The following is a 72,089-nucleotide window of genomic DNA, read 5'->3' as shown; positions in this document are numbered from 1 at the left end:
GAATGATGGCGGCATTCAAGAGAATCCGGAAAGTCTAAACCTTGTCTGTGGTATTCCGAGTAGGATTCAATGATTGAATGACTGTGACGAGCTTCAAACTCGCGATTGTTGGGCGTTAGTGACAGACGCAAAAGGAGGGTGAATCCTATTCCAGCATGATCGAGAACCGACAGATGAATAGCCGTGCCGTGACAGGGTGCGTGAGCATATTATTCACTGAGAGGAGGGGATGTAGCCACTGACAACGGTGATGCCCTTGCATAAAGCCAGCCATGGAAAGGAGTAAGACTAATTGGATGAAGATAGCAGGAAAGCAGAGGTTCAGAGGAACGAAAAGCATCTCCATTCGCTTATCTGAAATTCCTACCAATGAATTACATAAGTATCTCTATCCCTATTTTATTAATTAATATTTGAAAACCACATAACTATTTTATATTCGCCTGACTGAGATTTACAAGGTGACCATAGCTTGCTTCATACCAACAATCTCCGTGGGATTCGACCCTTACTCACGTAAGGTATTACTTGGACGACCCAGTGCACTTGCTGGTTAGTTGTATCGAAGTTGTGACAGACTGTAAAACTAGATCAGAGTATCTGGCCTAAGAAACCATTACCAGAGATCACAATTTCGTGCACCAAGTTTTTGGCGCCATTTCCGGGGATTGTTTGAGTTTTCGGCAAGCTTTTGGTCCGGTAACATCAGTGCCAGATTCCCTTTTGATCCGGCAACAGCACCAAGTTTTTGGCGCCGTTGCCGGGGAATTGTTCGTGTTTAGACAACTGACGGTTCATCTTGTTGCTCAGATTAGGTAATTTTCTTTTCTTTTTCAAAAATAATTTCAAAAATCTCTCATCTGTTTTCGAAAAAAAATAAAAATGTTTTCAAAAATAAATTATTCTATGGCTTCAGAATTTTTAAGAATGAATTCTAGTGTTTCATGAAGCATGTTGAAGCCTGGCTGGCTGTAAAGCCATGTCTATTCCTTTGGGAATGAGTATGTCAGGCATGTCATATCTAAATTACATGCTAAAGCTTGGCTGGCCATTGGCCATGTCTAGTGTTTTGGACCGGAGCTTTTATTGAAAGCTTGGCTGGCTAGTGAGCCATGTCTAATTCCTGGACTGAAGCTTTAGACTAAGAATGCAAGATTCCTGGAATTCATATTAAAAATTTTGGAATCCTTATTTTTTCTTTTTCAATTAATTTTCGAAAAATTCAAAAAAAAAAAAAAATCCAAAAAAATTAGAAAATCATAAAAATCAAAAATATTTTTCTGTTTCTTGTTTGAGTCTTGAGTCATATTATAAGTTTGGTGTCAATTGCATATGCATCTTGCATTTTTTCGAAAATATCATGCATTCATAGTGTTCTTCATGATCTTCAAGTTGTTCTTGGTAAGTCTTCTTGTTTGATCTTGATGATTTTTTGTTTTGTGTCTTTTCATGTTTATCATATGCATTCTTGAATTCTTAGTGTCTAAGCATTAAAGAATTCTAAGTTTGGTGTCTTGCATGTTTTCTTTGCATTAAAAATTTTTCAAAATTGTGTCTATGATGTTCATCTTGACATTCAAAGTGTTCTTGGTGTTCATCTTGACATTCATAGCATTATTGCATGCATTCATTGTTTTGATCTAAAAATTTCATGCATTGCATAATTTTCATGTTTTTCATAAAAATTTTAAAAATAAAAAAAATATCTTTCCCTTTTTCTCTCATCAAATTCGAAAATTGAGTTGACTTTTTCAAAAAATTTTTAAAACCAAATTGTTTCTCATGAGTCAAATCAAATTTTCAATTTGAAAATCTTATCTTTTTCAAAATCTTTTTCAAAAATCAAATCTTTTTCAAAATTCTTGGTTATTTTCGAAAATTCCAAAAATAATTTTCAAAAATCTTTTTCTCATTTTTATCTCAAATTTTCGAAAATAACATAATCAATTAATGTTTTGATTCAAAAATTTGAAGTTTGTTACTTGCTTGTTAAGAAAGATTCAAACTTTAAGTTCTAGAATCATATCTTGTGATTTCTTATGAATCAAGTCATTAATTGAGATTTTAAAAATCAAATCTTTTTCAAAAAAAAAAAAACTAATTTCTATCATATCTTTCCAAAATATCTTCTTATCTTATCTTTGTCAAAAATTTGATTTCAAAATATCTTTTCTAACTTCCTAACTTCTTATCTTTTCAAAATTTGTTTCAACTAACTAACTAACTTTTTGTTTCTTAAACTTTTTCAAAACTACCTAACTAACTCTCTCTTTCTCTCTAATTTTCGAAAATATCTTCCCTCTTTTTCAAAAATTTCTTTTTAATTAACTAACTATTTTTATTTTTTATTTTTGATTTCAAAAATTTTCGAAAATTACTAACATTTTTCAAAAACCAATTTCGAAAATCACTAACTCTTTTTCAAAATAATTTTCGAAAATTATCCCTCCCCCATCTCATTCTATTTATTCATTCATATCCTAACATCTCATCTCACCTCTCTTCCATCCTTACAGTTGTGTTTCTTCCATTATATTACATTCTTTGTCTCCCCCTCTTTTCTTCCACTCACAAAGGGATCCCTATACTGTGGTATAAAGGATCTTTATTATTATTATTATTTTTCTGTGCCTTCTTCTTTGTCATATGAGCAGGAGCAAGGATAAGAACATTCTTGTGGAAGCAGATCCAGAACCTGAAAGGACTCTGAAGAGAAAATTAAGAGAAGCTAAAATACAACAATCCAGAGATAACCTTTCAGAAATTTTCGAACAGGCAGAGGAGATGGCAGCCGAAAATAATAATAATGTAAGGAAGATGCTTGGTGACTTTACTGCACCAAATTCCAATTTACATGGAAGGAGCATCTCCATTCCTGCCATTGGAGCAAACAACTTTGAGCTGAAACCTCAATTAGTTTCTCTGATGCAGCAGAACTGCAAGTTTCATGGACTTCCATCTGAAGATCCTTTTCAGTTCTTAACTGAATTCTTGCAGATATGTGATACTGTTAAGACTAATGGAGTAGATCCTGAAGTCTACAGGCTCATGCTTTTCCCTTTTGCTGTAAGAGACAGAGCTAGATTATGGTTGGATTCTCAAGCCAAAGACAGCCTGAACTCTTGGGATAAGCTGGTCACGGCTTTCTTAGCCAAGTACTTTCCTCCTCAAAAGCTGAGCAAGCTTAGAGCTGATGTTCAAACCTTCAGACAGAAAGAAGGTGAATCCCTCTATGAAGCTTGGGAAAGATACAAACAGTTGACCAAAAAGTGTCCTTCTGACATGCTTTCAGAATGGACCATCCTGGATATATTCTATGATGGTTTATCTGAGCTATCAAAGATGTCACTGGACACTTCTGCAGGTGGATCCATTCACCTAAAGAAAACGCCTGCAGAAGCTCAAGAACTCATTGACATGGTTGCTAATAACCAGTTCATGTACACTTCTGAAAGGAATCCTGTGAGTAATGGGACGCCTATGAAGAAGGGAGTTCTTGAAGTTGATACTCTGAATGCCATATTGGCACAGAATAAAATATTGACTCAGCAAGTCAATATGATCTCTCAGAGTCTGAATGGAATGCAAGCTGCATCCAACAGTACTCAAGAGGCATCTTCTGAAGAAGAAGCCTATGATCCTGAGAACCCTGCAATAGCAGAGGTAAATTACTTAGGTGAACCTCATGGAAACACCTATAACTCAACATGGAGAAATCATCCAAATTTCTCATGGAAGGATCAAAAGCCCCAACAAGGCTTTAATAATGGTGGGAGAAACAGGTTTAGCAATAGCAAACCTTTTCCATCATCAACTCAACAACAGACAGAGAACTCTGAACAAAATGCTTCTAATTTAGCAAATCTAGTCTCTGATCTATCTAAGGCCACTGTAAGTTTCATGAATGAAACAAGGTCTTCCATTAGAAATCTGGAAGCACAAGTGGGCCAGCTGAGTAAAAGAATCACTGAAATCCCTCCTAGTACTCTCCCAAGCAATACAGAAGAGAACCCAAAAGGAGAGTGCAAGGCCATTGACATAAGCGCCATGGCCGAACCTGTGAGGAGAGGAGAGGACGTGAATCCCAAGGAGGAAGACCTCCTGGGACGTCCAGTGGTCAATAAGGAGCTTCCCTCTGGGAAACCAAAGGACTCTGAGGCTCATCTAGAGACCATAGAGATTCCATTGAACCTCCTTATGCCCTTCATGAGCTCTGATGAGTATTCCTCTTCTGAAGAGAATGAGGATGTCACTGAAGAGCAAACTGCCAAGTTTCTTGGTGCAATCATGAAGCTGAATGCCAAATTGTTTCGCATTGATGCTTGGGAAGTTGAACCTCCCTTGTTCATCAATGAACTAAGTGATCTGGATCAACTGACATTGCCTCAGAAGAGACAGGATCCTGGAAAGTTCATAATACCCTGTACCATAGGCACCATGATCTTTAAGGCTTTGTGTGACCTTGGTTCAGGAATAAACCTCATGCCCCTCTCTGTAATAGAGAAACTGGGAATCTATGGGGTGCAAGCTGCTAAAATCTCATTAGAGATGGCAGACAGCTCAAGAAGACAGGCTTATGGACAAGTAGAGGACGTGTTAGTAAAGGTTGAGGGCCTTTACATCCCTACTGATTTCATAGTCCTGGATACTGGAAAGGAAGAGGATGAATCCATCATCCTAGGAAGACCTTTCCTGGCCACAGCAAGAGCTGTGATTAATGTTGACAGAGGTGAAATAGTCCTTCAATGGAATGAGAACTCCCTTGTATTCAAAACTCAAGGATCTCCCTCTGCAACCATGGAGAGGAAGCTTGAAAAGCTTCTCTCAAAGCAGAGTCAACCAGAGCCCCCACAGTCAAACCCTAAGTTTGATGTTGGGAGGCCACAACCAAACTCTAAGTTTGGTGTTGAACTCCCATATCCAAACTCTAAGTTTGGTGTTGGAGAGTCTCAACAAAGCTCTGCACATCTGTGAGGCTCCATGAGAGCCCACTGTCAAGCTATTGACATTAAAGAAGCGCTTGTTGGGAGGCAACCCAATGTTTATCTAACTTTTATTTTCATTGTTTTTCATGTTTTCTTAGGTTCATGATCATGTGGATTCACAAAATAAATAGAAAAATTGAAAACGGAATCAAAAACAGCAGAAGAAAAATCACACCCTGGAGGAGCATCTGCCTGGCGTTCAAACGCCAGAACATAGCATGGTTCTGGCGCTGAACGCCCAAAATGGCAACATCCTGGCGCTGAACGCCCAGAACAAGCATGGTTCTGGCGTTCAACGCCAGAAATGGCAGCAAAGGGGCGTTGAACGCCCAAAATGGGCACCAACCTGGCGCTGAACGCCCAGAGTTGTGTGCAAGGGCATTTTGCATGCCTAAATTGGTGCAGGGATGTAAATGCCTTGACACCTCAGGATCTGTGGACCCCACAGTATCCCCACCTACCTCATCATCTCTCTTCCCATTCATGATCATCCCTTCTACTTTCCATTTACCATTCACATCCATACACCCACTACCTTCAATATTCAACATCTCTCTCCCACCCAATCCCACCCATATGGCCGAATACACACTCCCATCCATCTCCTCCATATCTTCTTCTTATTCTTCTATTCTTTCTTCTTTTGCTCGAGGGTGAGCAACATTCTAAGTTTGGTGTGGTAAAAGCATAGCTTTTTTGTTTTTTTCCATAACCATTGATGGCACCTAAGGCCAGAGAAACCTCTAGAAAGAGGAAAGGGAAGACAAAAGCTTCCATCAAGGGTCTATAGCTCAGTGGTAGAACATTTGACTGCAAATCAAGAGATCCCTGAGATACCTCAGGGGATACATTTTCTTCCACACAATTATTAGAAGCAACTAAGGGTGGAACATCAAGAGCACTCCATCATCCTTCATGAAATCAGAGAAGATCTAAGAGCACTGAAGGAGGAGCAACAAAGACAAGGAAGAGACATAGAAGAGCTCAAGGACATCATTGGTTCCTCAAGAAGGAAACGCCACCATCACTAAGGTGGATTCATTCCTTGTTCTTACTTTCTCTGTTTTTCGTTTTCTATGTTATGTGCTTATCTATGTTTGTGTCTTCATTACATGATCATTAGTAGTTAGTAACTTTGTCTTAAAGTTATGAATGTCCTATGAATCCATCACCTCTCTTAAATGAAAAATGTTTTAATTCAAAAGAACAAGAAGTACATGAGTTTTGAATTTATCCTTGAACTTAGTTTAATTATATTGATGTGGTGATAATGCTTCTTGTTTTCTGAATGTATGCTTGAACAGTGCATATGTCTTTTGAAGTTGTTGTTTAAGAATGTTAAAAATGTTGGCTCTTGAAAGAATGATGACTAGGAGACATGTTATTTGAAAATCTGAAAAATCATAAAAATGATTCTTGAAGCAAGAAAAAGCAGCAAAGAACAAAGCTTGCAGAAAAAAAAAAAATAGGCGAAAAAAATAGAAAAAAAAGAGAAAAAGAAAAAGCAAGCAGAAAAAGCCAATAACCCTTAAAACCAAAAGGCAAGGGCAAATAAAAAGGATCCCAAGGCTTTGAGCATCAGTGGATAGGAGGGCCTAAAGGAATAAAATCCTGGTCTAATCGGCTAAACCAAGCTGTCCCTAACCATGTGCTTGTGGCGTGTAGGTGTCAAGTGAAAACTTGAGACTGAGCGGTTAAAGTCAAGGTCCAAAGCAAAAACAAAGAGTGTGCTTAAGAACCCTGGACACCTCTAATTGGGGACTGTAGCAAAGCTGAGTCACAATCTGAAAAGGTTCACCCAATTATGTGTCTGTGGCATTTATGTATCCGGTGGTAATACTGGAAAACAAAGTGCTTAGGGCCACGACCAAGACTCATAAAGAAGCTGTGTTCAAGAATCATCATACTGAACTAGGAGAGTCAATAACACTATTCGAAATCTGAAGTTCCTATAGATACCAATCATTCTAAACTTCAATGGATAAAGTGAGATGCCAAAACTATTCAAGAGGCAAAAAGCTATAAGTCCCGCTCATATGATTGAAGCTATGTTTCATTGATAGTTTGGAATTTATAGTATATTCTCTTCTTTTTATCCTATTTGATTTTCAGTTGCTTGGGGACAAGCAACAATTTAAGTTTGGTGTTGTGATGAGCGGATAATTTATACGATTTTTGACATTGTTTTTAGTATGTTTTTAGTAGGATCTAGTTACTTTTAGGGATGTTTTCCTTAGTTTTTATGTTAAATTCACATTTCTGGACTTTACTATGAGTTTGTGTGTTTTTCTGTGATTTCAGGTATTTTCTGGCTGAAATTGAGGGACTTGAGCAAAAATCAGATTCAGAGGTTGAAGAAGGACTGCTGATGCTGTTGGATTCTGACCTCCCTGCACTCAAAGTGGATTTTATGGAGCTACAGAACTCGAAATGGCGCGCTTCCAATTGCGTTGGAAAGTAGACATTCAGGGCTTTCCAGCAATATATAATAGTCCATAGTTTGGCCAAGAATTGATGACGTAAACTGGCGTTCAACGCCAGCTTTCTACCCAAATCTGGCGTCCAGCGCCAGAAAAGGATCCAAAACCAGAGTTGAACGCCCAAACTGGCACAAAAACTGGCGTTCAACTCCACAAATGGCCTCTGCACGTGCAACACTTAAGCTCAGCCTAAACACACACCAAGTGGGCCCCGGAAGTGGATTTATACATCAAATACTTACTCATGTAAACCCTAGTAGCTAGTTTATTATAAATAGGACCTCTTACTATTGTATTAGGCATCCTGGATTGTATTTTGATCCTGTGATCACGTTTTGCGGGCTGGCCATCTCGGCCATGCCTGGACCTTCACTTATGTATTTTCATACGGTAGAGTTTCTACACTCCATAGATTAAGGTGTGGAGCTCTGCTGTTCCTCAAAGATTAATGCAAAGTACTACTGTTTTCTATTCAATTCTTCTTATTTCGCTTCTAAGATATCCATTCGCACCCAAGAACGTGATGAAGGTGATGATTATGTGTGACGCTCATCATCCTTCCCCCTTATGAACGCGTGCCTGACAAACACTTCTGTTCTACATGAATTAAGCTAGAATGAGTATCTCTTAGATCTCCTAACCAGAATCTTCGTGGCGTAAGCTAGAATGATGGCGGCATTCAAGAGAATCCGGAAAGTCTAAACCTTGTCTGTGGTATTCCGAGTAGGATTCAATGATTGAATGACTGTGACGAGCTTCAAACTCGCGATTGTTGGGCGTTAGTGACAGACGCAAAAGGAGGGTGAATCCTATTCCAGCATGATCGAGAACCAACAGATGAATAGCCGTGCCGTGACAGGGTGCGTGAGCATATTATTCACTGAGAGGAGGGGATGTAGCCACTGACAACGGTGATGCCCTTGCATAAAGCTAGCCATGGAAAGGAGTAAGACTAATTGGATGAAGATAGCAGGAAAGCAGAGGTTCAGAGGAACGAAAAGCATCTCCATTCGCTTATCTGAAATTCCTACCAATGAATTACATAAGTATCTCTATCCCTATTTTATTAATTAATATTCGAAAACCACATAACTGTTTTATATTCGCCTGACTGAGATTTACAAGGTGACCATAGCTTGCTTCATACCAACAATCTCCGTGGGATTCGACCCTTACTCACGTAAGGTATTACTTGGACGACCCAGTCCACTTGCTGGTTAGTTGTATCGAAGTTGTGACAGACTGTAAAACTAGATCAGAGTATCTGGCCTAAGAAGCCATTACCAGAGATCACAATTTTGTGCACCATTCTACATGATGTTGCATTGAGTCTTTTGGGAGTGAGTTTGCATGTTCCTTTGTCACCCTTAGTAGCCTCTGTGGGTATGGAGCTTTGGGCTTATATACTCTTATAACCTCCTCCTTCTTAATAGAAATCTCACTTGGTATGGGTGCTTCCTTTTCTTGTTCTTCTGATTCCTCCATTGTTCTTGATCTTTGAATGAACTCCTCTATTTTTGGAGAGAGTGAAGTGGTCTCTCTTTGTGATCTCAGCTCTTCAATGAATTTTTTTTCAGAATAGAGTTGTGCATTCTGTCTCAATTTTTCTTCATGGTCTCTTTTTGCTATTTTCTCCTCTTCGTTTGTCTTTGTCATTTCTTCAAGGAGGAGTTCTATCCTAGCGAGTCTCTCTTCTTCTCTACCTTTTTTGAGTTCTTCAATGATGAGTTCCATCCTAGCAAGTCTATCTAAAGGAGGTTGGGTAGGTTGTAATGGTTGGTTGGGGTTGGCTTGTGAATGGAATTGGTTGTTTTGTGGTTGTGTGTTCTGAAAGTGGTATGACTCTTGTGGGTAGTGGATTGAGTTTTTTGGATGGTGAAATGAATTGTATGGATTTGGGACAGAATTTTGTGCTGAGGTATACTCAAGTGATGAAGAATTTAGGCATGTAAAACTTGGAGGTGAGGTTGGATAATTGAGAGGTGATGGCTCTTGATGAATGGGGTATGAATGAGTGAAATATATTTGATTTTGATCTTCCCAGCCACAATTTGAGTAGTGATCAATTTTACCAAAATATGGACCATTTTGTGGCTCTGGAAAGTACCCCATTTCATGTTCTTGATACTCCCACCCACCATGAGCATAGTAAAGTGAATCATTCTGTGGTGGTGGAGAGTTTCCCATGAAATTTGATTGACTAAAATATGATGGATGCTCCTTTATTTCCTGCAAAAAGCTCTGTCTCAAACAATAATCACCAAAAGAAATTGGAATCTCCATTGTAATAAATGAGGGATTCTTAGTGAGGCAATATCACAAACAGTTAGTTAGCAAAAGAAAATAAGAAGCAAAAGAAAATAAAGACAAAAGAAAAGTGTCTAATCTAGTAAATCAATCAACCGGTAGTTTGTTAATCACGATTAATCCCCGGCAACGGCGCCATAAACTTGATGTACAGAAACTTGTATCTCAATAGATTTCTCTCGGCAAGTATACCGAATTGTCGTCAAGTAATAACTCACAAAAGAGTGAGGTCGAATCCCACAAAGATTAACGAATTAAGCAATCGATAGATGATTAATTATCCTAGTTAGACAAATCATATTGGAGTGATAAGTAATCAAGGAAATGTAATTGGCATAAAAGTAAAGAAAGCAATAAAGTGCATAAAAGTAAAATGGCAAGAAAAGTAAATGTAAGAACTAAAAATAAAATGAACATTGGGATCAAGAGATATTGCAATCCTCCGGATCAAGTTCATTCTCATCTCTTCCTCAATCAATGCATTCATTGATCTCCTTGGCAATCTTAAGTGATTGGATCCCAATTCCTTGGTAATCCAATCTCTCTAAGCTTGAACAATTTCCCAATTCCTTGATTTAATTGCTCATGGAAAGAGATGAAGTTTGGTCACTGATTATACCACACACATTCATAGATCAAAGTATTGGTAGGATTAAATGTCACAATATCCATCCAACCCCCAACCTAATCCAATGTGAGAGAGTATTTCTAGCATGATTTCCTCATTCCTCTTCCAAGGTTCAGAGGAAATCCAAGTATGAGCAATTTCTCTTCCGAGACAATTACCCAATTGGATGAAGATCGAAAGCTCTCTAGTAAAATCAAGAGAAAATAAAGAAGAAGAAGAATAAGAACTACAATTGATCCATTGAATCACAATAAAGCTCTCTAACCCAATGAAAAGAGTTAGTTGATCATTGCTCTACCAAAAATAGAAAAGAAAGAAAGTGCAGAAAAGTAAAAATGAAGATTAAAACTAAAATTGAAACTTCAAAATTCATAAATGAAAAGTACAAAGAAAAGAAAGAGAAGGAAAAGTGTGTGAGGGGAGGGAGTCCGAAGACCCCTTTTCAATCCCCCATTCTAGAATGAATTTAATGTAGAAAGTAAGGCCTTTTTATAGACTCTCCTAAATTACAAAATGAAATTAAAATCAAATTACAATGAAATGAAAATTAACTATTCTCGATGTTTCTTGTGGCTGGTGCACGAAATTGTGATCCCTGGTAATGGCTCCAAAGACTTGGTGCTCTAATCTTAATTCATAATTTGTCACAACTTCGATACAACTAACCAGCAAGTGCACTGGGTCGTCCAAGTAATAAAACCTTACGTGAGTAAAGGTTGATCCCACGGAGATTGTTGGTATGAAGCAATCTATGGTCATCTTGTAAATCTCAGTCAGGCGGATATCAAATGGTTATGGATTTTTTGAATAATAATTATAAATAAACAGAAAATAAAGATAGGAATACTTATGTAAATCATTGGTGAGAAATTCAGATAAGCGTATAGAGATACTTTCGTTCCTCTGAACCTCTGCTTTCCTGCTGTCTTCATCCAATCATTCCTACTCCTTTCCATGGCAAGCTTTATATAGAGCATCACCATTGTCAATGGCTACATCCCATCCTCTCTGTGAAAAAGGTCCAAATGCTCTGTCATGGCACGGCTAATCATCTGGAGGTTCTCGATCATACTGGAATAGGGTTCACCCTCCTTTTGCGTCTGTCACTACGCCCAGCACCCGCGAGTTTGAAGTTCGTCACAGCCATCCCTTTCCAAATCCTACTCGGAATACCACAGACAAGGTTTAGACTTTCCGGATTTTAGGAATGGCCATCCATAGGTTCTAACTTATACCACGAAGATTCTAATATCTCGGACTCGGTCCCCTGTATTAGATATCTAAGAGATATTCATTCTAGCTTGTTTGCATGTAGAACAGAAGTGTTTGTCAGGCACGCGTTCATAAGTGAGAATAATGATGAGCGTCACATAATCATCACATTCATCATGTTCATGGGTGCGAATGGATATCTTAGAAGCGGAATAAGTTGAATTGAATAGAAAAACAGTAGTACTTTGCATTAAATCATGAGGAACAGCAGAGCTCCACACCTTAATCTATGGAGTGCAGAAACTCTACCGTTGAAAAATACATAAGTGAAAGTTTCAGGCATGGCCGAATGGCCAATCCCCATGATCTAAGAACTAGACATCCTAAGATGTCTAATACAATAGTAAAAAGTCCTATTTATACTAAACTAGTTACTAGGGTTTACAGAAGTAAGTAATTGATGCATAATTCTACTTCCGGGGCCCACTTGGTGTGTGCTTGGGCTGAGCTTGAATTTTACTCGTGGAGAGGTCATTCTTGGAGTTGAACGCCAGTTTATAACATGTTTCTGGCGTTCAACTCTGGTTCGTGACGTGTTTCTGGCGTTTAACTCCAGACTGCAGCGTAGAACTGGGGTTCAACGCCCTTTTGCGTCATCTAAACTCGGCCAAAGTATGGACTATTATATATTTCTGGAAAGCCCTGAATGTCTACTTTCCAACGCAATTGAAAGCGCGCCATTTTGAGTTCTGTAGCTTCAGAAAATCCACTTTGAGTGCAGGAAGGTCAGAATCCAACAGCATCAGCAGTCCTTCTTCAACCTCTGAATATGATTTTTGCTCAAATCCCTCAATTTCAGCCAGAAAATACCTGAAATCACAGAAAAACACACAAACTCATAGTAAAGTCCAGAAATGTGAATTTAACATAAAAACTAATAAAAACATCCCTAAAAGTAACTAGATCCTACTAAAAACATACTAAAAACAATGCCAAAAAGCGTATAAATTATCCGCTCATCACAACACCAAACTTAAATTGTTGGTTGTCCCCAAGCAACTGAAAATCAAATAAGATAAAAAGAAAAGAGTATACTATAAATTCCAAACTATCAATGAAACATAGCTCCAATCAGATGAGCGGGACTTGTAGCTTTTTGCCTCTTGAATAGTTTTGGCATCTCGCTTTATCCATTGAAGTTCAGAATGATTGGCATCTATAGGAACTCAGAGTTCAGATAGTGTTATTAATTCTCCTAGTTCAGTATGTTGATTCTTGAACACAGCTACTTTATGAGTCTTGGCCGTGGCCCTAAGCACTTTGTTTTCCAGTATTACCACCAGATATATAAATGCCACAGACACATAACTGGGTGAACCTTTTCAGATTGTGACTCAGCTTTGCTAAAGTCCCCAATTAGAGGTGTCCAGGGTTCTTAAGCACACTCTTCTTTTGCTTTGAACCTTGACTTTAACCGCTCAGTCTCAAGTTTTCACTTGACACCTTCACGCCACAAGCACATGGTTAGGGACAACTTGGTTTAGCCACTTAGGCCAGGATTTTATTCCTTTAGGCCCTCCTATCCACTGATGCTCAAAGCCTTAGGATCCTTTTTATTACCCTTGCCTTTTGGTTTTAAGGGCTATTGGCTTTTTGCTCTTTCCTTTTGGTTTTAAGAGATTTTGGCTTTTTCTGCTTGCTTTTTCTTTTTCTATTTTTTTTCGCCATTTTTTTCTGCAAGCTTTGTATTCACTGCTTTTTCTTGCTTCAAGAATCATTTTTATGATTTTTCAGATTATCAAATAACATGTCTCCTGTTCATCATTTTTTCAAGAGCCAACATATTTAACATTCTAAAACACCAACTTCAAAAGACATATGCACTGTTCAAGCATTCATTCAGAAAACAAAAAGTATTGTCTCCACATCAATATAATTAAACTAAGTTCAAGGATGAATTCGAAACCATATACTTCTTGTTCTTTTGTTTTTAATACATTTTTCATTTAAGAGAGGTGATGGATTCATATTCACTACTTTATGGCATAGACACTTAGACACTAATGATCATGTAATAAAGACACAAACATAGATAAACATTTAACATAAGAAAACGAAAAACAGAAAATTTAAGAACAAGGAATGAGTCCACCTTAGTGATGGTGGCATTTCCTTCTTGAGTAACCAATGATGTCCTTGAGCTCTTCTATGTCTCTACCTTGTCTTTGTTGCTCCTCCCTCATAGCTCTTTGATCTTCTCTAATTTCATGAAGGATGATGGAGTGCTCTTGATGTTCCACCCTTAGTTGTCCCATGTTAGAACTTAGTTCTCCTAGGGAGGTGTTGATTTGATCCCAATAGTTCTGTGGAGGAAAGTGCATCCCTTGAGGTATCTTAGGGATCTCTTGATTTGCAGTCAAATGTTCTACCACTGAGCTATAGACCCTTGAGATGAATCTCTCCATCTCCTATGACTTGGAGGTGGAAGCTTTTGTCTTCTCTTTTCTCTTTCTAGAGGTTTCTCTGGCCTTAGGTGCCATCAATGGTTATGGAAAAACAAAAAAGCTATGCTTTTACCATACCAAACTTAGAATATTGCTCGCCCTCGAGCAAAAGAAGAAAGAATAGTAGAAGAAGAAGAATATATGGAGGTGAGTTGATGGTTTGAATTTGAGTGGGTGGGTGTAGGTGGATTTTATGATGGTTTTAGGGGAGTAATGGATGTGAGTGGTGAAGGGTTCTTGGGAAAGGGTGTTATAGGATTATGAGGAGGTAAGGTGAGTGGAGGTATGTGGGGATCCTGTGGGGTCCACAGATCCTGAGGTGTCAAGGATTTGCATCCCTGCACCAATTAGGCATGTAAAACACCTTTGCATGCAATTCTGGCGTTTAAACGCCGAACTGATGCTTGTTCTGGGCGTTCAGCGCCCAGATGCAGCATGTTTCTAGCGTTGAACGCCAGTTCTATGCTTGTTTTTGGCGTTCAGCGCCAGCTTTTCTCAGTGTGCATTCCTGGCGTCTGAACGCCAGGATGCTGCTTGTTTTGGGCGTTCAACGCAAGATCCATGCTCTGTTCTGGCGTTGAACGCCAGCCAGATGCTCCTTACTGGCGTTTAAACGCCAGTAAGTCCTTCCTCCAGGATGTGATTTTTCTTCTGCTATTTTTTATTCTGTTTTTGATTTTTCTATTTATTTTGTGACTCCACATGATCATGAACCTAATAAAACATGAAAGAACAACAAAAATAAAAATAAAATTAGATAAATAAAAATTGGGTTGCCTCCCAACAAACGCTTCTTTAATGTCAATAGCTTGACAGTGGGCTCTCATGGAGCCTCACAGATGTTCAGAGTGTTGTTGAGACTCCCCAACACCAAACTTAGAGTTTGGATATGGGAGTTCAACACCAAACTTAGAGTTTGGTTGTGGCCTCCCAACACCAAACTTAGAGTTTGACTGTGGGGGCTCTGGTTGACTCTGTTTTGAGAGAAGCTTACTGTGCCTCTTTTCCATGTTTATAGAAGGATGTCCTTAAGTTTTAAACTCAAGGGAGTCCTCATTCAATTGAAGGACTAGTTCACCTCTGTTAACATCAATCACAGCTCTTGCTGTGGCTAGGAAGGGTCTTCCAAGGATGATGGATTCATCCTCATCCTTCCCAGTATCTAGGATTATGAAATCAGCAGGGATGTAAAGGCCTTCAACCTTTACTAATATGTCCTCTACTTGTCCATAAGCCTATTTTCTGGAATTGTCTGCCATCTCTAATGAGATTTTAGCAGCTTGTACCTCAAAGATTCCCAGTTTCTCCATTACAGAGAGTGGCATGAGGTTTATTCCTGACCCAAGGTCACATAGAGCCTTTTCAAAGGTCATGGTGCCTATGGTACAAGGTATTAGGAACTTTTCAGGATCCTGTTTCTTCTGAGGCAATCTCAGTTGATCCAATGCATTTAGTTCATTGGTGAACAGGGGAGGTTCATCTCCCAAGTCTCATTACCAAATAAATTGGCATTCAGCTTCATGATTGCACCAAGGAACTTGGCAACTTGCTCTTTAGTAACATCCTCATTCTCTTCTGAAGAGGAATACTCATTAGAGCTCATGAAGGGTGTAAGGAGGTTCAATGGAATCTCTATGGTCTCTAGATGAGCCTCAGAGTCCTTTGGTTCCTCAAAGGGAAACTCCTTGTTGATCACTGGACATCCCAGGAGGTCTTCCTCCTTAGGATTCACGTCCTCCCCTTCCTCTCTAGGTTCGGCCATGTTGACTATGTCAATGGCCTTGCACTCTCCTTTTGGATTTTCTTCTGTATTGCTTGGGAGAGCACTAGGAGGGGTTTCAGTGATCTTCTTACTCAGCTGGCCCACTTGTGCCTCCAAATTTCTAATGGAGGACCTTGTTTCATTCCTAAAACTCAGAGTAGCCTTAGATAGATCAGAGACTAAGTTTGCTAAATTAGAGGTACTTTGTTCAGAGTTCTCTGTCTGTTGCTGAGTGGATGATGGAAAAGGCTTGCTATTGCTAAACATGTATCTTCCACTATTATTAAAGCCTTGTTGAGGCTTTTGTTGATCCTTCCATGAGAGATTTGGATGATTTCTCCATGAGGGGTTATAGGTGTTTCCATATGGTTCACCCATGTAGTTCACCTCTGCAATTGCAGGATTCTCAGGATCATAAGCTTCTTCTTCAGAAGATGCCTCTTGAGTACTGTTGGATGCAGCTTGCATTCCATTCAGACTCTGAGAAATCATATTGACTTGCTGAGTTAATATTTTATTCTGAGCCAATATGGCATTCAGAGTATCAATTTCAAGAACTCCCTTCTTCTGAGGCGTCCCATTACTTACATGATTCCTCTCAGAAGTGTACATAAACTGGTTGTTAGCAACCATGTCAATAAGTTCTTGAGCTTCTGCATGCATTTTCTTTAGGTGAATGGATCCACCTGCAGAAGTATCCAATGACATCTTAGCTAATTCAGACAGACCATCATAGAATATATCCAGGATGGTCCATTCTGAAAGCATGTCAGAAGGACACTTTTTGGTCAGTTCCTTGTATCTCTCCCAAGCTTCATAGAGGGATTCACCTTCTTTCTGTCTGAAGGTTTGAACATCCACTCTAAGCTTACTCAGCTTTTGAGGAGGAAAGAACTTGGCTAAGAAAGCCTTGACCACCTTATCCCAAGAGTTCAGGCTATCCTTAGGTTGAGAGTCCAACCATATTCTAGCTCTGTCTCTCACAGCAAAAGGGAAAAATATGAGCCTGTAGACTTCAGGATCTACTCCATTAGTCTTAACAGTATCACATATCTGCAAGAATTCAGTTAAGAACTGAAAGGGATCTTCAGATGGAAGTCCATGAAACTTGCAGTTTTGTTGCATCAGAGAAACTAGTTGAGGCTTAAGCTTAAAATTGTTTGCTCCAATGGCAGGGATGGAGATGCTTCTTCCATGTAATTTGGAATTAGGTGCAGTAAAGTCACCAAGCATCCTCCTTGCATTATTATTTTCGGCTGCCATCTCCTCTTCTTGTTCGAAAATTCCTGTAAAGTTATCTCTGGATTGTTGTATTTTAACTTCTCTTAGTTTCCTTTTCAGAGTCCTTTTAGGTTCAGGATCTGCTTCAACAAGAATGTTCTTGTCCTTGCTCCTGCTCATATGACAAAGAAGGGAATAACAAAGAAAATATGGAATTCTCTATGTTACAGTATAGAGATTCCTTTGTGTGAGTAGAAGAAGAAAAGAATGTAATGTAAGGAAAGAGAAGAGAGGAGAATCCAAACACAAGGGTGAGGAGAGCAGAGATATGAGATGAAGAGAAGTGTTAATAAATGAATAAATAAATAGAAGGATATGGGAGAGAGAATTTCGAAAAATAAATTTTGAAAAAGAGTTAATGATTTTCGAAAATTAAGATAAAATTAAAATTAAAATTAAAAAATTGAAACAATTAATTAATTAAAAAAAATTTTTTTGAAAAAGAGGGAGGTATTTTCGAAAATTAGAGAGAGAAGAGTAGTTAGGTGATTTTGAAAAAGATAAGAAACAAACAAAAAGTCAATTAGTTAGTTGAAAAAGATTTGAAAATCAATTTTGAAAAGATAAGAAGATAAGAAGTTAGAAAAGATATTTTAAAATCAAATTTTTTTGAAAAAGATATGTTTTAAAAAGATATGATAGAAAGATATGATTAAAATTAGTTTTAAAAAAGATTTGAATTTTAAAATCAAAATTAATGACTTGACTCACAAGTAATCACAAGATATGATTCTAGAACTTAAAGTTTGAATCTTTCTTAACAGGCAAGTAACAAACTTGAAATTTTTGAATCAAAACATTAGTTGTTGATAATATTTTCGAAAATTATGAGATAAAATTAAGAAAAAGATTTTTAAAATTTTTGAAAATAAAAAAAATGAAAAGGATTTGATTTTTGAAAAAGATTTTGAAAAAGATAGGATTTTTAAATTGAAAATTTGATTTGACTCATAAGAAACAACTAAATTTTAAAAAGTTTTGAAAAATTCAACTCAAATTTTTGAATTTTATGAGTGAAAAAGGGAAAGATATTTTTTTTATTTTTGAATTTTTTTAATGATGAAAGAGAAAAACATCAAAAAGACTCAATGCATGAAAATTTTGGATCAAAACATGTGATGCATGCAAGAACACTATGAATGTCAAGATGAACACCAAGAACACTTTGAATGTCAAGATGAACACCAAGAACTTATTTTTGAAAATTTTTAATGCAAAGAAAACATGCAAGATACCAAACTTAGAAATCTTTAATGCTTAGACACTATGAATGCAAAGATGCACATGAAAAACAACAAAAGACACAAAATAAGAAAACACCAAGATCAAACAAGAAGACTTACCAAGAACAACTTGAAGATCATGAAGAACACTATGAATGCATGAATTTTCAAAAAATGCATAAATTTTTAGAAAAAATGCAATTGACACCAAACTTAAAATTGACTCAAGACTCAAACAAGAAACAAAAAATATTTTTGATTTTATGATTTTATTAATTTTTTTTTGTATTTTGTATATTTTTTTCGAAAAACATATAGGAAAAAGAAAATAAGAAATTCAAAATTTTTTAATAAGAATTCCAGGAATCTTTCAATGTTAGCCTAAAGCTCCAATCCAAGGGTTAGACATGGCTTAATAGCCAGCCAGCTTTAGGATATAAATCAGGCATGCAACAGCTGATACTTCATCCAACTCCATATACATGCCTTTTATGTTGACAAGTGGAAGCCTCAATCCAAAAGAATTTGGATATGGCTTTACAGCCAGCCAGGCTTCAACATGTTACCATGAAACTCTAGAATTCATTCTTAAAAATTTTGAATAATTTACGAAAACAAAAGGAAAAATTTTTTTTGAAAGATTTTTGCAAATTTTTTTTTTGAAAATAAAATGAAAAAGAAAATTACCTAATCTGAGCAACAAGATGAACCGTCAGTTGTCCAAACTCAAACAATCCCCGGCAACGGCGCCAAAAACTTGGTGCACGAAATTGTGATCCCTGGTAATGGCTCCAAAGACTTGGTGCTCTAATCTTAATTCATAATTTGTCACAACTTCGATACAACTAACCAGCAAGTGCACTGGGTCGTCCAAGTAATAAAACCTTACGTGAGTAAGGGTCGATCCCACGGAGATTGTTGGTATGAAGCAAGCTATGGTCATCTTGTAAATCAGGCGGATATCAAATGGTTATGGAGTTTTCGAATAATAATAATAAATAAACAGAAAATAAAGATAGGAATACTTATATAAATCATTGGTGAGAAATTCAGATAAGCGTATAGAGATACTTTCGTTCCTCTGAACCTCTGCTTTCCTGCTGTCTTCATCCAATCATTCCTACTCCTTTCCATGGCAAGCTTTATATAGGGCATCACCATTGTCAATGGCTACATCCCATCCTCTCTGTGAAAAAGGTCCAAATGCTCTGTCACGGCACGACTAATCATCTAGAGGTTCTCGTTCATACTGGAATAGGGTTCACCCTCCTTTTGCGTCTGTCACTACGCCCAGCACTCGCGAGTTTGAAGTTCGTCACAGCCATCCCTTTCCAGATCCTACTCGGAATACCATAGATAAGGTTTAGACTTTTTGGATCTCAGGAATGGCCATCTATGGGTTTTAACTTATACCACGAAGATTCTAATATCTTGGACTCGGTCCCCTGTATTAGATATCTAAGAGATATTCATTCTAGCTTGTTTGCATGTAGAACGGAAGTGTTTGTCAGGCACGCGTTCATAAGTGAGAATGATGATGAGCGTCACATAATCATCACATTCATCATGTTCTTGGGTGCGAATGGATATCTTAGAAGTGGAATAAGTTGAATTGAATAGAAAAACAGTAGTACTTTGCATTAAATCATGAGGAACAGCAGAGCTCCACACCTTAATCTATGGAGTGCAGAAACTCTACCGTTGAAAAAATACATAAGTGAAAGGTTCAGGCATGGCCGAATGGCCAGCCCCCATGATCTAAGAACTAGACGTCCCAAGATGTCTAATACAATAGTAAAAAGTCCTATTTATACTAAACTAGTTACTAGGGTTTATAGAAGTAAGTAATTGATGCATAATTCCACTTCCGGGGACCACTTGGTGTGTGCTTGGGCTGAGCTTGAAGTTTACACTTGGAGAGGTCATTCTTGGAGTTGAAAGCCAGTTTGTAACGTGTTTCTGGCGTTCAACTCTGGTTCGTGACGTATTTCTGGCGTTTAACTCCAGACTGCAGCGTAGAATTGGCGTTCAACACCCTTTTTCGTCATCTAAACTCAGTCAGAGTATAAACTATTATATATTTCTGGAAAGCCCTAGATGTCTACTTTCCAACGCAATTGGAAGTGCGCCAGTTTGAGTTCTGTAGCTCCAGAAAATCCACTTTGAGTGCAGGGAGGTCAGAATCCAACAGCATCAGCAGTCCTTCTTCAACCTCTGAATCTGATTTTTGCTCAAGTCCCTCAATTTCAGCCAGAAAATACCTGAAATCATAGAAAAACACACAAACTTATAGTAAAGTCCAGAAATATGAATTTAACATAAAAACTAATAAAAACATCCCTAAAAGTAACTAGATCCTACTAAAAACATACTAAAATCAATGCCAAAAAGCGTATAAATTATCCGCTCATCAGTGGCTATGATTGATTGATACTTGTGGGCTTGCTTCTTTCAGGTTGGGTGGTCCTTGTAAGTGAATCAAGTTGAGGTCCAGGTGCTAATGTCAGTGCTAACGTTAGCCACACTAATGCTACAAGTGTGGCGTTAGTGCTGAAGTTAGTGTGGCTAACGTCACACTTGCTACCCAGTTGGTATTTTTGGGGCTTAAAAGATGCCTCTAGTTTGTGCTCCAATTTCATGCCCACTATAGAGTATTATATATCGTTGCATCTTTCTAACGCAACTAGAATTACCTCAATTGGACCTCTGTAACTCAAGTTATACTCCTTTGAAAGGGACATGGTTGCTGGCATAGTGGCTGGAGTTATTGGCAAAAGTGAGTGCCAATAACGTCCGCATCCAGGGGGTTAATATTTCCAGGTTCTGGAGCTCAAACTTAATGTCCACCCCATACTATTATATATTGTTGGAAAGCCCTGGATGTCTACTTTCTAACGCCTTTGAAAGCGCATCATTTGGAGCTCTACAACTCGAGTTACACTTCTTGGAAGGTGAAGAGGTCAGTTGGCCTTACTACAGGTTGATACCATGTTCATCTTTGCACTTTTGGGGCATGTTTTCTCCCTCAAATTTAGTGTCCACCATGTAGTGCCATATATGCTTGGAAAGCTCTGGAATCCTACTTTCCAATGCCACTAGAATCACCTCATTTGGAGCTTTGTGGCTCAAGTTATCCTTGTTTGAAGAAGGCATGGTCAGGCTGCCGGGTGAGATTTTGCCCACGTTAGTGTCCACGTTAGTGTAACTAACTTTGCCACTAACGTAGGCCTTCTTTGCTTCGCAAACGTTAGTGGCGTTCACTTTTTCCACTAACTTTCAGAGCTGCCTCCTTTCTTCCACGTTAATGCCCACGTTAGTGTAACTAACGTGGCTATTAACGTGGGTCTTCTTGGCTTCTTATTACCTGAAACCAATCAAACAAAGTACATCAAAGTCTTGTTCTTAATCATGAGATTATGCATCATCCATTTTACCATTCAATTCATGCATAATTCTCATGAAATCATTCAAAATTCACAATGTTTGCTTGAATCATGGTGTGAATATATTTTCAACCAAATACTTTCTTATTTCCTAAGAAAATACATGAAACCAACCTAAAGAATACAAAAAATGGCTAGTAAAACTAGCCATGATGCCCTGGCATCAATTATAGACGGAGACGCTGACAATTTTATTGAATCAAATATCAACGAAAGTGGCGTCGATTTTACATAATAATATCGACGGCAACGTTGTCGATTTTAATAAGTTAAAATTTCCAAACTCATATTATAGACAGAAAGGCTGTCGATTTTATTAAATTATTATCGACGGGCTAGGCAAGCCGTCGATTTTATTAGAATTTTGAAAAATCGACAAGCTTAATAGCTACCACCTCCGTCGTCTATTTTGCCATCGAATTTTAATATTATCGACGGCTTAGCCGTCGATTTTAACAATGTTTCTTGTAGTGTTAGTGGTGGCTTTTGGTTTGGCTTTGATGGTTTGGAGCTTGGTGGAAGCTTGATTGGAATCAAGTTTGGTGTTTGAGCATATTGGGAATGGGCCAAGGTATGGTTTCGGTTTCCTTTATGTAATATTTAATGTTTATGGACACTTAGGCTAGTGGCCCATAGGATACGATTGAATTGGATATGTGGTTGTTTTGGTATATGTATGATGATGGTGATTGTTAAGGATTATTGGTGCTAACGATGTATTATGATGTTGGTTAATGTTATTTATTGTTTGGTGATAAATTGTTGGAATTGATGAGGATTTGTAGTGGTTGTTGATGTTGGTTGGTTGATGATGCCTGACGAATTAATTTTGTAAATGTTGTTAAATAATGATGTTGAGGTATGATGTATATTGAATTTGAATGAATGTATATTGTTGATTGTTGGTATAAAGGATGAATGAGTTTGTTGATGAAGATTGATAGTGAAAGAATGATGATTGGTGGAGGATTGATTATAGTGTTTTATATTTGATGTTTGGATTGATGAGTGTTGAATGGGTTGATAATTTGAGATATTAAATATTGGATGTGGTATAGTTGGATAATGATGGAAATGGTGAAAAGTTATATTGATGTTAACAAGGTTAATGGAAATTTGGAAAATATGAATTAGGTTGGGTTTAGACTTGTTGATTGGTTTAGAAGGTTGTGTGACTGAGAAAATAGTTGAACCAGTATTTGGTATGAATTTTGGGTTGTTTTGGTATGGTTGAAAAGTGATTGAGTTTGTTTTGGATTGAGAGTTGGTTAAATTTGAGTTTTTAGTGTTTTTGGTAAAAACTGGTTTTTTTAGTGAACTTTAACGGATCATAACTTGTGCCTCAATTTTCAAAATATGCTAAAACTGGTCTAGAGTTAAAGTTTATTGAAAACCCTTGGAATTGATATAAGGTTTGTAAAATTTGGAATTTTGTAGAGGAAGTTATGATCATTCAAAGTTCGATGTCAAAATCTGAAATTCTGCAGAGTTGCAGAATTTTGTGATTTCTGATATGTGTGCACACACAGCCTTGTGCGCAGGCACACACCAATGGAGTTTTAAAACCTATGTGTACGCACAGCCCTGTGTGTACGCACAAGTTGGGAAGGATCGTCTGTTGGGGGCGCTAGCACAGGTGGTGCAAGTGAATAGATGATGAGCGGATAATTTATACGCTTTTTGGCATTGTTTTTAAGTAGTTTTTAGTATGATTTAGTTAGTTTTTAGTATATTTTTATTAGTTTTTAAATAAAAATCACATTTCTGGACTTTACTATGAGTTTGTGTGTTTTTCTATGATTTCAGGTATTTTCTGGCTGAAATTGAGGGACTTGAGCAAAAATCTGATTTAGAGGCTGAAAAAAGACTGCAGAAGCTGTTGGATTCTGACCTCCCTGGACTCGAAATGGATTTTCTGGAGCTACAGAAACCCAATTAGCGCGCTCTCAATTGCGTTGGAAAGTAGACATCCAGGGCTTTCCAGCAATATATAATAGTTTATACTTTGCTCGAGTTTTGATGACGCAAAACGGCGTTTAATCGCCAACTTTCTGCCCTATTCTGAAGTTAAGCGCCAGAAACAGGTTACAAATCAGAGTTAAACGCCACAAACAAGCTGCAACTTGGAATTTAACTCCAAGAGAAGCCTCTACACCTGCAAAGCTCAATGCTCAGCCCAAACACACACTAAGTGGGCCCCAGAAGTAGATTTCTGCACTATCCATCTTAGTTTACTCATTTTCTGTAAACCCTAGCTACTAGTTTAGTATAAATACTACTTTTAGAGACTTACTATGTATCTCATGACATTTTTCACGTTTCATATTGTATTTCTGATGGCATGAGTCTCTAAACCCCATGGTTGGGGGTGAGGAGCTCTGCTGTGTCTCGATGAATTAATTCAATTACTTATGTTTTCTATTCAATCACGCTTGTTTCTGTTCTAAGATACTCGCTTGTACTTAACCGTGATGAATATGATGATTTGTGACACTCATCACCATTCTCAACCTATAAATGCGTGCCTGACAATCACTTCCGTTCTACCTTAGATTGAGTGTGTATCTCTTAGCCTCTTGGTTCATGATCAGAGTCTTCGTGGTATAGGATAGGATTATTAGTGGCCATTCTTGAGATCCAGAAAGTCTAAACCTTGTCTGTGGTATTCCGAGTAGGATCTGAAATGGGATGACTGTGACGAGCTTCAAACTCACGAGTGCTGGGCGTAGTGACAGACGCAAAAGGATCAATAGATCCTATTCCAACATGAGTGAGAACCAACAGATGATTAGCCGTGCGGTGACAGTGCATTTGGACCATTTTCATTGAGAGGACAGATGGTAGCCATTGACAATGGTGATCCACCAATATACAGCTTGCCATGGAAGGAGCCTTGCGTGCGTGAAGAAGAAGACAGTAGAAAACCAGAGATTCGAAAGACAGAGCATCTCCAAATCCTCAATCTGTTCTCCATTACTGCATAACAAGTATTATTTAATTTATGCTATTTACTCTTCATAAATATAATCACTCTTATCATTGATTTCCTGACTAAGAATTACAAAATAACCATAGCTTGCTTCAAGCCGACAATCTCCGTGGGATCGACCCTTATTCACGTAAGGTATTACTTGGACGACCCAGTGCACTTGCTGGTTAGTGGTACGAGTTGTGAAAAGTGTGATTTACAATTCGTGCACCAAGTTTTTGGCGCCGTTAGTAAAGGAAGCAAGTAATAAAGAGAGACATTCATGGCAAAGATTGAGATCATAGGCTTTCTATCCTAGTCATGCATGATTAATTCACCTTATTTAGTTAACTCACACATCGGGAGAATGTCAAACAAGACTAATTAATCATGTCATAAATATAAACAAGAATTTATCTCATTACGTCAACTCCAACAAATAGGGAGAAATTCTAACGAGACTAGCTAATCTCAATCCAAAAGTCCTAACCAACTTACTAATTAAACTAGCAAAAGATTAGCGTCAATGGAAATAATATTCCATAAGTCCTAATCAACTCACTAATTAAATTAGCAAAAGATTAGCGTCAATGGAAACAATACTAGCTAACAACTCTAGATCACCAACATAAGTTGGGTTTTCATGACTCAAGATTGCCCAATTACTCTTTCCAAGCCAAGAATGCTCAAAATCTACTCTAAATTCCAACCAAGCATTTTGTCAAACACTTGGAAGGCATAAAAGGAAAGCATGATAAATGTGCAAGAATAGTAAAATCTATCAACTACCAATTGCAAGAAAAGTAAATCAACAACTTAAATCAACAATTAAAAGAACATCAAACATTAAATTGCATTAGAAATAAATCAAATCCAACATGAGTTCATAAACATAAAAGAGGACAAAATAAAGGAAATGACAAGTAAAAACTAGAAGAGTAGAGATGTAACAACAAGAAATTAAAAGGAAAAATAAATCAAGACAAGAATTGAAAATTGGATTTGAGAAAATTAAACATAAACTACCCTAAATTCTAGAGAGAAGAGAGAGCTTCTCTCTCTAGAATTCTACCCTAAAACATGATGAAAACTAAACTATGACTACTTGGTTCATTCCCCCTTCAATCTTCGGGTTCAATAGCATCAGAAATGGGTTGGATTGGGCCCAAAATGAGCTGCAAAATCGCTGGGGGCGATTTCATAAAAGTGGGCCACGGACAGCATCGGTGCGCGCGCGCAAAGTGCGCGTGCGCGCCCCTGAACGCGAAGCAACATATGGCAAAATTTATACCATTTTGAAGCCCCGGATGTTAGCTTTCCAACGCAACTGGAACCGCCTCATTTGGACTTCTGTAGCTCAAGTTATGATCGTTTGAGTGCGAAGAGGTCAGGCTTGACAGCTTTACGGTTCCTCCATTTCTTCATGAGTTCTCCCACTTGCATGCTTTTCTTCTCACTTCTTCCATCCAATACTTGCCTTACGAACATGAAATCACTCAACAAACACATCAAGGCATCGAATGGAATTAAAGTGAATTAAAATCACCAATTTTAGGGCGTAAAAAGCATGTTTTCACCTTTAAGCACAAATCAAGGGAGAATTGCAAAACCATGCTATTTCATTGAATAAATGTGAGAAAAGTTGATAAAATCCCCCAAAATAAGCACAAGATAAATCACGAAATCGGGGTTTATCAAATCTCCCCACACTTAAACCAAGCATGTCCTCATGCTAAGAATAAAGAAGGACAAGAAAAGGGGTATGAACATTTATTCAATGCAAATAAACTATATAAACCTATCTACATGCATGCAACTAAATATAAAATGATTCTACCTACTTGGTCAAAAGTAAATCAATCTCTAAGAGCATGTATGAATAAGTTGGGCTAAGATCATATGATGATTCATGAATCCTACCACTTTGAATATCAAAATAAAGCACAAATAGACTTGCAAGAAGAACGCTCATGAAAGCCGAGAACAAGGAATTGAGCATCGAACCCTCACCGGATGTGTATCCGCTCTAGTCGCTTTAGTGTATAGGGTCGATCACTCAATTCTCTTCTACTCATGCTTTCCAAGATTTGTTTTTCATCTAACAATCAACAATTATTCAATGCATGCATACATTCATCATGAGGACTTATTCATAGGTTGTAATGGGGCTAGGGTCAAGGTGGGATGCATATGGTCAAGTGAGCTTGAAATTTGTATCTTTGATTAGCCTAAGCTCTCACTAAACACATATAACAACCTATACAATTCCAATACAATACCTAGCTCCCATGATTCCCACTTTTTCACATACTCATGCATCCTCTTTAATTCACATTCCATATGCATTGATTTTTATTGAACTTTACTTTGGGGCATTTTTGTCCCCTTTTTATTTCTTTTTCCTTTTTTTTTTTCTATTTTTTTCTTTATTATTATTATTTTTTATATATTTTTCTTTTTTTTTCTATACACATTTTTTTTAAGTATATACAAACGTACCAATGCATATGGTTTTACATATTTAATGCATGAATATGTACCCAATTCCCAATATTTTCAACAAAAATAAAAATTACACTTTTACCTCAACCAATGTCCCAAGTTTTCCATACCCAAATGATAAACACTCTCACTAGCCTAAGCTAATCAAAGATCCAAATTAAGGACATTTATTGTTTTTCACTTAAGGGTAGTGATGTGCTAACATTAAGAACAAAAGGGATTAAATAGGCTCAAATTTGGCTAACAATGGTTGATGAAAGGTAGGCTATTTGGGTAAGTGAGTTAAATGAAATGATGGCCTCAATCATATAAATGCATGTATACATAGAATAATGGACATAAAGAATCAAACAAATCAAAGATTACAATCATAGAAAGAGAACAATGCACACAAGAATGGAAATAGGTGGTTATATGATGTAACCACACAATTAGGCTCAAAACTCACATGCTTGTGTTCTTAGCTCAAAAACCATGTTCCAAAATAAATTCTTCAAGCAAGTTTGTCACAATTTTTTTTTTCAAATTGGTAGGGTGCCCTAAAATAATTTTTCTTGGAAAAGAAATCATCACCCTAACCAAGTAGTCCTAACATAAAAAAAATGCTCAAATATGTACAAATTTTAATTATCATGCAACCTATCATGCAATGCAACAACTAACTAGCAAAGGAAATCAAGAATTGGTGTTGAAAGAAAGAAATTGTTACCCATGGAGATCGGTCGGACGACTTCCCCACACTTAGAAATTTGCACCGTCCTCGGTGCATGCAAAGGAGAGCAAGGTGGACGGGTTGCTACAATTGATGAGCTCCTTCAAAAGGTTGTGGGGATGAACTTGTTTGTTGCCCCATTTAGAAGCTTTCTCATTCCTTTCCTTCTTGGTGACCAACCTAAAAGGAAAGAAAAAGAAAGAAAATTACGTCTATAACAAAAATATCAAAGCAAATAGAACATAGGCGAGGGCTAATGCCAAGTAAGAGTATAATTCTCAAATACATGGTAGTTACAACATGTGAGTGAGAAAGCAATTCAAGCAAAGGCATATTAACTAATACTTGATGCGAGAACAAGTTAAAGCATGAAGAGCACTCAAAAGCATCAAGTTCAAATAGAAAGAGTGGGTCATGAAAGACATGCGAGTTCATATCAATGCACAAAGGATACAAGGATCATCAAGGGTTAAGCATTGAATTAGAAATTTCATTACCCATCAATATCAAACAAGTCAAGAAGCACCGAGATTAACCAAGAAATTCTCGACAATTGAGTAAGAAAATTCAACACCATTATTAAAATAAGAAACTTAGAAAATAAAATAAGAACAAGTTATAAAAACAAAATTAAAATGCAATAAATGAAAGTAAGCAAATGCAATAAAAGAAATTGGAAGAGAAGAGAAAGAAATTTTTTTTTATTTTATATATATATATATATATATATATATTATTTTATTTTATTTTTTTGTTTTTAAAAAAAAAAATTTAAGAAAGGAAGAAAAAGAAAAAGAAGAAAAAAAAATAGAAAGAAAGAAGAAGAGAAGAAGAAAGAAGGAGAAAAGAGAAAGGAGGAAAACAGGGTGCAAATCCGTGCATATGCGCCATGCGTGCTTAAGCACGGATGCAGCAGGTACAATCCGCGCGCGCGCGCCATGCGTGCTTGGGCGCGGATGCGACAGGGACAATCGGCGCGCGTGTGCCATGCGTGCTTACGCGCGGATCGCCTAGCATAAAGTAGGCATAAAGTGGGCACAACTCTCTGGTTTTTGTACCGGGAGTGTGATATGCACCACCCGCGCGTGCACGCACTGCGCGCTTGGGCGCCGATTCCCGTTTTTTTTTTTTTTTTAGGAAGCACAAATACAGAATTTAATACTCTTCTAATCTATAAACATTCTAAAGCAAGCAAATTTCAAATTTAACAAAAAAAATCTTTTTGGTTTTTGAAAAATTTTCAAATACACTAGAAATAAAACTTATACTACAAGCAAAATGTAACCTAACAACAACTATTCTAATCAAAGCATGAATGTAACAAACAACCTATCAATAAAAGCAAAATGCATAGGAGTATAGAAAATAAGAAGAACTACCTACAATGGCAACTTCAATCACTTATTAACCAAATCTAAAAGAGAGCGGAAAGAGTTTACTGGTGCACGAAATTGTGATGTCCAGGCTCGAACAATCCCTGGCAACGTGAGCAACTTGGTACGCGTAATCGTGATTACACTTTAATTATGTAAAGTTTATGGCTCTTTCTTTCCTTGGCAATGGTGCCAAGAACATGGTGCCAATACCATGGTTCACAACTTCGATACAACTAACCAGCAAGTGCACTGGGTCGTCCAAGTAATACCTTACGTGAGTAAGGGTCGAATCCCACGGAGATTGTTGGTATGAAGCAAGCTATGGTCACCTTGTAAATCTCAGTTAGGCAGATATAAATGGATAATGGTGTTTTCGAATTTAATATAATAAATAGAATAGGGATAGGGATACTTATGTAAATCATTGGTAGAAATTTCAGATAAGCGAATGGAGATGCTTTTCGTTCCTCTGAACCTCTGCTTTCCTGCTATCTTCATCCAATCAGTCTTACTCCTTTCCATGGCTGGCTTTATGCAAGGGCATCACCGTTGTCAGTGGCTACATCCCCTCCTCTCAGTGAATAATATGCTCACGCACCCTGTCACGGCACGGCTATTCATCTGTCGGTTCTCGATCATGCTGGAATAGGATTCACCCTCCTTTTGCGTCTGTCACTAACGCCCAACAATCGCGAGTTTGAAGCTCGTCACAGTCATTCAATCATTGAATCCTACTCGGAATACCACAGACAAGGTTTAGACTTTCCGGATTCTCTTGAATGCCGCCATCATTCTAGCTTACGCCACGAAGATTCTGGTTAGGAGATCTAAGAGATACTCATTCTAGCTTAATTCATGTAGAACAGAAGTGTTTGTCAGGCACGCGTTCATAAGGGAGAAGGATGATGAGCGTCACACATAATCATCACCTTCATCACGTTCTTGGGTGCGAATGGATATCTTAGAAGCGAAATAAGAAGAATTGAATAGAAAACAGTAGTACTTTGCATTAATCTTTGAGGAACAGCAGAGCTCCACACCTTAATCTATGGAGTGTAGAAACTCTACCGTTGAAAATACATAAGTGAAAGGTCCAGGCATGGCCGAGATGGCCAGCCCCCTAAAACATGATCAAAGGATCATAAGGTAATCCAAAGATGCCTAATACAATAGTAAGAGGTCCTATTTATAATAAACTAGTCACTAGGGTTTACATGAGTAAGTAATTGATGCATAAATCCACTTCCGGGGCCCACTTGGTGTGTGTTTGGGCTGAGCTTGAGTGTAGCACGTGCAGAGGCCAATTGTGGAGTTGAACGCCAAGTTCTGTGCCAGTTTGGGCGTTCAACTCTGGTTTTGGATCCTTTTCTGGCGCTGGACGCCAGATTTGGGCAGAAGGCTGGCGTTGAACGCCAGTTTACGTCGTCAATTCTTGGCCAAAGTATGGACTATTATATATTGCTGGAAAGCCCTGGATGTCTACTTTCCAACGCAATTGGAAGCGCGCCATTTCGTGTTCTGTAGCTCCAGAAAATCCACTTTGAGTGCAGGGAGGTCAGAATCCAACAGCATCAGCAGTCCTTTTTCAACCTCTGAATCTGATTTCTGCTCAAGTCCCTCAATTTCAGCCAGAAAATACCTGAAATCATAGAAAAACACACAAACTCATAGTAAAGTCCAGAAATGTGAATTTAACATAAAAACTAATGAAAACATCCCTAAAAGTAACTAGATCATACTAAAAACATACTAAAAACAGTGTCAAAAAGCGTATAAATTATCCGCTCATCACAACACCAAACTTAAATTGTTGCTTGTCCCCAAGCAACTTAAAATGAAATAGGATAAAAAGAAGAGAATATACTACAAATTCCAAACTATCAATGAAACATAGCTCCAATCAAATGAGCGGGACTTATAGCTTTTTGCCTCTTGAATAGTTTTGGCATCTCACTTTATCCATTGAGGTTCAGAATGATTGGCATCTATAGGAACTTCAGATTTCGAATAGTGTTATTGACTCTCCTAGTTCAGTATGATGATTCTTGAACACAGCTTCTTTATGAGTCTTGGCCGTGGCCCTAAGCACTTTGTTTTCCAGTATTACCACCGGATACATAAATGCCACAGACACATAATTGGGTGAACCTTTTCAGATTGTGACTCAGCTTTGCTGGAGTCCCCAATTAGAGGTGTCCAGGGTTCTTAAGCACACTCTTTGTTTTTTGCTTTGGACCTTGACTTTAACCGCTCAATCTCAAGTTTTCACTTGACACCTACACGCCACAAGCACATGGTTAGGGACAGCTTGGTTTAGCCGCTTAGACCAGGATTTTATTCCTTTAGGTCCTCCTATCCACTGATGCTCAAAGCCTTGGGATCCTTTTTATTTGCCCTTGCCTTTTGGTTTGAAGGATTATTGGATTTTTCTGCTTGCTTTTTCTTTTTCTTTCTATTTTTTTTTTCGCCTATTTTTTTTTTCTTGCAAGCTTTGTTCTTTGCTGCTTTTTCTTGCTTCAAAAATCATTTTTATGTTTTTTTCAGATTATCAAATAACATGTCTCCTAGTCATCATTCTTTCAAGAGCCAACATATTTAACATTCTTAAACAACAACTTCAAAAGACATATGCACTGTTCAAGCATACATTCAGAAAACAAGAAGCATTATCACCACATCAATATAATTAAACTAAGTTCAAGGATAAATTCGAAACTCATGTACTTCTTGTTCTTTTGAATTAAAACATTTTTTTTTAAGAGAGGTGATGGATTCATAGGACATTTATAACTTTAAGACATAGTTACTAACTACTAATGATCATGTAATGAAGACACAAACATAGATAAGCACATAACATAGAAAACGAAAACAGAAGAAATAAGAACAAGGAACGAATCCACCTTAGTGATGGTGGCGTTTCCTTCTTGAGGAACCAATGATGTCCTTGAGCTCTTCTATGTCTCTTCCTTGTCTTTGTTGCTCCTCCCTCATTGCTTTTTGATCTTCTCTTATTTCATGGAGCATGATGGAGTGCTCTTGATGTTCCACCCTTAGTTGTCCCATATTGGAACTCAATTCTTCTAGGGAGGTGTTGATGTGCTCCCAATAGTTTTGTGGAGGAAAGTGCATTTGAGGCATTTCCGGAATCTCATGGTGATGAGCTTCATACGCCTCTTGAGCTCCATGACTAGGCTCTCTTGCTTGCTCCATCTTTTTCTTAGTGATGGGCTTTTCCTCTTTAATGAGGATATCTCCCTCTATGTCAATCCCAACTGAATTGCATAGGTGGCAAATGAGGTTAGGAAAGGCTAACCTTGCCATAGTGGAGGACTTGTCAGCCACCTTGTAGAGTTCTTGAGGTATAATCTCATGAACTTCCACCTCTTCTCCAATCATGATGCTATGGATCATGATGGCCCGGTCTATAGTAACTTCAGACCGGTTGCTAGTGGGAATGATTGAGCATTGAATAAACTCCAACCATCCTCTAGCTATAGGCTTGAGGTCCAATCTTCTTAGTTGAACCGGCTTGCCTTTGGAGTCAATCTTCCATTGAGCTCCTTCTACACATATGTCCATAAGGACTTTGTCCAACCTTTGATCGAAGTTGACTCTCCTTGTGTAGGGGCGTGCGTTCTCTTCCATGTATGGCAAGTTGAACGCCAACCTCACATTTTCCGGACTAAAATCTAAGTATTTCCCCCGAACCATTGTAACATAGTTCTTTGGATCCGGGTTCTTACTTTGATCATGGTTCTTGGTGATCCATGCATTGGCATAGAACTCTTGAACCATTAGGATGCCGACTTGTTGGATGGGATTTGTTAGAACTTCCCAACCTCTTCTTTGAATTTCATGTCGGATCTCCGGATACTCATTTCTTTTGAGTTTGAAAGGGACCTCAGGGATCACCTTCTTCTTGGCCACAACATCATAGAAGTGGTCTTGATGGGCTTTGGAGATGAATCTTTCCATCTCCCATGACTCGGATGTGGAAGCTCTTGTCTTCCCTTTCCCTCTTCTAGAGGATTCTCCGGTCTTAGATGCCATCAATGGTAATGGAAAAACAAAAAAGCTATGCTTTTACCACACCAAACTTACAATATTGCTCGCCCTCGAGCAATAAACAAAAGAATAGAAGGAGAAGAAGAAGAAATATGGAGAGGGAGAGGGATATGTGGTTTCGGCCAAGAGGAGTGTAGAGGGGTGTGTTGTGTGAATTTGATGAAGAATGGAGGTCTTTATATAGGGAAGGGAGGGGGGTATTGGTTCGGCCATATGGGTGGGTTTGGGTGGGGAATTGGTTTTGAATTTTGAAAGTAGGTGGAGTTTATGAGGTAGGTTTATTGGGAAGAGTGGATGGATGTGAGTGGTGAAGGTTTAGTGGGGAAGAGAGCTTGAGGTGATTGGTGAGGGGTTTCTAGGGAAGAGTGTTTATGGGGTTGTGTGAAAGAGAGTGGTGAGAAGAAGTGAGTGGAGGTAGGTGGGGATCCTGTGGGGTCCACAGATCCTGAGGTGTTCAAGGATTTACATCCCTGCACCCATTAGGCATGTAAAAATGCCTTTGTATCCAACTCTGGGCGTTCAGCGCCAGGTTGGTGGCCATTTTGGGCGTTCAACGCCCATCTGTGTGCCATTTCTGGCGTTGAACGCCAGAACCATGCCTGTTCTGGCGTTCAGCGCCCAGAAGCTGCCCATTTTGGGCGTTCAGCGCCAGAACCATGCTCTGTTCTGGCGCTGAACGCCAGACAGATGCTCCTCCAGGGTGTGATTTTTCTTCTGCTGTTTTTTATTCCGTTTTCAATTTTTCTATTTATTTTGTGACTCCACATGATCATGAACCTAAGAAAACATGAAAAACAATAAAAATAAGAATTAGATAAAACATTGGGTTGCCTCCCAACAAGCGCTTCTTTAATGTCAATAGCTTGACAGTGGGCTCTCATGGAGCCTCACAGATGTGCAGAGCTTTGTTGAAACTCTCCAACACCAAACTTAGAGTTTGACTGTGGGGGCTCTGGTTGACTATGCTTTGAGAGAAGCTTTTCAAGCTTCCTCTCCATGGTTGCAGAGGAAGATCCTTGAGTTTTGAATACAAGGGAGTTCTCATTCCATTGAAGGACTATTTCACCTCTGTCAACATCAATCACAGCTCTTGCTGTGGCCAGGAAAGGTCTTCCTAGGATGATGGATTCATCCTCTTTCTTTCCAGTATCCAAGACTATGAAATCAGTAGGTATGTAAAGGCCCTCAACCTTTACTAATACATCTTCTACTTGTCCATAAGCCTGTCTTCTTGAGCTGTCTGCCATCTCTAGTGAGATTTTAGCAGCTTGCACCCCATAGATTCCCAGTTTCTCTATTACAGAGAGGGGCATGAGGTTTATTCCTGAACCAAGGTCACACAGAGCCTTAAAGATCATGGTGCCTATGGTACAGGGTATTATGAACTTTCCAGGATCCTGTTTCTTCTGAGGCAATGTCAGTTGATCCAGATCACTTAGTTCATTGATGAACAAGGGAGGTTCAACTTCCCAAGCATCAATGCCAAACAATTTGGCATTCAGCTTCATGATTGCACCAAGAAACTTGGCAGTTTGCTCTTCAGTGACATCCTCATTCTCTTCAGAAGAAGAATACTCATCAGAGCTCATGAAGGGCATAAGGAGGTTCAATGGAATCTCTATGGTCTCTAGATGAGCCTCAGAGTCCTTTGGTTCCTCAGAGGGAAGCTCCTTATTGACCACTGGACGTCCCAGGAGGTCTTCCTCCTTGGGATTCACGTCCTCTCCTCTCCTCATAGGTTCGGCCATGGCGCTTATGTCAATGGCCTTGCACTCTCCTTTTGGATTCTCTTCTGTATTGCTTGGGAGAGTACTAGGAGGGATTTCAGTGATCCTTTTACTCAGCTGGCCCACTTGTGCTTCCAGATTTCTAATGGAAGATCTTGTTTCATTCATGAAACTTACAGTGGCCTTAGATAGATCAGAGACTAGATTTGCTAAATTAGAAGCATTTTGTTCAGAGTTCTCTGTCTGTTGCTGAGTTGATGATGGAAAAGGCTTGCTATTGCTAAACCTGTTTCTTCCACCATTATTAAAGCCTTGTTGGGGCTTTTGATCCTTCCATGAGAAATTTGGATGATTTCTCAATGTTGAGTTATAGGTGTTTCCATAAGGTTCACCTAAGTAATTTACCTCTGCTATTGCAGGGTTCTCAGGATCATAGGCTTCTTCTTCAGAAGATGCCTCTTGAGCACTGTTGGATGCAGCTTGCATTCCATGCAGACTCTGAGAGATCATATTGACTTGCTGAGTCAATATTTTATTCTGAGCCAATATGGCATTCAGAGTATCAACCTCAAGAACTCCCTTCTTCATAGGCGTCCCATTTTTCATAGGATTCCTTTCAGAAGTGTACATGAACTGGTTATTTGCAACCATGTCAATGAGTGCTTGAGCTACTGCAGGCGTTTTCTTTAGGTGAATGGATCCACCTGCAGAAGTATCCAATGACATCTTTGATAGCTCAGATAAACCATCATAGAATATATCCAGGATGGTCCATTCTGAAAGCATGTCAGAAGGACACTTTTTGGTCAACTGTTTGTATCTTTCCCAAGCTTCATAGAGGGATTCACCTTCTTTCTGTCTGAAGGTTTGAACATCAGCTCTAAGCTTGCTCAGTTTTTGAGGAGGAAAGTACTTGGCTAAGAAAGCCGTGACCAGCTTATCCCAAGAGTTCAGGCTATCTTTGGGTTGAGAGTCCAACCATATTCTAGCTCTGTCTCTTACAGCAAAGGGGAAAAGCATGAGCCTGTAGACTTCATGATCTATTCCATTAGTCTTAACAGTATCACATATCTGCAAGAACTCAGTTAAGAACTGAAAAGGATCTTCAGATGGAAGTCCATGAAACTTGCAGTTCTGCTGCATCAGAGAAACTAACTGAGGTTTCAGCTCAAAGTTGTTTGCTCCAATGGCAGGAATGGAGATGCTTCTTCCATGTAAATTGGAATTAGGTGCAGTAAAGTCACCAAGCATCCTCCTTGCATTATTATTATTTTCGGCTGCCATCTCCTCTGCCTGTTCGAAAATTTCTGAAAGGTTTTCTCTGGATTGTTGTAATCTAGCTTCTCTTAATTTTCTCTTCAGAGTCCTTTCAGGTTCTGGATCTGCTTCCACAAGAATGTTCTTATCCTTGCTCCTGCTCATATGACAAAGAAGAAGTCACAGAAAAATAATAATAATAATGGAGATCCTTTATACCACAGTATAGGGATCCCTGTGTGAGTAGAAGGAGAGGGGGAGACAAAGAATGTAATATAATGGAAGAAACACAACTGTGAGGAGGCTAGATATGTGAGATGAGATGTTAGGATATGAATGAATAAATAGAATGAGATGGGAAAGGGAGGGATAATTTTCGAAAATTAGTTTGAAAAAGAGTTAGTGATTTTTGAAAATGGTTTTTGAAAAATGTTAGAAATTTTCGAAATTTTTTTTTTAAAATTAAAAATAAAAATAATTAGTTAATAAAAAAGAAATTTTTGAAAAAGAGGGAAGATATTTTCGAAAATTAGAGAGAGAGAGAGTTAGTTAGGTAGTTTTAAAAAAGGTTAAGAAACAAACAAAAAGTTAGTTAGTTAGTTGAAACAAATTTTGAAAAGATAAGAAGTTAAGAAGTTAGAAAAGATATTTTGAAAAGATATTTTTGAAAAAGATAAGATAAGAAGATATTTTTGAAAAGATATGATTGAAGTTAGTTTTGAAAAAGATTTGATTTTTAAAATCTCAATTAATGACTTGATTCATAAGAAATCACAAGATATGATTCTAGAACTTAAAGTTTGAATCTTTCTTAACAAGCAAGTAACAAACTTCAAATTTTTGAATCAAAACATTAATTGATCATGTTATTTTCGAAAATAACTAATAATTTTGAAAAAGATTTGATTTTTGAAAAAGATTTTGAAAAAGATAAGATTTTCAAATTGAAAATTTGATTTGACTCATAAGAAACAACTTGATTTAAAAAATTTTTGAAAAAGTCAATCCAAATTTTCGAATTTGAGGAGAGAAAAAGGGAAAGATATTTTTTTGATTTTTGAAATTTTTATGAAAAACATGAAAATTATGCAATGCATGAAATTTTTAGACCAAAACATGTGATGCATGCAAGAATGCTATGAATGTCAAGATGAACACCAAGAACACCTTGAATGCCAAGATGAACATCATAGACACAATTTTGAAAAACTTTTAATGCAAAGAAAACATGCAAGACACCAAACTTAGAATTCTTTAATGCTTAGGCACTAAGAATTCAAAAATGCATATGATAAACATGAAAAGACACAAAACAAAAAAAATCATCAAGATCAAACAAGAAGACTTACCAAGAACAACTTGAAGATCATGAAGAACACTATGAATGCATGAATTTTCGAAAAAATGCAAGATGCATATGCAAGTGACACCAAACTTATAATGTGACTCAAGACTCAAACAAGAAACACAAAATATTTTTGATTTTTATGATTTTCTAATTTTTTTTTGGATTTTTATTTTATATTTTTCGAAAAATTATTTAGAAAAAGGAAAAATAAGGATTCCAAAATTTTTAATATGAATTCCAGGAATCTTGCCATGTTAGTCTTAAAGCTTCAGTCCAGGAATTAGACATGGCTCACTAGCCAGCCAAGCTTTCAATGAAAGCTCCAGTCCAAAGCACTAGACATGGCCAATGGCCAGCCAAGCTTTAGTCTTTAACACGAGAGTATATTGATCTTGATAACAAATTGCTGCCTCAGTCCAAATAAATTTAGACATGGCTTTACAGCCAGCCAGGCTTCAACATGCTTCATGAAACACTAGAATTCATTCTTAAAAATCTTGAATAAAATTTTTGAAAACATTTTTATATTTTTCGAAAACAAAAGAGAATTTTTTTTTTTTTGAAAATATTTTTGAAAAAATTTTTGAAAATAAAATAAAAAGAAGGTTACCTAATCTGAGCAACAAGATGAACCGTCAGTTGTCCAAACTCGAACAATCCCCGGCAACGGCGCCAAAAACTTGGTGCTGTTGCCGGATCAAAAGGGAATCTGGCACTGATGTTACCGGACCAAAAGCTTGCCGAAAACTCAAACAATCCCCAGCAACGGTGCCAAAAACTTGGTGCACGAAATTGTGATGTCCAGGCTCGAACAATCCCTGGCAACGTGAGCAACTTGGTACGCGTAATCGTGATTACACTTTAATTATGTAAAGTTTACGGCTCTTTCTTTCCCTGGCAATGGCGCCAAGAACATGGTGCCAATACCATGGTTCACAACTTCGATACAACTAACCAGCAAGTGCACTGGGTCGTCCAAGTAATACCTTACGTGAGTAAGGGTCGAATCCCACGGAGATTGTTGGTATGAAGCAAGCTATGGTCACCTTGTAAATCTCAGTTAGGCAGATATAAATGGATAATGGTGTTTTCGAATTTAATATAATAAATAGAATAGGGATAGGGATACTTATGTAAATCATTGGTAGAAATTTCAGATAAGCGAATGGAGATGCTTTTTGTTCCTCTGAACCTCTGCTTTCCTGCTATCTTCATCCAATCAGTCTTACTCCTTTCCATGGCTGGCTTTATGCAAGGGCATCACCGTTGTCAGTGGCTACATCCCCTCATCTCAGTGAATAATATGCTCACGCACCCTGTCACGGCACGGCTATTCATCTGTCGGTTCTCGATCATGCTGGAATAGGATTCACCCTCCTTTTGCGTCTGTCACTAACGCCCAACAATCGCGAGTTTGAAGCTCGTCACAGTCATTCAATCATTTAATCCTACTCGGAATACCACAGACAAGGTTTAGACTTTCCGGATTCTCTTGAATGCCGCCATCATTCTAGCTTACGCCACGAAGATTCTGGTTAGGAGATCTAAGAGATACTCATTCTAGCTTAATTCATGTAGAACAGAAGTGTTTGTCAGGCACGCGTTCATAAGGGAGAAGGATGATGAGCGTCACACATAATCATCACCTTCATCACGTTCTTGGGTGCGAATGGATATCTTAGAAGCGAAATAAGAAGAATTGAATAGAAAACAGTAGTACTTTGCATTAATCTTTGAGGAACAGCAGAGCTCCACACCTTAATCTATGGAGTGTAGAAACTCTACCGTTGAAAATACATAAGTGAAAGGTCCAGGCATGGCCGAGATGGCCAGCCCCCTAAAACGTGATCAAAGGATCATAAGGTAATCCAAAGATGCCTAATACAATAGTAAGAGGTCCTATTTATAATAAACTAGTCACTAGGGTTTACATGAGTAAGTAATTGATGCATAAATCCACTTTCGGGGCCCACTTGGTGTGTGTTTGGGCTGAGCTTGAGTGTAGCACGTGCAGAGGCCAATTGTGGAGTTGAACGCCAAGTTCTGTGCCAGTTTGGGCGTTCAACTCTGGTTTTGGATCCTTTTCTGGCGCTGGACGCCAGATTTGGGCAGAAGGCTGGCGTTGAACGCCAGTTTACGTCGTCAATTATTAGCCAAAGTATGGACTATTATATATTTCTGGAAAGCCCTGGATGTCTACTTTCCAACGCAATTGGAAGCGCGCCATTTTGAGTTCTGTAGCTCCAGAAAATCCACTTTGAGTGCAGGAAGGTCAGAATCCAACAGCATCAGCAGTCCTTTTTCAACCTCTGAATCTGATTTCTGCTCAAGTCCCTCAATTTCAGCCAGAAAATACCTGAAATCACAGAAAAACACACAAACTCATAGTAAAGTCCAGAAATGTGAATTTAACATAAAAACTAATGAAAACATCCCTAAAAGTAACTAGATCCTACTAAAAACATACTAAAAACAATGTCAAAAAGCGTATAAATTATCCGCTCATCATTTACCATGGTGGGGTGTCTCCCACCTAGCACTTTTAGTTTAAGTCCTTAAGTTGGATATTTGGGAGGCTCCTTGTCATGGTGGCTTATGCTTGTATTCATCCTTGATCCTCCAAGAATGCTTGCTCCTCAATTGGTTGTCAGAATTTCCAACCATTTCCACCAAGCTTGGGTGAGATTCTTCCCAAGATATGAGCTCCCAAAATTGATCCTCATATATTTCCGGATCCCAAATCTTGTTTTTGCACCCATCTTCAAGTTGATCATCATAGCTCCAATTGGGTGGTTTAGCCTTGGAATTCTCAAAGAAGCATCCAAACATTCTCCTAGACCCATGCAATTTGGTTCTACACCAACCATTTCCATTTAACTTCGAGCATACAACCATTATGAACTTAGAGTGATGTTTCCAACCACTACACAACTCTCTCTTGCTCTTGACTCCACAAAGAGCTCTAAGTTGCCCATCCGTCTCAAGCAAACCATATTCAAGTGAGAAGTTAAAGCTTAGGGATAAGAATTTCACCCACTTGAATGTTGTATTGGATGGTGACCTAGGAAGGGGTGGTCCTAATGATCTTGCAAGTTCCACTCACTTGTGCTATTCTTTGACTATCTCCACCTCTTCACAAGCTTCTTCAATTTCAACCTCTTCCTCTTGGTGGCTCACTTCCAATTCGATCTCTTCTTCATTGCTTACCAAGGGCATGAGAGGTTGTGCATCTTCTTCTTTGATCTCCATGTCAAGCCCAATGGGAGAGGATTCAATTGTAGATAGGAACTCCTCAATGATTGAATCCATCTCTTGATCAACCTCTTTAAAGTTTTCCACCATGATATGCCTTGGAGGTTGTACACCCTCCTCAACATCAACATCAAGCTTCTTGAAAGAGGGCTCTATGACTTCACATTCCCATGGACTTCCAACATCTCCTAGGTCTTCAACCACTCCTTCCGGCTCAATTGTCTCATCTTCCTCCCCTAGTGGCAATTCTTTCTTCAACTCCTCTTCTTCACCTTGAAGCTCTAAACTCACTCCCTCACTATGCCCTTTGGTTGCTTCTCCACATTCGTCAATGGGAGTGCCTTGGTTGCTTAGACTTAGTCGGGAGGAGGCCATATTGCTAACGGCTTCCACTAGGATAGCCATCTTGGCTCCTAGCTCCTTGAACTTCTTCTCATCCTCCTCTTGTCGCCTTAAGATATGAGATTCAAGGTCTCTCAATCCGTGCGTGGGGGCTTCATCGGGAGGTGATGGTGGAAAGGAAGGTTCATTATTTGGGAGGGAAGTTTCATAATTGGAAGGTGGTTCATCTTGGTGAGGTTGTGGTGGTTCAATATTTTCCATTCTTTCCATTTGTTGCACAAAACACTCCATGGTTGCTTGAAATTGATCCAATGTCTCCTTGAAATGATCCCTTGACTCTTGTTCTTCTTGGATATCATGGGTAGGATCATATGACTCTTGGATTAAAGGACATGAGTATTCTTCCATGGGAGGTTGTGGTGGAAAGTGGTATTCATCTTGTGGTTGGAGATTTTCATACAATTGAGGTGGTTCTTGAGAGTAATTGTGTTGGAATGGTGGTGGTTCCATGTATGGTTCATATGGCTCATAAAGTGGTTGGTATGGTGGATAAGAATTAGGGTCATAATGAGGTGTTTGGTAGTAGGGGGCTTGTGAGTAAGGTGGTTCAAAGTCATGTTGAGGGGTTGGTTCATAGGCATGTGGTGGTGGTTGTTGACAATTACAATATGGGTCACCACATCCATTAGATTGATATGCATTAGGATTAGAATTATACCCATAAGAATCCGGAGGAGGTTGTTGCCATGAAGGTTGTTCATAAGCTTGGGGCTCCTCCCACCTTTGATCTCCAAATCCTTGATGCACATCCCCATTGAAGCTTCCATTTCCTACAACATAGTTTGAACCAAACTCATAGCCAAAGTGAGGATGAGAATTCATGATAGCAAACAAAAACAAAAACTAACAAAAATAAGCAACAAAGTCCTAAGACTAACAAAAACTAACAAATAAGCAAAAAGCAAACATATTCACAATATTCACAATAGCCAACAATATAACACCATTGCAACTCCCCGGCAACGGCGCCATTTTGATGAACGGACTCTTGTGTGGTTTAGAATTTCCTCAAATGAAGTCTCGTTGCAAGTATAGTTTCCAAACCAATCAAGAATCCTTTCATGCAAAAATTTGAGTTGTCACAAGTAACAATCCCCAATTAAGAATTAACCGAAGTATTTAGACTCCGGGTCGTCTCACAAAGAGTTGCAATGAAATGTATGATTATTGGCTATGAAGGGTATAGGGGGGTTTTGGTTGATTAGAGGGGCAATAAAATAAAATGACAAGAAAAGTAAAGAGAGCAATTAAAGGAAGCAAGTAATAAAGAGAGACATTCATGGCAAAGATTGAGATCATAAGCTTTCTATCCTAGTCATGCATGATTAATTCGCCTTATTTAGTTAACTCACACATCGGGAGAATGTCAAACAAGACTAATTAATCATGTCATAAATATAAACAAGAATTTATCTCATTACGTCAACTCCAACAAATAGGGAGAAAGTCTAACGAGACTAGCTAATCTCAATCCAAAAGTCCTAACCAACTTACTAATTAAACTAGCAAAAGATTAGCGTCAATGGAAATAATATTCCATAAGTCCTAATCAACTCACTAATTAAATTAGCAAAAGATTAGCGTCAATGGAAACAATACTAGCTAACAACTCTAGATCACCAACATAAGTTGGGTTTTCATGACTCAAGATTGCCCAATTACTCTTTCCAAGCCAAGAATGCTCAAAATCTACTCTAAATTCCAACCAAGCATTTTGTCAAACACTTGGAAGGCATAAAAGGAAATCATGATAAATGTGCAAGAATAGTAAAATCTATCAACTACCAATTGCAAGAAAAGTAAATCAACAACTTAAATCAACAATTAAAAGAACATCAAACATTAAATTGCATTAGAAATAAATCAAATCCAACATGAGTTCATAAACATAAAAGAGGACAAAATAAAGGAAATGACAAGTAAAAACTAGAAGAGTAGAGATGTAACAACAAGAAATTAAAAGAAAAACTAAATCAAGACAAGAATTGAAAATTGGATTTGAGAAAATTAAACCTAAACTACCCTAAATTCTAGAGAGAAGAGAGAGCTTCTCTCTCTAGAATTCTACCCTAAAACATGATGAAAACTAAACTATGACTACTTGGTTCATTCCCCCTTCAATCCTCGGGTTCAATAGCATCAGAAATGGGTTGGATTGGGCCCAAAATGAGCTGCAAAATCGCTGGGGGCGATTTCATAAAAGTGGGCCACGGACAGCATCGGCGCGCGCGCGCAAAGTGCGCGTGCGCGCCCCTGAACACGAAGCAACATATGGCAAAATTTATATCATTTCGAAGCCCCGGATGTTAGCTTTCCAACGCAACTGGAACCGCCTCATTTGGACCTCTGTAGCTCAAGTTATGATCGTTTGAGTGCGAAGAGGTCAGGCTTGACAGCTTTACGGTTCCTCCATTTCTTCATGAGTTCTCCCACTTGCATGCTTTTCTTCTCACTTCTTCCATCCAATACTTGCCTTACGAACATGAAATCACTCAACAAACACATCAAGGTATCTAATGGAATTAAAGTGAATTAAAATCACCAATTTTAGGGCCTAAAAAGCATGTTTTCACCTTTAAGCACAAATTAAGGGAGAATTGCAAAACCATGTTATTTCATTGAATAAATGTGAGAAAAGTTGATAAAATCCCCCAAAATAAGCACAAGATAAATCACGAAATCGGGGTTTATCACTCCCATCAAAGCAAGCAGTTTTGAGCTAAATCCTCAGCTCATTGTCATGGTGCAGCAAAATTGCCAGTATTCCGATTTTCCACAGGAAGAACCTACTGAGTTTCTGGCACAGTTCTTACAAATTCCTGACACAGTACGTGACAAGGAAGTGGATCAGGATGTCTACAGATTATTACTGTTTTCATTTGTTGTAAAAGATCAAGCTAAGAGGTGGTTAAATAACCAACCTACAGCAAGTATAAGAACATGGAAACAGTTATCAGACAAATTCCTGAATCAATATTACCCTCCAAAAAGGATAACACGGCTAAGGCTGGATATCCAAGGCTTTAAACAAGAGGATGATGAATCCCTTTATAACGCTTAGGAGAGGTACAGAGGGATGCTAAGGAAATGCCCCTCTGAAATGTTTTCAGAGTGGGTGCAGTTAGACATCTTCTACTACGGGCTTACAGAAAAAGCTCAGATATCTCTAGACCACTCAGCTGGTGGATCTATACACATGAGAAAGACTGTTGAAGAGGCTCAAGACCTTATTGATATAGTTGCTAGAAATCAGCATCTGTATATAAGTAATGAGTCCTCTATGAAAGAAGAAGCTAAGGAAGTGTCAACTGACTTTAGTCCTCAGGAACAAGTTGCTGAACTCAATCAGCAACTATCTTCTATAACAAGGCAGCTAGCAGAATTTAAGGAGATGCTACAAGAGACCGGAATTGCTAACAGGGATATGGAATCACAATTGAATCAGACAAAACAGCAGTTATGAAAACAGATAACAGAGGAGTGCCAAGCAGTTCAATTAAGAAGTGGAAAAACGCTAAACACTTCAACTCAAAGCAGCAAAAAGCCAAGAAAAGAACAGCTGACAGAGGAAGAGCAACCTGCTACCCCAAATCCCTCTGAGGATAATAAGAGCCCAGAGAGGAATAGGTCTGACGATCAAACGCCAGAAATAGGTGAAAAAATGGCGTTAGACTCCAAATCCACGTCCAATTCTGGCGTTCAGACGCTAGAAAAGGGTAGGAATCTGGCGTTAAACGCCCATTCCATGTCCAGATCTGGCGTTCAAACGCCAGTGAGGGATCAGACACCTGCAAGTGCTGATACTAACTCCCTCAAGAAGGCTTCTCAACCTGCCTCTGTAGGAAATAAACCTGCAGCAACTAAGGTTGAAGAATATAAAGACAAAATACCTTATCCTCAGAAACTCTGCCAAGCGGAACAGGATAAACAATTTGCCCGCTTTGCGGACTATCTCAGGACTCTTGAAATAAAGATTCCGTTTGCAGAGGCACTTGAGCAAATACCCTCTTATGCTAAGTTCATGAAAGAGATCTTAAGTCATAAGAAGGATTCGAGAGAAACAGAAAATTTTTTTCTCACTGAAGAATGCAGTGCAGTCATCCTAACAAGCTTACCAGAGAAGCTTAAGGATCCCGAAAGCTTTATGATACCATGCACATTAGAGGGTACTTGTACCAAGACAGCTCTATGTGACCTTGGGGCAAGTATCAATCTAATCCCTGCATCCACTATCAGAAAGCTTGGCTTGGCTGAAGAGGTCAAACCAACCCGGATATGTCTTCAACTTGCTGATGGCTCCATTAAATATCCATCAGGCATAATTGAGGACATGATTGTCAAGGTTGGGCCATTTGCCTTTCCCACTGACTTTGTAGTGCTGGAAATGGAGGAGCACAAAGTGCAACTCTCATTCTAGGAAGACCCTTCCTAGCAACTGGACGAACCCTCATTGATGTCCAAAAAGGGGAGGTGACCTTAAGAGTCAATGAGGACGAGTTCAAGCTGAATGCTGTTGAGGCAATGAAGCATCCAAACACATCAAAAGACTGCATGCGTGTTGATATTATTGACTCCCTGGTAGAGGAGATCAACATGGCTAAGAGTCTCGAATCAGAGCTAGAAGATATCTTTAAAGATGTCCAGCCTGATCTGGAGGAATCAGAGGAAATAAAAGAGCCTCTGAAATTTCCTCAAGAAGAGGAGAAACCTCCTAAATCCAAGCTCAAACCACTACCATCATCCCTGAAATACGCATTTCTGGGAGAAGGTGACACTTTTTTGGTGATCATAAGCTCTGCTTTAAATCCACAGGAAGAGAAAGCACTACTTCAAGTGCTAAGGACACACAAGGCAGCTCTTGGGTGGTCCATAAGTGATCTTAAGGGCATCAGCCCAGCAAGATGCATGCACAAGATCCTATTGGAGGACGATGCTAAGCCAGTGGTTCAACCACAGAGGCGGCTAAATCCAGCCATGAAGGAGGTGGTGCAAAAAGAGGTCACCAAGTTATTGGAGGCTGTGATTATTTATCCCATTTCTAATAGCCCCTGGGTGAGCCCTGTCCAAGTTGTCTCTAAGAAGGGAGGCATGACAGTGGTTCATAATGAAAAAAATGAACTGGTTCCTACAAGAACAGTTACAGGGTGGCGTATGTGTATTGATTACAGAAGGCTCAATACAGCCACCAGGAAGGATCACTTTCCTTTACCATTCATAGACCAGATGCTAGAAATACTAGCAGGTCATGAATACTACTGCTTTTTGGATGGCTATTCAGGTTATAACCAAATTGCAGTAGATCCTCATGACCAAGAGAAAACAGCATTCACATGTCCTTCTGGAATGTTTGCCTACAGAAGGATGCCTTTTGGTTTGTGCAATGTACCAAGAGAAAACAGCATTCACATGCCTTCATGGATGACTTTTCAGTATTTGGAGATTCATTCAGCTCCTGCCTTGACCATTTAGCACTTGTTCTGAAAAGATGCTAAGAGACTAACCTAGTTTTAAACTGGGAAAAATGTCACTTTATGGTGACTGAAGGAATTGTCCTTGGGTATAAAATTTCAAACAAGGGAATAGAGGTGGATCAAGCTAAAGTGGAAGTAATTGAAAAATTACCACCACCTACCAATGTTAAGGCAATCAGAAGCTTTCTGGGGCATGCAGGATTCTATAGGAGGTTTATAAAGGTTTTTCAAAAATTACAAAACCTCTGAGCAATCTGCTAGCTACTGACATGCCATTTGTGTTTGACACAGAGTGTCTGCAAGTGTTTGAAACTCTGAAAGCTAAGCTGGTCACACCACCCGTTATTTCTGCACGAGACTGGACATTACCATTTGAACTAATGTGTGATGCCAGTGACCATGCCATTGGTGCAGTACTGGGACAGAGGCATAACAAGCTTCTGCATGTCATTTATTATTCTAGCCGTGTTTTAAATGATGCCCAGAAAAATTACACAACTACAGAAAAAGAATTGCTTGCAGTGGTTTATGCCATTGACAAGTTTAGATCATACTTAGTAGGATCAAAAGTGATTGTGTACACTGACCATGCTGCTCTTAAATATCTACTCACAAAGCAGGATTCAAAACCTAGGCTCATAAGATGGGTGTTGCTTCTGCAAGAGTTTGATATAGAAATAAGAGATAGAAAAGGGACAGAGAACCAAGTGGCTGATCATCTGTCCTGGATAGAGCTAGTAGAAGGGATGTGCTTTCCCTCTATTGAGATCTCTGAAACCTTTCCGGATGAGCAACTGTTTGCCATTCAGGAAACACCATGGTTTGCAGACATTGCAAACTATAAAGCTGCAAGATTCATACCCAAGGAGTACAGCAAGAAACAAATGAAAAAATTAATTATTGATGCAAAGTACTACCTGTGGGATGAACCATATCTCTTTAAGAGATGTGCAGACGGAATAATTCGTAGGTGTGTGCCTAGAAAAGAAGCACAGAAGATCCTATGGCATTGTCATGGATCACAATATGGAGGACATTTTGGAGGTGAGCGAACAGCCACAAAAGTCCTCCAATGTGGCTTCTACTGGCCCACTCTCTATAAAGACTCCCGAGAGTTTGTGCATAACTGTGACAGCTGCCAGAGAGCTGGTAATCTGCCTCATAGTTACGCCATGCCCCAGCAAGGAATCTTAGAGATTGAGTTGTTTGACGTATATGGTATTGACTTCATAGGGCCTTTCCCACCATCATACTCAAACACTTATATTCTGGTGGTAGTCAACTATGTATCCAAATGGGTAGAGGCCATTGCAACACCCACCAATGATACTAAGACAGTGTTGAACTTCCTCCAGAAACATATCTTCAGTAGGTTTGGTGTCTCTAGAGCACTAATCAGTGATGGGGGCACTCACTTCTGCAACAACAGCTTTACTCTGCTATGGTCCGATATGGAATTAGCCACAAGGTGGCAACTCCATATCATCCACAGACAAATGGGCAAGCTAAAGTCTCTAATAGAGAACTAAAAAGAATCTTGGAACGGACTGTAAGTACCCGTAGAAAGGATTGGGCAAGAAGCTTGGATGATGCCCTGTGGGCATACAGAACAGCATTCAAGACTCCTATAGGGACCTCTCCATACCAGCTTGTGTATGGTAAGGCCTGTCATATGCCCATGGAACTGGAGCATAAGGCCTACTGGGCAACCAGATTCCTAAACTTTGATGCCAAATTAACTGGAGAAAAAAGATTGCTCCAGCTGAATGAGCTAAAGGAATTTAGACTCACTGCTTTCGAAAATGCTAAGCTCTACAAAGAGAAAGCGAAAAGGTGGCATGACAGAAAGCTGTCATCTAGAGTCTTTGAACCAGGATAGAAAGTTCTGCTGTTTAACTCTAGGCTCAGATTATTCCCCGGGAAACTGAAATCCCGGTGAAGGGGACCATATGTGATTACAAGTGTGTCATCATATGGCTATGTGGAGCTTCAAGACATTGATTCTAATAAGAAGTTCATTGTTAATGGACAGAGAATCAAGCATTATCTTGAAGGAAATGTTGAGCAAGAATGCTCAAAGCTGAGGCTAGATTAAAGGCTCAGTAATGTCAAGCTATTGACAGTAAAGAAGCGCTTATTGGGAGGCAACCCCAATCTTATTTATCAATGTTAATTACTTTTTCATTTCATTTCCCATTGTTATTTTATGTTTTTTTTAGGTTGATGATCATGTGGAGTCACAAAAACAGCATAAAAATAGCACACCCTGGAGGACAGACTTACTGGCATTTAAACGCCAGTAAGAAGCATCAGACTAGCGTTTAACGCCAGAAAAAAGCATCAAGTTGGCATTAAACGCCAGAAACAGGCTACAGCTTGGCGTTTAACGCCAGAAACAAGCACCAAGTTGGCGTTCAACGCCAAGAAAGGGGGAAAAGCTGGCATTTAACGCCAGAAACAAGCAGCAGTCTGGCGTTAAACGCCAGGATTGCACTCTAAGGGCGTTTTGCACGCCTCAATGGAGCAGGGATGCTAAGTCCTTGACCCCTCAGGATCTGTGGACCCCACAGGATCCCCACCTACCCCACCCTCTTTTCCATACTCTCTTCACCACTCACATCCATCCATCATAAACCCCTCATACACACTATCACCCTCCCTTGGCCGAACCCACCACACATCTCCATCTCCTCCTTTCTTTCTTCTTTTGCTCGAGGACGAGCAAACATTTTAAGTTTGGTGTGGAAAAATTCCTGCTTTTTAATTTTCCATAACCATATTGCACCTTCCATGATATTAGAGAAGATCAAAGAGCTTTGAGGGAGGAGCAACAAAGGCAAGGAAGAGACATAGAGGAGCTCAAGAGCACCATTGGTTCTTCAAGAGGAAGAAGATGCCACCCTTACTAAGGTGGACCCATTCCTTAATCTCCTTGTCTATTTATTTTTTCTGTTTTCGTTCTCTATGCTTTATGTTTATTTATGTTTGTGTCCTTCTTACATGATCATTAGTGTCTAGTGTCTATGCCTTAAAACTATGAATGTCCTATGAATCCATCACCTTTCTTAAATGAAAAATGTTTTTAATCACAAAAGAACAAGAAGTACATGATTTCGAATTCATCCTTGAAATTAGTTTAATTATTTTGATGTGGTGACAATATTTTTTGTTTCTCTGAATGAATGCTTGAACAGTGCATATGTCTTTTGAATTTGTTGTTTATGAATGTTAAAATTGTTAGCTCTTGAAAGAATGATGAAAAAGGAGAAATGTTATTTGATAATCTGAAAAATCATAAAATTGATTCTTGAAGCAAGAAAAAGCAGTGAAAAGTAAAGGCTTGCGAAAAAATGGCAAAAAAAAAAAAGCAAGCAGAAAAAGGCAAGAGCTCTTTAAACCAAAAGGCAATAGCAAAAAGCCAATAACCCTTTAAACCAAAAGGCAAGGGTAAAATAAAAAGGATCAAAGGCTTTGAGCATCAGTGGATAGGAGGGACCAAAGGAATAAAATCATGGCCTAAGCGGCTAAACCAAGCTGTTTCTAACCATGTGCTTGTGGCGTGAAGGTGTCAAGTGAAAAGCTTGAGATTGAGCGGTTAAAGTCGAGGTCCAAAGCAAAAAAAGAGTGTTCTTAAGAACCCTGGACACCTCTAATTGGGGACTTTAGCAAAGCTAAGTCACAATCTGAAAAGGTTCACCCAGTTATGTGTCTGTAGCATTTATGTATCCGGTGGTAATACTGGAAAACAAAGTGCTTAGGGCCACGGCCAAGACTCATAAAGTGGCTGTGTTTAAGTTTGGTATTGTGATGAGCGGATAATTTATACGCTTTTTGGCATTATTTTTAAGTAGTTTTTAGTATGATTTAGTTAGTTTTTATTATATTTTTATTAGTTTTTAAATAAAAATTACATTTTTGGACTTTACTATGAGTTTGTGTGTTTTTTTGTGATTTCAGGTATTTTCTGGCTGAAATTGAGGGACTTGAGCAAAAATCTGATTCAGAGGCTGAAAAAGGACTGCAGATGCTGTTGGATTCTGACCTCCCTGCACTCGAAATAGATTTCTAGAGCTATAGAAACCCAATTGGTGCACTCTCAATTTCGTTGGAAAGTAGACATCCAGGGCTTTCCAGAAATATATAATAGTTTATACTTTGCCCGAGTTTTGACGATGCAAACTGGTGTTTAAACGCCAACTTCCTGCCCTATTCTGAAGTTAAGCGCCAGAAACAGGTTACAAACCAGAGTTAAACGCCACAAACAAGCTGCAACCTGGAATTTAACTCCAAGAGAAGCCTCTACACGTGCAAAGCTCAATGTTCAGCCCAAACACACACTAAGTGGGCCCCAGAAGTGGATTTCTGCACTATCCATCTTAGTTTACTCATTTTCTGTAAACCCTAGCTACTAATTTAGTATAAATACTACTTTTAGAGACTTACTATGTATCTCATGACATTTTTCACGTTTCATATTGTATTTCTGACGGCATGAGTCTCTAAACCCCATGGTTGGGGGTGAGGAGCTCTATTGTGTCTCGATGAATTAATGCAATTACTTGTGTTTTCTATTCAATCACACTTGTTTCTGTTCTAAGATACTCGCTTGTACTTAACCGTGATAAATGTAATGATTCGTGACACTCATCACCATTCTCAACCTATGAACGCGTGCCTGACAATCACTTCTGTTCTACCTTAGATTGAGTGTGTATCTCTTAGCCTCTTGGTTCATAATCAGAGTCTTCGTGGTATAGGCTAGGATTATTGGCGGCCATTCCTGAGATCCAAAAAATCTAAACCTTGTCTGTGGTATTCCGAGTAGGATCTGGGATAGGATGACTGTGACGAGCTTCAAACTCACAAGTGCTGGGCGTAGTGACAGACGCAAAAGGATCAATGGATCCTATTCCAACATGAGTGAGAACCGACAGATGATTAGCCGTGCGGTGACAGCGCATTTGGACCATTTTCACTGAGAGGATGGATGGTAGCCATTGACAACGGTGATCCACCAACATACAGCTTGCCATGGAAGGAGCCTTGCGTGTGTGAAGAAGAAGACAGTAGGAAAGCAGAGATTCGAAAGACAGAGCATCTCCAAATCCTCAATCTGTTCTCCATTACTGCATAACAAGTATTATTTAATTTATGCTATTTACTCTTCATAAATATAATCATTCTTATCATTGATTTCCTGACTAAGAATTACAAAATAACCATAGCTTGCTTCAAGCCGACAATCTCCGTGGGATCGACCCTTACTCACGTAAGGTATTACTTGGACGACCCAGTGCTCTTGCTGGTTAGTGGTACGAGTTGTGAAAAGTGTTATTTACAATTCGTGCACCAACAGACAGTATGAATTTTGGCACCTGCGCGTACGCACACACCCTGTTTCTCAAATTTAAAATTTGTTTTCAACTATTTCACCTTCCCAACAATATTGTAAGCTTCTATGATACCATTTTTAGACTTTTGGGCTTAATTTTGGGTATGAGAACTTGGGAAAGAACTTTAGAGATTTGGTTGATGTCATTTTAAAAAGTTAGCAAACAGAGGTTTAGGTTTCTGGTGTACCGAGGATGATTTTGGTTGAGAGGAAAAGAGTAGTGAATTGGGTGATTGCAGATAATAAATTGAGACACTGATGAATTAATGAGTTTGGGATGGAAAGTATGAATTGATGATGGATGTGAAGAGTTGAGGACTCAAAAAGGAATGGATGATCTTGATAGATGTTGAGAGTATACCAGGCACTATATCCTTGGAATGTTGAGAGTTGATAATTGAAAGTGATTTGAGATTGATGGACTTGTGGATGTGGATAGTGAGCCAGGTACTATATCCTTAGAGTGATTTGTGATGAATTATATGTTGTTGTTGTTTTTCTTCTGTCCTGCAAGAGTGTGCCAGACACTATATCCTCGGAACGATAGTGTGCCAGACACTATATCCTCGGAACGATAGTGTGCCAAGCACTATATCCTCGGAACAAAAGTGTGCCAGGTGCTATATCCTCGGAAGTGGCAGAAAGGCGACATCCGAAAGGGTGTGTCGGGTTGGCAATTATAGACCGACAAGTGATATCACGAGCCAATAGGACAGACATTCATCATATGCATCTCTTATGTGCTTGTTTGCTTTGACTACTTGGGTTTGACTAATTGTATAATATGCCTACATGCTTCTTGAAATACTTGTTATATATGATTGTTACCTGGGTATTACTTGCTTGCATTAATTGTATTTGTCTGGTGCTAAGGAGGTTAGATAGGCGATGGCGATGGGATCGCACGGAGGTTAGGGTGGTGAAGGATGTGGGATACAGCGGTGTAATTAGCATTAGTTAGACCCCTAAGTTTAGATAACTCGGTTTATTGTTTAAGTTCCTGATTTATTTATTTTATTCTAAGCTTGAATATCCGTATGTGATGTGAAGTTCTAGGATTACCTTCGGCATTCCAGAGCCTTACATCTTACATCATTGGGCACTGTTACTGTTTACACCCTGGGTCGAGCTACCCGACCCAGGATGTTCAGTAACAAAGTGACCGACCTCTTTAGGTCAGACTATCCAAACTCTTCTCAAAGATATCGGCCAAATTGCCAGAAAAGCCCAGTAAAGGGTCCAGATAGAGGAACACGACCCAAATCCAAAGGCGGCCCAAGCCTACAGAGATAAGAGCGGTTCCCTTGGAGATAAGATGACCTCACTCTAAGATAAAGATAAGATAAGATAACTAGCTTATCTTATCTAAAAAGGTCACTCCACACCATTATAAATACACTGGAGCACTAATAAACCCATGTTTTATGATATATATTGTGCTCAATTCAAGAGATTTATTCAATCCTTCACCCACTTATTCATGAAAATTGCATGGTTTTACTTTCCCTTCCTTATTATGTGATATATGTGAAATACATGTTTCCTATGCTTTAAAATTATTTATTTTAATTATCCTTTATTATCATTCGATGTCGTGATTTGTGTGTTGAGTAGTTTCAGATCTTCTAAGGCATGAATGACTTAAAGGATGGAAAGGAAACATACAAAAATGGAAGAAAAGCAGAAAATGGAGTTTTTGAAGAAGCTGGCAGCGACGCGAACGCATGGACGACGCGGCCGCATGCGCAGTACGAAAAGGCAGCGACGCGAACGCGTGACTGACGCGGACGCGCGCCATGAGCAGAACACAGATGACACGGACGCATGACCGAAGCGAACGCGTGACAAGGAAAACTTCAGATGACGCGACCGCATGACAGACGCCACGCACCAGAAATTGCAGAAAACGCTCCTAGCGATTTCTGAAGCCTTTTTGGCCCAGATCCAAGTCCAGAAAGCACAGATTGGAGGTTATAAAGTGGGGGAATGCATCCATATGGAGGGAGATCTCCAATTACTCGCTTTTGATAGTTTAGATGTAGTTTTTAGAGGGAGAGGTTCTATCTTCTCTCTTAGGTTTTAGGATTAGGATTTCTCTTAATTTTAGGATTATTTCTCTTCAAGTGCAGGTTCAATGTTTCTCTTATTTATTTTCTACTTTTATTATATACCTTTGATTATCATTTATCTTTTCAATTTAGCTTATGCTACATTCATGTTATGATTTTCTTAATTAATATTATTTGAGGTATTTCAGTTCATAATTGTCTTATTCTATTTATGAATGCTTTTAATTTAATTTAGATATTTTCTTCCTTTTGGATTTGGTTAAGTAATTGGTAACACTTGAGTTGTCAAACTCAGCAGTGGTTGAAATTGGCAGATTCCTAATTAATCTAGATCGCTCTAAAGCTAGTCTTCCCACAGGGATTGACTATGACTTGAGGATCAATCTAATTAGTCCACTTGACTTAACTAAGTGGGATTAAAATCCAATTCTCATCACACCTGATAAGGATAACTAGGATAGAAATTCCAAACTCCCATACCTTGCCAAGAGTTTATTTTACAGTCATTTATTTATTTTATTGTCATTTAAAGTACTCGTTCCTTACATTCAAAACCCCAATTTACAAAACTCATAACCAATAATGAGAACATACTTCCCTGTAGTTCCTTGAGAAGATGACCCGAGGTTTAAATACTTCGGTTATCAATTTAAAAGGGGTTTGTTACTTGTGACAACCAAAACGTTTGTATGAAAGAATTTTTCGTTGGTTTAGAAACTATACTTACAACGCGATTACTTTTATTCTTTACCGATAGAAAATTTCGATCATCAAAATGGAGCCGTTGCCGGGGAACTGCAATCGTGTGCCTTATTATTGGTTATTATAAATATTTTTCTTTTATTTGTTTAATTGTTTTTGTTTTTCCCTTTTTATTTTTATTAGCTACTATGTATTCTCACCCCTCTCGCTTTGAGTTTGGTTCTAATATTTTTGAAGGAAACGGAAGTTATAGCAGGAACATGCATCAAGGTCAGAACAATCAAAGATGGATGGAGCCAAGAGGATTTGATCAACCCTTTAGCCAACAACACCCTCCAAGATATCATGGACAAAGATCATTCTACAATGCATACCAAGCTAATAGACATGGTGGACCTCCTGGTAGTTACCAACAAGCCCCACCCTGTGCCTATAGATCATCCTCTCAACATAACTTTGGACCACCACACTCACAAGCTCCTTTTCACCATTCACCACCATACGATCCTTATCTATCCCAATTCCAATCCAATTACTCCCAATCACCATCACTTCCCTATGTACCATGTCCAAATCCATCACCTCGAGAATCACAGGTTCGCCTCAAGGAAACAGTAGATCAACTTCATACAACCCTTCATCAGCTGGAGCAAGCAATACATCAATTATCTTCCAGACGTTTAAACCCTCAAGGAACTCCAATAGCTTTATGTGGAGAATCTAATGACAAACGTAGCATGAAGGAGACCCTAGAAACCCCAGTGGGCAGTAATGAGCATAACTTTGTTCTGGAACAATTGGAGGAAGCTCAAATTACCCAAGAAGAAGAAGTACTGATTGAAGATTTAGGAGATGCTGAACCTCCATGGGAACCCAGAGTTGCGAAGAATTCCGTCAAGGACGTTACAATTGATGCTAAGGAGGATAGTGCACAAACCCCAAGGCAGGTATTTTATGAAGAACCAGACAGAATGACCCAAGACACCAGTTTCCTTGATAATGATAATCTCAAGTCAAGTTCTCCTAGTAATGAACTTGCATCCGCAAGTGAATTCTCCGAGATTGAAGAATCTTCCCCAAGTGAATACGAAGATGACACAGAGGTAGATTTCTCTCAACCTCTAGCTTATGACTTGAGTGATGAGGAAGACATAGAAGACTTTGATCAGGACGATTTTGCATTTGAAGAATTCTGCAAGGAAGTAGAGAAATTCATAGAAGATCACAAGGGAGTAGAACTTACAGAACCACTGGAAACACCTACCCCAAGGCCATTACCACCTAATACAAGCTTCAAGTGGGTACAATCCTTAACCTTTAACATTATTTTTCCACTTGAATATGGTTTGCTTGAAACAGATGGCCAGCTTAGAGCTCTCTACGGCTTTAAGAGTAAGAGGAAAATGGCTCGTACTCGGAGCTGGTGCACAAGGTTCAATAAGGTTCCACACTTCAACTCGAAGTGCACGGATTGGTATCATGTTCAATCGAATGGATCTCGAAAAACGTTTGGTCATCTTAGTGAGAATCTAATTTCTGAACCGCCCGGATAGAAAAATATAGATCTGATGCGTGGAAAACTTGTCTCTCAACAAATTCCCCTTCGACAAGTGTACCGAATTTGTCGTCAAGTAAAAACTCACAATAGAGTGAGGTCGAATCCCACAGGGATTGATTGATCAAGCAACTTTAATTAGAAGAATGTTCTAGTTGAGCGAATCCAGAATTTGGGTTGAGAGTTGCAGAAAATAAAATGGCGGGAATGTAAATAACAGAAAAGTAAATGCTGGAATTAAAGGACTGGAAGTAAATGACTGAAAATAAATTGCAGAATTGTAAATGGGAATGGGGGATTTGCTCATAAAAATAAATGGCAGAAATTAAAGAGAATGGGTAAGATCAGAGATGGGGAGTTCATTGGGCTTAGGAGATGTTGCAATTCTCCAGATCAAGTTCATTTTCATCTCTTCCTCAATCAATGCACTCATTGATCTCCTTGGCAATCTTAATTGATTGAATTACAATTTCTTGCAATTCAATCTCTCAAATCTTGATCAATAGCCAATTCCTTGGTCAATTTCTCATGAGAAGAGATGAAGTATGGTCACTGATTATACCACATGCATTTCCCAAATCAAGTATTGAGAGGGTTATAGTCACATACCCATCCAAACCCAATTTGGTCCAGCATGAGAAAGCATTTCTAGCTTGATCTCTTCATTCCTCTTTCAAGGTTCAGAAGAGATCCAAGTTTGAATAGCTTCTTTTCCAAGATAACTACTCAATTGGATGAAGATCGAAAGCTTTCAAGTAAAATCAAGAGAAAAGATGGAAGAAGAATAATGAAAATTAGTATTGATCCATCAAATTACAACAGAGCTCCCTAACCCAATGAAAGGGGTTTAGTTGTTCATGGCTCTAGAAAATGAAAACAAAGATGGAGAATACATCATAAGACTAGAAATTGCAGAGAAGGTAAAATACAGAGAGTAGTTTTCTTTTCCAACTTTTCAGAACTCCTTTCAACAATTCAAAGCTACTCCTATATATACTACTTCTCTCAGCTTCTAGTTGGCTCTTTAAGTCTTGGGCCTTTGGATCTTGAGTTTGAAGCAGTTCTCTTCTTCATTTGGGCTTGGCTTTACTTGCAGAGAGAAAATGTGAAGTGGGCAGAGACTTTAGCTCAGGACGTTAGGGGTGTTAACGTTTAGTGAAAATATAAGTTCGAGAACGTTAGTGACAATCAACTTTCTCACTAACGTTACTAAGTAAAAGCCACGTTAACTTCATCGTTAGTGGCATAAACGTTGCCACTAACGTTGCCTCTAAGTCCTTCGCACACATTATTGAGACTTAACATTTCTAATAACTTTGAAAATCCCCCTTTGTTCCCACGTTAGAGCCCACGTTAACTTAGTTAACGTGGCTCTTTAACGTGGGCTTGCCATCCTTCGAGAACGTTAGTGACACTCAACATTGTCACTAACGTTCCAAGGTGCCCCTATGTCTCACGTTAGAGTCCACGTTAACTAGGTTAACGTGGCTTCTAACGTGGCCATGCTTAGCCATCCCCAACGTTAGTGACAATATTGAGTGTCACTAATGTTGGCCATTCTTTCACTCATCAACGTTAGCTTCCACGTTAACTAAGTTAACGTGGCTCCTTGGGGGGTTGTGTGGTTGCTTCCAACGTTAGTGACAATGTTGGGTGTCACTAACGTTGTCGACCATGCTTGTTTCTTACGTTAGCTCCCACGTTAACCAAGTTAATGTGGGAGTTAACGTGGTATGTTTCTCCTTAGGCCAACGTTAGTGACAATGTTGAATGTCACTAACGTTGGCGTTTCTCCCCCTTTCTAACGTTAGAGGCCACGTTAACTAAGTTAACGTGGACTCTAACGTGGTCACTTATGAGCATTTGCCAACGTTAGTGACAATGTTAAGTGTCACTAACGTTGGCTCAACTTCCCTTCTCCACGTTAGAGTTCACGTTAACTTAGTTAACGTGACTCTTAACGTGATTGATGACATGTCACCATGTCATGTTTTTCTATGCTTTTTCCTTTGTTTTCAATAGGTTTTATGCACTTTCTTGAGCCATAAGCAAGCCAATTGGGTAGATTTTCATGTTTCCTTTGATTTAATCCACCATGTGTGAATTCATGCTATTTCATGAGGTTTTATGCTATAATTGTCACATATTATGAAAGAATGAATATCTCATGATTTTAAGCATAGCTTTGATGTGTTTGGTTGATTAATGATAGGTGAAGAAAGCTTGGAGAAAGGTTGAAGCAAGAAGGAATAGCTAGGAGTAAAGAGAAGACAATGGAATAAGTGAAATTGAACCAGGAAGCAAAAAGTTGGACCTAAAGTTAGCCTCAAACTTTTGCACAAACTTTTGGTTGAAAAGTTAGCCCCAACGTTAGCCCCCTAACTTTGAGGCTAACGTTGGCATGAAGAAAACTTCCCTGGGCACCAAAAGTTTGCGCGAACGTTAGCCCCCTAACTTTGAGGCTAACGTTGGCATGAAGAAAACCTCCCTGGGCACCAAAAGTTTGCGCCAACGTTAGCACCCTAACTTGATGGCTAACGTTGGCACATGAAAATCACAAGGGGAGGAGCAAAAGTTTGCGCCAACGTTAGCCCCCTAACTTTGAGGCTAACGTTGGCGCCACAAGTGCACAAGGTAAGGCCAACGTTAGGGCCAAAGTTAGACCCCTAACATTGGCACCAACGTTGGCGCCACACACCACAACAGCTTGAAGGGGGTATACTTCCAACAAGAATAACTTGAGCTACAGAGCTCCAAATGAGGTGATTCAAGAAGCATTGGAAAGTAGGAATCAAGAGCTTTCCAAGCATATATGGCACTGCATGGTGAACACTAAAACTGAGGGAGAAAACTGCCCCACAATGTGCATAAACGAACATGGTGGCAACCTGCAGTGAGGCCAACTGACCTCTGCACCTTCAACGGAGTATAACTCGAGCTGTAGAGCTCCAATGGATGCGCTTCCAACGGCAATGGAAAGTAGACATTCAGGGCTTTCCAACAATGTATAATAGTATGGGGTGGACAATACTTTTGAGCCTCCAGAACTGGCGTTTTCGCCAACGTTTGAGGCAAACTTTACCTCAAACGCTGCACACCAAAGCCAGCGACCATGCCCTCTTCAAATGATCATAACTTGAGTTGTAGATGTCCAATTGAAGTGATTCCAAGTGGGTTAGAAAGCTGACATTCAGAGCTTTCTAACCATATATAATAGTCTATATTGGGCATAAAATTGGCAACATGACAAGAGGACAAAGTTGGCGCCATAAATGTGCATAAGGGAGGCCAACGTTGGAGCAAAAGTTAGACCCCTAACTTTTGCCCCAACGTGGATAGCAGCAAATTTTGTGGGCTGATATGAAAAGTTAGACCAAAAGTTAGACCCTAACTTTTGCTCTAACTTTTGCACCAACTTTTGCAAACTCAACCCGGTTCAATTCGGTTCCTCCTCAAACTCCAAGAGCAATCAACCAAGGCCTCTTTCAACCCAATTCCACCAAGAGCAAAGGCCCATGATCATCACTCAAAGGCACAAGAAATAGATAAAATAGGAATTTCATTTAGTTATAATTTGTTTTTAATTTCATTTTCATTTCCATTTTGTAAAGCCTATATAAGGCATCATTTTCATATTTGTGAGGAGGCGAGCTCCACTAGGGAGCATTAGGAATACAGAGCTCTCTCTTTGATTTTCTTTCTTTGAATTTGAATCTTGGATTGAGGGGAGAAGGAATTCTATTTCCCTCTCGGTCTAAGATTTCTCTTGTTCTTCTTCTTCTGCAATTTTAATTTCTCCTCTACTACAAGTTCCTTTGCTGCAAGTTTACAATTGAATTTACATTGAGTTTGATTTTGATCTTTGGTTCTCATTGCTTTCTGTACTCAGTAAATTCAATTTATTTTCAAGCAATTTAATTCTCCTGCAAGTGCTCTGCATTTTACATTTTCTGTTCATGATCTGATTTACTTTTCTTGCAAGTTTAATTTTCTCTAAGCTTTGATCTATTGCTCTCTTTAATTTCCAGCACCCACTCCCCTTTACATTTAATGCAATTTACATTTCCTGCAATTTAAGATTCTTGCAATTTACATTTCTTGCTCTTTAAGTTTCAATGCAATTTACTTTCTGCACTTTATAATTCCTACAAATTTTTACCTTCTGTTGCTCAACTTCACACAATTCACTCAATATTAGCTTGACTAAACTAATCACCCACTAAAGTTGCTTGATCCATCAATCCCTGTGGGATCGACCTCACTCCTGTGAGTTATTATTACTTGATACGACCCGGTGCACTTGCCGGTTAGATTTATGTGTTTTAGGAGAAATTCATTTCTCCAACAAAATACTTATCAAGTTTTTGGCGCCGTTGCCGGGGATTGATTAGATCAACAATGATTAAGTGGGTGAGAAGTCTAGATTAAGCATTTTCTTTGTTTTTGTTCTTTGCTCTAAGTTGAAACCAAGGTGTTTGAGTTATTGCCTCACTAAGAAATTCATCTCTGAGATATGAATTTCAATTCTCCTTGGTGTTGTGTTTTACAAAATTCAAATGGAGTTCAACTCATCTTATGATCAAACAAATTTTATGGGATATTACCCATAATCACCAATCTCTAATGGTGGCTGGGAATATCACCAAGAGAATACACATTCTGAGCACTCCAATTCATGGAGATTTGCTTCAGAACCACAAGATGAGAAAGAAAATTATATGGGATATTTCCCTCCACCACAAAATGATGCAAGTCATGATTCTAATGGTGGCTGGGAAGGGAATTCTAGTGCTCCATATGATAATCATCCAAAGATATCATCACTTGATCATACTTCAACCGAAAGCCCCTTTCAAAACTCATCACCCACACAAACTTCCATGAACCACTCAAAGCTTTCAGAGCTTGAGTCCAAGATTGAAAAATATGCGAAAGAAGCACAAATATTCGAGAAAAGGCAAGAAGCTCTATTCAAAAATATGAATGGAGAAATATAGAAAATAAGGAGGAGCTTAGAACCACTGAGCAAGAAAAATGAAGGCCAATTGATGGATATGAAGGAGAAAGTGGAAGAGCAAGATAAGGAGGCCACTGCATCAAGTGAACTTTCAATAAAGAATGAGGAAGTTGAACCTGAAACTGCACTTGAGACGACAATAGAACATGAAGACTCACAACTCTCACAAACCTCCCTGGACCAAAACGACTCAACACTTGAATACATGATTGAAAGGTATGACGAGGAGATGAAGAAATGTTGGGAAGATCAACAAACCTCCCCCATGATAGAGCTATTAAAACAAATGTTGGGTGCAAAGAAAGGAGTGGAGGAGCATGAAAGTGAGGAAGTCATTCCAGAGAATTCACACACAAGTGAAGCAGAAAATCACATGAAGGAAGGGCTCGTGGAACCACCAATACAAGAGGCCCTTAATGAAGAAATCACTCCAATAATCACACAGCAACCATGTCTTGACATCCAAGAAGTGAAGGCAATTGACAAAAGCACCAAGAAGAGGATTGTGACCAAGATACCAAGGACAACATTCATGAGAAGGTCAACTGCAAACAATCCTCCCCCTGATCCAGCAAGCAAGATCAATCAAGCCAATTTCACAAGGGAGCTTGTTGAAAGAAGACCAAGACAGGGGACAATAACTGAAACTTCTCCCCTCTTGGAGTCATTCCTCTTAACAAACTGGAAGAAGAGGAAGAAAGTAATCAACATGTCAACAGTAGGTACAAATTCTCTTCTCTGCTTTGCTTTTGTTCTTTGTTTTGTTTCAAATTCAATAAATTGGCATATGGTTACATTCTAAGTTTGGTGTTGCCTTGCAACAAATTGTTTTCAATCTTTTTGGATGATTGCATCAAATCAAAAATGAAAGCGACACACCAAGATTCTAAGTTTGGTGTGCCACCTATTTTTCTATGCAAATCATTCAGCAACACCACTTGTCTGCATAACCATAATGTCTTTGCAGTGTTAATTTTCTTTTGGTTTGATATTTTGTTATTCTGTTTACTTTAGTTAATTCTTTGTTTTTAATGCTTTCATTTTAGTCTGCTTATTTGCTGTGTTTATTAATACATCACCAAGAGAGCTTTATTAATGATAGATTCTTGGCTTAGTGATCGTATTTAATAAAGAACAGTTTCATTTGCTTGGTTTTAATTCAAATAAATGGACATAGGATTGCATTTTAAGTTTGGTGTTGCTATGCAACAAAATTTGCTTCAAATCTTTACTGGATACTTGCATTGATTCCAAGTGAAAGTGTCACACTAAGTTTGGTGTGCCACTTATTCTTTATGCAAAGTATTATGCTCACCTTCTTAAGCTTGCAATCACAATGTCTCTGTCTCTTGTGCCTTGATTATTATCTTTAATTTTGCTTGCTTGAAACACATGTACTACTAACATTTCTTGTGTAAGACATTCATGATCCATCTTAGCCCCATAGCCACGGTTCTAATAGTTGCTTGAGGATGAGCAAGCATTCTGAGTTTGGTATGGGAAGGAGGAGAAAGGGAGGAAAATGACAACAATAGAGAAGATGAACTACAAGGTTGTAAAGTTCCTTTTCCTCTCATTTATTTCAAGCACTATAAACTGCATGATTGTCTTTATCTTTTCTGTTTACATGTGTGTATGAATAAAGCATAGCTTGAATCTTGATTGGTAACATGTTGCTGTGGCATTATGACTACCAACTTGAGTTTTGTGAATTCAAAAGCAGTAAAGTATCATGATCATAAACAAACAAGGCATTAAAGAAGATTTTAGCATGTGCATAAAAGTATTGGGAAGCTAGTATGTTTGATTGTTGCTTAATTGCATTGGATTTTATTTAATTGAAGTTTTCATCTAGGACATTTTGTGAAATCTTTTGAAAATCATGAAAACCTTGAAGAAGCAAATACAATTAAAGCAAGAAAAGAAAAAGGGAAAGAATGAGAAAGCTGAAGGCTCTGAGTACCAATGGCAATTTATTTGCTAAGTACTTGTGGTGTTTATGTATCAAGCCAAATGCTTGGAAACAAAACACTTAGAAGTCAAGGCTAGGCTCAAAGTGCAAAAGCACTCCCTCAAAGCTCAAGGCTCTGAGCATCAATGATTAGAGAGTTAAGAAAAGAAAAGAAAAATGAGCTTAATGAAGTCCTCTAATCAAATGCTTGTGGTGCTTATGTATCAAGTGGTAATACTTGAAAACAAAGCATTTAGAAGTCGTAGCTTTGTTATCAACTCATGGGGCAAAGCACCCAAAAGGAGAAGCTAAATAAGAAAATCAAAAGCTTGTTTCAAGGAAGAAATATAAGAAAAAGGTTTCATAAATTGAGCTAGATGAAAGCATCAATCATTTATATTTCTTTTGTGATTGTAGCATGCTTAGAAAACTAGCTCACCATGAACATTGAGTTGCTATTCTTCTTGCCTTGGATTGTCAATCTTTATTGCATGATTCTTTTCTTGCTTGGGGACAAGCAAGGTTTAAGTTTGGTGTTGTGATGACATGTCACCATGTCATGTTTTTCTATGCTTTTTCCTTTGTTTTCAATAGGTTTTATGCACTTTCTTGAGCCATAAGCAAGCCAATTGGGTAGATTTTCATGTTTCCTTTGATTTAATCAACCATGTGTGAATTCATGCTATTTCATGAGGTTTTATGCTATAATTGTCACATATTATGAAAGAATGAATATCTCATGATTTTAAGCATAGCTTTGATGTGTTTGGTTGATTAATGATAGGTGAAGAAAGCTTGGAGAAAGGTTGAAGCAAGAAGGAATAGCTAGGAGTAAAGAGAAGACAATGGAATAAGTGAAATTGAACCAGGAAGCAAAAAGTTGGACCTAAAGTTAGCCTCAAACTTTTGCACAAACTTTTGGTTGAAAAGTTAGCCCCAACGTTAGCCCCCTAACTTTGAGGCTAACGTTGGCATGAAGAAAACTTCCCTGGGCACCAAAAGTTTGCGCCAACGTTAGCCCCCTAACTTTGAGGCTAACGTTGGCACGAAGAAAACCTCCCTGGGCACCAAAAGTTTGCGCCAACGTTAGCCCCCTAACTTGGTGGCTAACGTTGGCACATGAAAATCACAAGGGGAGGAGTAAAAGTTTGCGCCAACGTTAGCCCCCTAACTTTGAGGCTAACGTTGGCGCCACAAGTGCACAAGGTAAGGCCAACGTTAGGGCCAAAGTTAGACCCCTAACGTTGGCACCAACGTTGGCGCCACACACCACAACAGCTTGAAGGGGTATACTTCCAACAAGAATAACTTGAGCTACAGAGCTCCAAATGAGGTGATTCAAGAAGCATTGGAAAGTAGGAATCAAGAGCTTTCCAAGCATATATGGCACTGTATGGTGGACACTAAAACTGAGGGAGAAAACAGCCCCGCAATGTGCATAAACGAACATGGTGGCAACCTGCAGTGAGGCCAACTGACCTCTGCACCTTCAACGGAGTATAACTCGAGCTGTAGAGCTCCAATGGATGCGCTTCCAACGGTAATGGAAAGTAGACATTCAGGACTTTCCAACAATATATAATAGTATGGGGTGGACAATACGTTTGAGCCTTCAGAACTGGCGTTTTCTCCAACGTTTGAGGCAAACTTTACCTCAAACGCTGCACACCAAAGCCAGCGACCATGCCCTCTTCAAATGATCATAACTTGAGTTGTAGATGTCCAATTGAAGTGATTCCAAGTGGGTTAGAAGGCTGACATTCAGAGCTTTCCAACCATATATAATAGTCTATATTGGGCATAAAATTGGCAACATGACAAGAGGACAAAGTTGGCGCCATAAATGTGCATAAGGGAGGCCAACGTTGGAGCAAAAGTTAGACCCCTAACTTTTGCCCCAACGTGGATAGCAGCAAATTTTGTGGGCTGATATGAAAAGTTAGACCAAAAGTTAGACCCTAACTTTTGCTCTAACTTTTGCACCAACTTTTGCAAACTCAACCCAGTTCAATTCGGTTCCTCCTCAAACTCCAAGAGCAATCAACCAAGGCCTCTTTCAACCCAATTCCACCAAGAGCAAAGGCCCATGATCATCACTCAAAGGCACAAGAAATAGATAAAATAGGAATTTCATTTAATTGTAATTTATTTTTAATTTCATTTTTATTTCCATTTTGTAAAGCCTATATAAGGCATCATTTTCATATTTGTGAGGAGGCGAGCTCCACTAGGGAGCATTAGGAATACAGAGCTCTCTCTTTGATTTTCTTTCTTTGAATTTGAATCTTGGATTGAGGGGAGAAGGAATTCTGTTTCCCTCTCGGTCTAAGATTTCTCTTGTTCTTCTTCTTCTGCAATTTTAATTTCTCCTCTACTACAAGTTCCTTTGCTGCAAGTTTACAATTGAATTTACATTGAGTTTGATTTTGATCTTTGGTTCTCATTGCTTTCTGTTCTCAGTAAATTCAATTTATTTTCAAGCAATTTAATTCTCCTGCAAGTGCTCTGCATTTTACATTTTCTGTTCATGATCTGATTTACTTTTCTTGCAAGTTTAATTTTCTCTAAGCTTTGATCTATTGCTCTCTTTAATTTCCAGCACCCACTCCCCTTTACATTTAATGTAATTTACATTTCCTGCAATTTAAGATTCTTGCAATTTGCATTTCTTGCTCTTTAAGTTTCAATGCAATTTACTTTCTGCACTTTATAATTCCTGCAAATTTTTACCTTCTGTTGCTCAACTTCACACAATTCACTCAATATTAGCTTGACTAAACTAATCACCCACTAAAGTTGCTTGATCCATCAATCCCTGTGGGATCGACCTCACTCCCGTGAGTTATTATTACTTGATGCGACCCGGTGCACTTGCCGGTTAGATTTGTGTGTTTTGGGAGAAATTCATTTCTCCAACAAAATACTCATCAGTGATCAATGATGGCTTTGAGAGCGTTATTGGCAATCACTTTTCTCATTAACTTTGCAAGTTACCTCCCATTCCTTGCTTCCTTTGGTCCTGAAATCAAGCAATAGAGCGCATCAAAGTTCTAGTCTAAGTCATGGGCAATGCAACATACAATTTGTCACTAAACTTATGCAAAATCCTCATGAAATAATGTAAAATGCACAATGTATGCTTGAATCAAGATGTAAGTGAATATCTACCCAAAACTAGCTTATTTCCTAAGGAAATGCATGAAACTAACCTAAAAACAGTAAAGAAAAGGTCAGTGAAACTGGCCAAGATGCCCTGGCATCACAACACCAAACTTAAAGCTTGGTTGTCCCTAAGCAAGTACTGGAACAAGAGAATGATGAATGGAATGCCAAGAGCAATGAGTCATTCTTGTGGAAGTCATATCACTGATTTTATGGTGGTTTCATTCATAGCAACTTAGGTTCATTCCTGGATTTCAGACCTTTATCATGTCCTAAAACACTCACTTTGCTTACATTCCATGAGACTTTTATTCATTGATCCCTTTATTGTCATTTCAGAGCTTATTGGTGTTCTTAGGCTAAGTGCTCTGTAAGGGGGCAACTTTTTAAGATAAGCTTTCAGCCAACACTCCCGAACCAGTTGGTTCAAGGTGCTAGGTGTTGAAGCACCCCTAAGGACTTACTTGCTCAAGTCTCTCCCCCATACATACACGCCACAGGCACATAGTTCATTTATTTTCCTTCTTGAGACCTTGGTGTCCAGCACCTCTTTGGGTTACTAAATGCTCTGTGGTGAGGGTTACTCTTGATAATGGACTTTCAGCTGATAATCCCGGGTTAGTTAACCCAAGTCACCAAGTGATAAAGCACCCCTAAGAGCTTATTCATCCAAGTAGATCCCTCACACAGGAACACCACAGACACATATCTTAAGATCAAAACCATTGGTGCCTAGCCTTATTGCTTACTCTTTTTCTTTTGTTTTTCCACTTTCATTATTATTTTCTCTTTCTCTTATTAGGAGTTCATGAACCTTGATTTCTCCTCCCTTCAGTATACAGTGCACCATTGTGGCTCTCTTGACATTCACCTCCGAGTTGTTTTTAGCTGGGAGAATAGACCTTCTCACTAGCTCAAACCACCCCTTGGCTTCAGGAGTGAGATCTGTTCTCTTGATGAACTTTGGTTTATTTCCCGCACCCCTTTCCCAGTCAGCTCCTGGTACACAAATATCTTGCAGAATCTGGTCATAATTGGGGTTGTCCAATCTTCAGTGATAGCTTTCTTCTTCAAACTGTATAGACCGTAGCTTCAATGCCCTCATGACACTCATGGGACCAAAGTCCACCATCTTTCCTCTCACAAAGCTTGTGTAAGACTCATCCTTCTTATCATATCGAACTGCATTTGCATAAAATTCTCTTATGAGGTTTGCATTCACCTTAATGACCGGGTCAGTGAGGAGCTCCCATCTTCTCCTTTCTATCTTCTCTGTGATTTCGGGGCACTCAGTCTTTTTAACTTGAAATCCCAGCTCATAAATGATTTCCTTATCAACCATCCACCCGTATTGCAATGCATGATGCAAGCTTCTAAATCTCTTTTCATCATATGGGTGTTCTTCCATGGGTTCTTTTCCCTTCCTTCTTTTAGAACCCGAAGACGCCATGAATGATAGTTAATATATGAAGGTGGCAAAGTTGTGGAGATTTTTGGTTGTTCAGGGTTTTATTGCAATGAAGAGAGTGAGGTGGAAAAAAGGTTTTTAATGGGTTAGGGCGTGTCTTGTACCGAAATGGAGAGTGGTGAAGATTGGGTAATGACAATGAAGGTGTGTACGGAACAAGGGTCATTTATATAGAGAAGTTGTGAGAGAATGGAGGGTGTGGATTGATTGAGTGGTTACTTGATGGACGGTTGGGGTGATGCATGGATAAAAGACAAGGATCATCACTTTATGAATGAGATTGCTCGGTCTTTTAGGGGTTCCATTTTTCCAATGTTGCATGGCAACATTTTCCAATGTATTCCCTTTTTAGAACAAGTGTGTAGCCCTTCCTTTTGTGGTGTTCGATCCTTCTTTGTTTAGTTGTCCAATCCATCCCTTTTTATGCTTCTTTTCTTTTTTTCCTATAAAGATTTAAAATAAGGAAATTAATATCATAAAAATCAAACTCTACGGCTAGAATAATAAAGAGAAGAAAAAGAGTTTGTTTATTTATGAATTTTAACTAACTAACTACTTGTGTATCCTTATGCATTTTGGTGGCACCATGGGGTGACACCAAACTTAGTTTGAAGCAATGTGATGAAAAGTTTTGTTCAAAGCTCCAAGAGTTCTGCTTTGAACACCAAACTTGTTCTTCACTATATACTGCATGATAAAGATGTCACCAAGTGTTTGTCAAGTTTGGGTTGAAATTCATAAACATTGATTTATTCATTATTTTAAAAACATATAAAACATGGGTTGCCTCCCATGAAGCGCTTCTTTAGCGTCACTAGCTTGACGTTTTTCCCTTATCAGGGTGGTTGGTAGTGCTTAAAGTCCTCCCCTCTTGCTGTGGACTTATATCCATTGGTTGGATCAATGATTTCTACATATTCCAGGGAAAGAACTCTGTTGATAGTGAAGACCTTAGGTAACTGAGATGGTACAGTGGGGAGATTAGGGGGAATATCTGGAAAGTAAGCTGAGATAACTCTATCCCCTGGAGAGAAGTCTTTCGTAGGGATTTTCTTGTTCCTCCACCTCCTTGGTACCTTCTTCTTTGTTTCTTTTGAAGTTTCCTTCCCCTTGGTGACCTCTTTTTCTAAAGGAGTTGTGATGCTGTCTTCACCTGCCTCTAGAGGTTTAGGTTCCTCCAACTTTTCCTTGAGCTGTGGCAATTGTTGTTTTCCTTGTTTATCAATTAAGGGGATCTCAGAATGAACTGGCTGTGCTTCAATGCTTGTCTCCTCCTTCAGTGTCTCATGATCATTTGTGCTTAGTTTCTTGTCCTCTTGATCTGTTTCTTGTGAGAGTTTGAAAACATTGAATCTGAGTCGTTCATCATGGATTCTCAATATTAGCTCCCCTTTCTCTACATCGATAAGTGCTCTGGCCGTAGCTAGGAATGGTCTTCCCAATATGATTGTGTGAGTGTGACTCTCTTCCATATCCAGGATGACAAAGTCTGTTGGGAGAAAGTATTTCCCAACCTTTAGCAACACATTTTCCACCACTCCTATTGCTTGCTTTTGAGTTTTGTCAGCCAGTCTGATGATTACATCTGTGGGCATTATCTCATTGATCTGCAGCCTCTTCACCAGGGATAAGGGCAGTAAGTTGATGCTGGCCCCCAAATCACATAGTGCTCTATCGAACATAGTTTCACCTATGGCACAAGGGATGTGAAAACTCCCTGGGTCTCTTCTTTTTGTAGGCAACTCAGGTTGAATAAGGGCACTACATCCCTTGTTCATCACTATAGTCTGGCCTCCTTTGAGTGAGCTTTTTCTGGGAAGAAGTTCCTTCATATATTTGATGAATGCAGGTATTTGTTGAATTGCCTTGATGAATGGTATGTTTACATGCAGGGATGCAAACAAGTCTAGGAACCTTGAGTATATTCTCTTTCCCACAGCACCATTGAGCAGTTGAGGGAAGGGTGCATAGAGCTTCAGCAGCTCTTGTTATGAGATTTCTGGTTCTTGGTGATCTCTATCCCCCTCCTTTGTTAAGTTGTCTTCAGGTTGTTCGAAAAGTTTGCCTTGCTTGTCTTCAGTCTCTTGATCACTTGTAGTGACCATTTTGCAATCTTCCCATCTTACTTTCTTTGCTTCTCCTTTGGGATTTTTCTCCGTGTTACTTGGGAAGCTATCAGTAGGTTTGGGAATCTTCTCAGCTAAATATCCCACCTGGAATTCCAGCTTCCTAATGGTCTCTCCCTGGTTCTTGATATTGGCTCGCACCTCCTCTTTGAACACCTTATTTTCTTGAATCTCTTGGCATATTCCTTCAAGTAAGGCTTCAATCTTAAAGATCTTTTCATCAATTGATGAGTGATTCGGAGCAGATGTGCTGTTTTGGTTTTGATAAGCGTGTGGAGAAGTGTTGTTGTGGGGGTGTTGAGATGTCCTCTGCGTGAATTGCTGGTGAGCTGCATTGTTGTTGGAGTTGTAACGTCTCTGGTCTTGGTTTTGATCTTGCTCACTTCCCCACCCAAAGTTTGGGTGGTTTCTCCACCCAGGGTTGTAGGTCTTGGAGTATGGATCATAGTTTTTCCTTGGTGAATTCCCAATGTAGTTGGCTTGCTCCTGACTACCCTCTGCTTCTTCATTCACTCCTTCTTGGGTTGTTGATGAAGTTGAGATTGCTGCTACTTGGTTCCTCTCCATCTTCTTGGTGAGGTCAGCCAGCTGCTGGGTAATGAGCTTGTTTTGGGCCAACAGAGCATCTACATTGTTCAGCTCCATTACTCCTCTTGTGTTCCCTCTTTCGGAAGCATAGAAGTAGTCGTTCTCTGCTACTGTTTCAATAACATCTATGGCTTCCTTAATAGTCTTCTTCTTGTTCAAAGATCCTCCGGATGAATGGTCTACGGCCTTCTTTGACTCATAAGAGAGCCCTTCATAGAAAATGTGCAGCTGCACCCATTCGTTGAACATATCTGGTGGGCACCTCCTTGTTAGGTCTTTAAACCTCTCCCATGCTTCATATAGAGTCTCACCATCTTGTTGCCTGAAAGTTTGGACCTCAACTCTCAGCCTATTGATTCGTTGAGGAGGGTAAAATCTTGCTAAGAATTTGTTCACCACGTCTTCCTAAGTTGTCAAGCTTTCCCTTGGAAAAGATTCCAGCCACTTGGCTGCTTTGTCCCTAAGTGAGAATGGAAATAAGAGCAGTCTATAAGCGTCAGGATGAACACCATTAAACTTCACTATGTCACATATTCTCAGGAAAGTGGTCAAATGTTGATTGGGGTCTTCTTGAACACCTCCTCCAAACGAACAGTTGTTCTGAACAAGGGTGATGAGCTGTGGTTTAAGTTCAAAGTTGTTGGCATGGATTCTTGGCTTTTGGATGCTACTTCCACAATTGCCTGGGTTTGGATTGATGTAAGAGCCCAAAACTCTTCTATCCTCCCCAGCATGATTTGCTCTACCTCCTCCCCCATGGTTGTGATCCTCTTCTTCATGATGGTTTTCCATGTTGTCTTCCATGTTTGGTTCAAAGAATTCCTCTTCTTCCTCAGCACCAACCACTTTCTTTCCTCTTGTCTCCCTCCTTAATCTAAGGAAGGTCCTCTCAAGTTCAGAATCGAAGGAAGTTGAAGCTCCGCTTCTTCTCCCTGTCATACAACCATCAAGTGCAAGCAAGAAAAGATAGGTGCAGAAAGTATTTTTGTCAGAATTACTGTTAGTTGTGGGTGATGCAATATATCAAACAGTTAGTGGGTTAGCAAACAGAATTGAAAATAACAAAGAAAAACAAAAGAGTAGAGGGGGAAGGGAAGAAGTTTAACTAAAACAGAAAGTAAATCACTCAAACAAAAAATGAAATTCACAAA

At 38.9% G+C, this 72,089-nt stretch overlaps 4 non-coding genes across 4 annotated transcripts; 3 read left to right on the top strand and 1 right to left on the bottom strand.

Moving 5' to 3' along the window:
- Positions 1-3,180: 3,180 nt before the first annotated feature.
- On the bottom strand, positions 3,181-3,288 carry LOC148561887 (small nucleolar RNA R71). The gene has a single exon (XR_015887373.1). It is a non-coding gene; the product is annotated as a small nucleolar RNA R71 (small nucleolar RNA).
- A 13,352-nt stretch (positions 3,289-16,640) lies between these two features.
- On the top strand, positions 16,641-16,748 carry LOC148561886 (small nucleolar RNA R71). The gene has a single exon (XR_015886553.1). It is a non-coding gene; the product is annotated as a small nucleolar RNA R71 (small nucleolar RNA).
- A 19,210-nt stretch (positions 16,749-35,958) lies between these two features.
- On the top strand, positions 35,959-36,066 carry LOC148561885 (small nucleolar RNA R71). The gene has a single exon (XR_015887372.1). It is a non-coding gene; the product is annotated as a small nucleolar RNA R71 (small nucleolar RNA).
- Positions 36,067-71,182: 35,116 nt separating this feature from the next.
- On the top strand, positions 71,183-71,289 carry LOC148561884 (small nucleolar RNA R71). The gene has a single exon (XR_015887777.1). It is a non-coding gene; the product is annotated as a small nucleolar RNA R71 (small nucleolar RNA).
- The last annotated feature ends 800 nt before the right edge of the window (positions 71,290-72,089 follow it).

Source organism: Arachis ipaensis, chromosome B6 (assembly GCF_059453495.1).
Source record: "Arachis ipaensis isolate K30076 ecotype BB chromosome B6, ASM5945349v1, whole genome shotgun sequence".
NCBI classification, from domain to species: Eukaryota; Viridiplantae; Streptophyta; class Magnoliopsida; order Fabales; family Fabaceae; genus Arachis; species Arachis ipaensis.
This window is presented reverse-complemented; position numbering and strand designations above follow the sequence as displayed.